The sequence below is a fragment of the Erinaceus europaeus genome, chromosome 20 (genome assembly GCF_950295315.1).
Source record: "Erinaceus europaeus chromosome 20, mEriEur2.1, whole genome shotgun sequence".
Taxonomy (NCBI): Eukaryota; Metazoa; Chordata; class Mammalia; order Eulipotyphla; family Erinaceidae; genus Erinaceus; species Erinaceus europaeus.
This window is the reverse complement of record NC_080181.1, coordinates 21694436-21766524: the sequence shown is the minus strand read 5'-3', so window position 1 is coordinate 21766524 and position 72089 is coordinate 21694436. Positions and strand designations below refer to the sequence as shown.

The 72089-nt window shown below is 41.3% G+C and overlaps 1 protein-coding gene across 2 annotated transcripts; it reads right to left on the bottom strand.

Annotated features, from left to right (window-relative positions):
• Nucleotides 1-19221: 19221 nt before the first annotated feature.
• On the bottom strand, nt 19222-50203 carry POU2AF1 (POU class 2 homeobox associating factor 1). 2 transcript variants are annotated; one of them, XM_060180105.1, is made up of 6 exons: nt 49989-50203; nt 38086-38174; nt 25832-25962; nt 25218-25260; nt 24871-25136; nt 19222-21910 (listed from the first exon to the last, which is right to left on the bottom strand). In XM_060180105.1, the coding sequence occupies exons 2-6, from the start codon at nt 38144-38146 to the stop codon at nt 21596-21598; spliced, it is 816 nt and encodes a 271-aa protein (XP_060036088.1). In that variant the 5' UTR covers nt 38147-38174; nt 49989-50203; the 3' UTR covers nt 19222-21595. The 2 variants fall into 2 exon arrangements, with proteins under 2 accessions (XP_060036088.1, XP_007538715.1); XM_007538653.2 differs by lacking the exon at nt 38086-38174 and having other exon boundaries at nt 49989-50202.
• Nucleotides 50204-72089: the final 21886 nt, after the last annotated feature.

The window sequence follows — 72089 nt, the reverse complement described above, 5'->3', positions numbered from 1 at the left end:
ACCACCAGAGTTCCCTATACTCTCCCCTCCATTGGAAGTTTCCCTGTTCTTTATCCCTCTGAGAGTATGGACCAAAGGTCTTTATGTTGTGCAGAAGGTGGAAGGTTGGGCTTCTATAATTGCTTCTCCACTGGACATGGGCATTGACAGGTCAATCCATTCCTCCAGCCTGTCTCTACCTTTCCCTAGTGAGGAGGGCTCTCGGGAGCTGGGGTTCCAGGATACATTAGGTCGTCTGCCTAGGTTGTAGATGCTACCATGATGCCAACCTGACTTCCCTGGGCAGCCTCTACTTAGACATCCTAATGTTTCCTTTCACGCTATGATGGTAAGTTTCAGTGACTTTATAAGCAAAAGTTTGTGGGTTTTTTTTTTTGTTTTTTTTTTTGGTCTTTAGGATCAACCTTGAGTCTTGAAGTGAAACTGTAGGCATTCCTGCCCTTAAATGATAGAAAATGAGCTACATTTTCCATACATACTTCCCATGTTTAGACTGCCTTATTACTTGACAAATACTGCTGGAGTCTTCCAGTCTCCTTCCATTTAATCTACAAATAACAAATACCTTAAGATCTTGGCAGTGGTGCAGGAGAGTGCATATGCTTAAAGACACAGGTTCAAGCCCCCTGCCCCCACCTGCAGAGGGGGTAGCTTCATGAGCGGTGAAGCAGTGTTACGAATGTCTTTCTTTCTCTCTCCATCTTTATCTCCCCTTCTCTCACAATTTCTGTCTCTATTAAGAATGGCTACCACTGCCCCAGTAAGAACCCTGGTAGGGAAAAAAGAAAGTAAGAGAGAGAAAGAGAGAGAGGGAGAGAGACCTAATGGCAAAGAGGCAGTGGAGTAAGTCAGAAACCAGGCTCTAGTACTCACTAACCACTATATTCTTGGAAAGGTCATTTAATTCCTCAGTTTCATCTCTGTAAAATGAGAATAGTGTCATTTTCCTGTAAGACAGCTGTAAAGATCACAAGATGAAATCTCATAAATCACTTACTATATAAATATAAAATATTAAAGTATCCTTTTCACTTACAAAGTGCCAATGCCACTATGCAAACAGTAAGTTTAAGAGGGTTAAAGCGGCTGTATTAACACAAAACAGAGTTCAAAACCAACACTATGGCCAGAGGGATATTTCATAATGATAAAAGCACCTATTTGTTAGGAATGCACATCAAATATAAATGTGATTCAAAATACATGACTGTAAAGATTCAAAATACATGACTCTAAAGTCAACAGGATTAAGCACAAAAAATGAACTCACAAGCATAGGTGTTTTTATACTCTTTTTCAACAACTGACATGATAACTATACAAATATAATCAGTAAATAGAAAAAAGGGCATAAATTGCACAATCAACTACCTTAGCCTAATTAACATCTATAAAACACTGCACCCAATGATTACATAATTTCCTTTTTTTCCTCAAGAGAACATAGCACGTTCATCAGGAAAGGCCAACTAGCAGCTGATAAAATAAATTTAAATACACTTAAAAAAAAAATTTGTCACAGGCTTTACCTCTTCAAGCTCACTACTTCATATGGATAAAGACACAGACAGAGGGAGAAACGGAAAAACACTGCACCCTCAAAGCTTCTTCTAGTGTGTGGGGGCTAGGTTGCTCCTGGGTTATGCACATGGGGAAGCAGCTGTAGTATCCAGATGACTTACCTTGCCAGACCTCTGAATACACTGTAAAAGACAGACACCTTACAGAGTATATGTGCTCACAGTAACATGATGTTTAGAAAATGCCAACATATCTGGAAACTAAACAAAATACATCTAAGTAACCCATGAGCCAAAGAAGAAATCACAGGGAAATTAGAAAAATCCCCCCCCCCCATCTACAGGGGACATGCTTCACAAGAGACAAAGCTGGTCTGTAACAGGTGTCTTTCTTTCTCTATCTCATCCTCCCTTCTCAGTTTCTCTCGCTCATATCCAGTAAGAAGGAAAAAAATGGCCACCACGAGGAGTAGATTCGTAGTGCCAGCAGTGAGCCCCAGGAATAACCCTGGAGGAAAACAAAAATCCTAATTAAATGATTTAAAATATTTATTTATTTATTTATTTATTTGCCTCCAGAATTATAGTTGGGGCTCGGTTCCTGCGCTACGAATCCACTGCTCATGGCGGCCATCTTTTTTCCCCCTGTTATTGTTGTTGTTGCTGCTGTCATTTTTGTTGCTATTGTTGTTGTTGGATAGGACAGAGAGAAATGGAGAGAGGAGGGGAAGACAGAGACGGGAGAGAAAGGTAGACACTTGCAGACCTGCTTCACCACTTGTGAAGCAATCCCTCTCCACCCCGCAAAAGGGCAGCCAGGGCCTCGACCAGGATCCTTGAATTTAGCACTGTGTGTGCTCCTGTCTGACCACTATTTACTTATTACCAGAACACTGCTCAGCTGTAGTTTATGGTATTGCTGGGCATTGAACCTGGGACCTCAGAGCCTCAGGTTATTTTATTTAAAAAGTTATTTTGCATAATCATTATGCTGTCTTCATATTCCCCACCCCCAATTAAATATTAATGAAAAATACAGCTGATTAAATTTGGTTAAATGCAGTTAAGGTATGCAGTTATGCATTAAAGGGAAATTTACATAAAAAGAAAAGCCAATGATCTTAGGATATATCTTTAAATATATAGGTGAAATATAATTATTAATTAGGTATAATTTTGTTCCCCAGAACACATTTGACAATGTCTAGAGACACTTTTAAAATATTTAATTAGTATTTACTATATATGAGGAAAAGTTTTGTGTGAGGCAAAGAGAAGGAGAGAGAGAGAGAGAGGTGAGGGTGGAGAGAACACCCCTCTGGTAGATGAGCTGCAGGGGATTGAACCAAGAACTTCAGGCATGCAAGTCAACTGTTCCACCAGTGAAGTCACTTCTTCAGCCACTTCGGAGACATTTTCAACATCACAGCTATCTGGCAGACTGTTACTAGCACCTAATAGAGATCAGATTGGTACAAAACATCCTACAATATACAGGACATTCCCCACAACAAAGAATTGTCCACCCAGTGGCTGGGTGGGTGGTGGTGCACCTGGTTGAGCTCACATGTTACAATACACAAGGACCTGGATTCAAGACCCTGGTCCCCACCTACAGGGGGAAAGTTTCACAAGTGGTGAAGCAGTGCTGCAGGTGTCTCTCTGTCTCTTTCCCTCTCTACATCCCCTTTCCTCTCAATTCTGGCAGTCTCTATCCAATAAATAAATAAAGACAATTTTTAAAAAATATTTAAAAAGAATTATCCACCCAGTTATGCCAATAGTGCCAATATTGAGAAATCCAAATTAAATATGTGATCAGAAACATACCCATAAAGGAGGATGCAGGTCCAAATAATTTTACTGGTGAACTATATCAAACATTACAGGGGAAAATTAACATCAGTCTTACACACGCAATAACAGAAAATGGACAGAAGTCAATTCCTAATTGAACTACTGGAGATAACACAACCTGATACCAAATCTTGGTAAAGATATTACATGAAACGAAAAATCAGTCCTCATCAAGAAGAGGACCTGTTTTGCCATGCACAAGGTCCAGGTTCAAATTCTGATACCACCTGGGAGGCCAAGAGTGGTAACAGAAGAAGTTCTAAAATGTAGTACTCTTTCTTTTCTCTCTTTTATTTTCTGTCTGAATGAAAAACTTGTCCAGGAAGACTGGAATCAAATGTGTGTGGTCCCAGTTCCAGAGAGGGAAAAAAGGTGGGAAATCACAGAGAGCCCTTATGAATACAGATTAAATACTTTAAAAAATTACATTATGGGCAGATGAAATTTTAATCCCAGAAATACAATGTTAATTTTATGTTCGAAAATTTTATTAATATAATCTATTATATTAAAAGAATGAAGAAGGAAAATTCATGAATCAAAAGTTATAGCACAAACTAAAAACCACTGTGATTTTTAAATTAGCAAATTAGAAGTTAAGTCATATATCCTCAATATAATTAATATCATCCAAACAAAAACTTTCAACTAATATCATATGTAGCAATGCTTTCTCTCTAAGAGTAGGAAAAAGGCAAGGGTGTCAATTCTTAACATTTTAATTCAATATTCCTAGTCAATGAAGTAAAATAAAATTTAAAAATGAGCCAAACAGATTAGGAAGAAAGATCTCTGCCCAGACATTAATATTTATATATAAGATCCCAGATAATCTACCAAAATTTACTACTAGAACCAAAATATTATCTTAGCAAGACTGCATGAACAAGATTAATTCTATTTATATTTAGTGGGTGCAATTAGAAAGTAAAATTTAAATTTATTCATTCACAATTAACATAAAAATGTAAACTACTTAGGAATATTTTTTCATATTTGTAGAATTATTTTTCTAAAAACTCTGTTCAAAGCCTCCCCAAGGGTCACTTCATAAGTGGTGAAGCAGGTGTCTATCTTTCCCTCCCCCTTTCTATCTTCCCCTCCTCTCTCAATTTCTCTCTGTTATATCCAACAAGAACAACAGCAATAACAATAATAATAAGGGCCACAAAAATGGAAAAAAGATGGGCTGCCAGGAACAGTGGGTTTGTAGTGCAGGCACCGAACCCCAGCAATAACCCTGGAGGCAAAAAAAAAAAGCCTCTCCAAGAAAAAAAATATTATAAATATAAAAATATTGGGAAATATAGAGATCTTGTAACATGAGATGTAATGTTTTAAAATGCCAATCATCTACAAACTAATCTACAAATTTAATACAATACTTCAATAGACTTTTTTCCTAAATGGGGATTGACAGTGTATTCTACAATTTACATGGATGTTAACAGGACAATCTTAAACAAAGGAAGACTTGCATATTTCAAGAGTCACTATAAAACTTCAGTAATTAACAGTATGGTACTGGCATAAGAACAAAGAGACCAATAGCTCAGGAACAAAAAGTTCAGCAAAAACATCACAGGTAATTAGTAGAGAAAGGGAAGAATGTTAGAAAAACTCAGTGTGTGTGGGGAAGGTTCTGATCTTCTGATCTTTTTTTTTTTTTTTTTGCCTTCAAGGTTATCACTTGAGCTTGGTGCTAGCACTATGCATCCACCGCTCCTGGAGGCTATTTTTCCCATTTTGTTGCCCTTGTTGTGGTTATTGTTACTGTTGTTATAGCTGTTGTTGGATAGGACAGAGAGAAATCGAGAGAGGAGGGGAAGAGAGAGAGGGGGAGAGAAAGATAAGACACCTGCAGACCTGCTTCACCGCCTATGAAGTGACCCCTCTCAGGTGGGGAGGTGGGGGCTCAAACCAGGATCCTCACGATGGTCCTTGTACTCTTCACCGTGTGCGCTTATCCAGCTGCAGTACTGCCCATCCCCTGGAATCCTGATTTCTATCTCATGACATAAACACACCAAGAAATAGATAACACATTTCAATATAAAATATAAAAGTACTAAGTTTCCAGAAGAAAACATAGTATCTTCACAACATAGGGGTAGGCAAAGATTTCATAGTACACAGAAATATGTATTCATTGGAGTTAACCAAAAAGTTGTATACAATATAGCAAGAAAGCATTTTAATAAATAAAGTTATCTTAAACATATATCTGACCAAAAAAAACCCATATTCAGAATATATAAAGAACTCCTATAGTTCAACTTTTAAAAAGACTAATTACCCTATTAAGAATGGGCAAAAGGGGAGTCGGGCAGTAGCGCAGCGGGTTAAGCACAGGTGGCGCAAAGCACAAGGACCGGCATAAGGATCCCGGTTCGAATCCCGGCTCCCCACCTGCAGGGGAGTCGCTTCACAGGCGGTGAAGCAGGTCTGCAGGTGTCTATCTTTCTCTCCTCCTCTCTGTCTTCCCCTTCTCTCTCCATTTCTCTCTGTCCTATCCAACAACAACAACAACAATAATAACTACAACAATAAAACAACAAGGGCAACAAAAGGGAATAAATAAATAAAATAAATATTTTTTAAAAAAAAAGAATGGGCAAAAGATTTGAACTTTTCACGAAGGAAGATAAATGAACAATGAAAAAGTATAGGATAAAGTATTCATTAGTCATCCAAGCAATGAAAATTAAGAGCAAAATGAGATGACCAGAATGTTGGCAAGGATGTGTAGTGCGTGTAATAACAGGAATTCTCATATATTGTTGGTGGGACAATAAAATGGTACAAACACTTTGGGGAAAACATCGACATTTTCCTTATTTCAAAAGATATTTCTACTATATGATCCAGTAATTTCACTCTCAGGCATTTACCCAAGATAAATAAAACCATATGTACATGCCAGGTGGTGGGGAGGTAGAAAGAACTTAAATGAGAATGTTCTGGGCCTAGGCAGTGGTGCACCTGGTTAAATGCACACATGACTGTATAAGGACTCAGGTTCAAGACCCCAGTCCTCACCTGCATGGAGGAAGCTTCATAAGTGGTGAATCTGTGCTGTAGGTATCTCTCTGTCTCTCTCCCCCTTCCTTCTCAATTTCTGGCTAGCTTCTCTCCACTAAGGAAAGATAATAATAAAATTTTTTTAAATGTTCATATCAACAACATGCATAATATCCTCAAATTGGAAACAGCCAAGACAGTATATCCCTGCCATGGAATACTACTCAGCAATAAAAAGGAGCAAATTTATACATGCAACTGTTGAGGGACAAGGTACTGCCCAGAGAATAGGAGGGGTACAGATGTGGCTTGGAAAGGTGGAGGCCGGGCTTGGGTTTTAAAAGCAAGACCCTGGTCTTCCTTTTTGCTCCGACCATCATGTAAGTGGTAACTTGGCTTTTTTTTTCCCCTTCTCCTTTCTCCTTCTCCTCCCTCTCCCTTTCCTCCTTCTTCTCCTTCTCCTCCTCCTCCTCCTTCTTCTCCTCTCTCTTCCTCTCTTTCTCTCTCTTCCTCTCTCTCTCTCTCTCTCTCTCTCTCTCTCTCTCTCATGTTCTTACTTGTGAATATTTTCAAATTTCCTGAATAAAGTTTAAGGTACCTGAAAATAATGCTCTCCTCAATCCTTTGTTGAGATAATGCGTGACAAACTTTTTAAAGTTGGGGAAACAAACACCAACCCTCCTTTCCTCCATAACACAACCAAACAGGTGAATCTAAAAAGGCAATTGAGAGAGAGAAGAGGTGAAATTGAACAAAAGTATGCTGTCCGGTGCCACAGAAAGTCAAATACTGTCACAGCAGCTTTTCTTTTTCTTTCTTTCTCTCTTTGTTTTTTTTTTTTTCTTTTTTCTTTTCTTACTTTATGTTTTAAATGTTTTAAATTTATTTATTTATTGACTTTTTTTGTTTGCCTTCAGGGTTATTACTGGGGCTCGGTACCTGCAATAAGAATCCACCGCTCCTGGAGGCTATTTTTTCCCTTTTGTTGCCCTTGTTGTTTATCATTGTTATTCTTGTTGTTGTTGTTCTTGCTGTCATTGTTGTTGGAAAGGACAGAGAGAAATGGAGAGAGGAGGGGAAGACAGAGAGGGGGAGAAAAATGTAGACATTCACCACCTGTGAAGTGACTCCCCTGCAGGTGGGGGGGGGATCGAACCAGGATCCTTCCGCTGGTGCTTGTGCTTGGCACCATGTGCTCTTAACCCATTGTGCTATCTCCCTGCCTCCTCCTTTTTTATTATACAAGAGCACTGCTCAGCTCTGGCTTACAGTGGTGCAGGAGATTGAACCTGGAGCTTTGGAGCCTTAGACATGAGGGTCTCTGCATAACAGGTATGCTATCTACCCCTGCCCCACACTAGCATTTCAATGAAGGGAAATCGCTTTACTGCCATTCTAACTCTCAGGCTAAGGCTGGAGTTACTAACTCAAAACAACCTCTTGTTCTCCAAGAAGTGTCAGCACTTGATGCAGTTTAAGGGGTGGGCAGGGAGAGCATATAGAAAAAACAGGAGCTAGATTTGGGGATAACTAGGGAGAAGTCAAAATGGCCCCCAAATATTTCCACTTCCAGGATTTTGGCTCCTCAAATTTCCTCCAAGAAGAAAGCCCAGAAATCAGTCTTAACTCTTCTCTGTTGTTTCAAGATGGCAAAGCTAGCAGTCCTTGAAACTATTTTTTTGTTTCCAGATTATGTTTTAGCATATAAACAACTGGAGTTAAATTCAACCCAGTTGACTTTTCTCAGGTCCCTTCGTCCCTACCAGGGCCATGTCAGATAGCCCAATCCTTTTGGGCCCTGTTTCAGAGTTACTCAAGAAAGTACATACTGTATGTTCCATTCATATCAGTCCATTCAACAGCCAACATTCAACTACGATAGAAAAAAGTGGGTCAGGTGGTGGTACACCTCGATGAGCACACATGTTAAAATGCTAAAGGACCAGGGTTCAAGCCTCCCAGACCCCATGTGCAGGGGGGAAAGCTTCACAAATGATGAAGCAGTGCTATAGGTATCTCTCTGTATCAAAAGAGATTTAAGCCATGCAACTGGATTTATTGACTTTTTATGCTTCATCATATAGAAACTTAAATTCACTATAAAAGAGTTTAATATATGCTGCCTTAAATATATATATATATCACTTTAATATATGCTGCCTTAAGTATATGTACTCTTTTTTTTTTTAAAAGATAGAGATTGAGAAGGCAGAAAGAGCGAGAGACCACAGCACCAAAGTTTACTTCAGTACAATGGGGAATGGGGTCTGGGCTAGAATCTGAGTCAAGCACATAGCAAAGCAATGCACTATACAAGTCATCCATTTTTTTTTTCTTTTCTAGCCTTATAACTCAATTTGAAATGCATCTAAATATGAGGCATTAAAATGGAAACAGAGGGCATTAAATAGAGTGATGACATCAACTAGAGTTAAATGTTAATTGTAGAAGTTAGATGGTGGTTGTATGGGTGTGCTCTTTACAATTTCTTAAACTTTTATGCAAATTAGAAAACTTTTCACAGTACATTATGGAAAGAAAGTAATGTGAGATATCAAAATTCTCTGGCTATAACCTTAGAAGAGTTTAGCCCCTTAGGCATGCCCCTAAGCCACATACTAGACTACCAGCCAAGCTGGACTATCATTCACCAGCAACTAATAAATCCAGAACGGATTAACTGCACTGAACTTTCCCAGAAAAAAAAAAATAATAATACTGGGAGCCGAGCAGTGGCACAGCAGGTTAAGTGGAAAGTGCACAGATCTGCATCATGGTCCTGGTTCCAGCTCCCGGCTCCCCACCTGCAGGGGCTTCGCTTCACAGGTGGTAAAGCAAGTCTGCAGGTGTCTGTCTTTCTCCCTGTCTTCTCCTCCTCTTAATTTCTCTCCTATCCAACAACAACGACAGTAATACTAATAATAACAGCAACAACGACGGTAAACAACAAGGGCAACAAAGGGGGAAAAATATTAAAAAATAAAAAGAAAAAATAATAATACTGGTTTTCTTTAAGTCTGTGAGTACTTGCTAATTTTAATCACTGGTTAGGAGTATAAGGCTTATGACAAGTACACTGTTTCAAATACAAAAGGCATTCTAATTTAGTGAGGGAGCAAAGACTTTCATGCCTGATGCTCTGAGGTACCAGGTTCAATCACTCAGCTACACCAGGGGTCAGGACTAAGCAGGGATCTTCAAAAAACAAAATTGGGGGGATGAAGTGGAGTTATTAGATGGGGTGTTAGTGAACAGATAGTTCACTTGGATAGTGTGCTGTTTTCTCAAGCTTGGCCCCCATAGCTCTAGAGGAAGCTTCTGTGCTGTTTATTTTCCTCTCTCTCTATGCCCCTGTTTCTGTCTGAAAAAGTTAATCCAGTGTGGTAAAGCCCTGGAAATGAAAAAAAAACCCTCTAATTTCAGAACTAACATCTACTAGTAGTTTTAAAAAAAAGTTAGCAGAAAAACATATATATATATATATATGTGGTTGTCAGAAAATTCATTATGCATTTTTGAATAGAATAATATGTCATGACTTTTCCAACAATCCAATATATGGCTGTTCTCAATACAAAGGTAAATTATTTTGCCAACAGAAGATTATATTTTAATATCAGCTATAAGAAAACTAATTACACAAAAGTGGGGGGTAGGGGAAGAGGTAGAGAGTTTTATCCTTTGTGTTCAAGGACTCTTTTTGCTATAGTTTATATGCATTACTAAATGTCCTGCATTTCTCTGAAAGACAACTATCAGATGATTTTATTCATATGTACAATATAAAGAATTGAAACACATGGACTTGTTAGAATGAGAAAGAGAGAGAAGAGAAGAAGAAAGAGAGAGAGGAAGGAAGGAAGGAAGGAAGGAAGAAAGGAAGGAAGGAAGACAGAAGTGCCAAAATTTCACTAAGACTGTGAAAACTATGATGGTTATCCTGAGGTATGGAGAATGTGGGGTGTGAGGGGTGTGAGGGGTGTGTGTGTGTGTGTGTGTGTGTGTGTGTGTGCGCGCGCGCGCGCGCGCGCGCGCGCGCGCGCATATGTCCGGTGTGGGGCCAGTACACAGAGCTGAGGTGGTGGGGAAGGTGTGGAACTATACCCTTGTAATTTTATAATGTTGTGAACCATTATTAAATCACTAATAAAAATGAATTTTAAAAGAAAACTAATTTAGCTTTCATAAATTGCTTTTATTATACATGTGAACTGTTTTTAAAATTTTTAAAGTTTGGTGCCATGCAGTGGTACCTCTATTAGAACACACATGTGAACAATGTACAAGGACGCAGGTTCAAGCTCCAGGCCCCCTCCTGCAGGGTGGTGGTGAGGGGAAGCTTCACAAGTGGTGAAGCAGTGCTGCAGGAGTTTCTCTTCCTCTCACCCTCTGTATTTTCCCATTTCTTCTCAATTCCCCTCTATACCCAAAATAAATAAATAAAAATAAAAACATTTAATGAAAACTTGTAAGTTTAAGATGCACACACACACAAAAACCTTTCTAATCTTCTATGTGAAAAGAACTAACATCAAAAACAAGTGTATGAGGGGCTAGGGGGCCGGACAGCAGTACACCAGGTGAAATGCACATAGTACGAAGTGCAAGGATAGAAGCAAGCAAGGCTCCAGGGTTTGAGCCCCTGGTTCCCCACCTGCAGAGAGTTCGCTTCACGAAGTGGGTCAGCAGGTGTCTATTCTTCTCTCCTCCCTCTCTGTCTTTCCCTCCACTCTCAATTTCTCTGTCCAATCCAACAATAATTAACAGTAACAATAACAAAAAGATGGCCGCCAGGTGCAGTCGATTCATAATACAAGTACTCAGCCCCAGCAATTACCCTGGAGGGAAAAACAAACAAACAAAAAACCAAGTGTATGATAAAACCATACATTTCAGTAATATATATATATATATATCCCATTCAAACTGGTTTTGTCTGCTCCAAACTTCTTTCAGTTCTGCTCTGCTGGTTTAGAGGTAACAATGGCTTTTGATAAGTGAAAAAGCCTGTTAATTTAGTTTCAAAAATGCATCTAATCAAGACTTGGCCTGCAAGCATAGCAGCACAGTGGTCTGAACTAGTGCTGACTCACTTTGATGAGCTGGCAGGTGTCCTCATAAGGGTCAGGAGGTTCTCCAATCTTCCTCCTTACCTTCAAGTAGGAAACCCAAGGAGTATTCTGGGGGAGTGGCTAGAGAGAGCCAAATGATACAACCCCAGGCCTTCTTTATCCTGGTTTGCTTCCCTAAGCATAAAAAAACACAACCTTAAAAATTTAGGCCTGCCCTGGGATTTAGGCATTTTCAGTACATCTTTCCCCTAGAACCCTTGAAGGCTTTGTCTGCTTATGCAGAAAGGATTATGTTACTTTTGTTTAGCAGGATGGCTTGCAAATTTTACTTTAAAAGGAGGAACATGAATATGTTAAGTCACTTGGAAAAACAAAGACTGCCCTTCCCAATAAATATCTATTTCAAATTGTCTCTGAGGAACTCCCTATCTATCATACCTTTCCTTCTACTGAAAGGCATTTTTAATTAAAACTCTAATGAATAATCTATCAGAATTACTTTTTTTTTCTTTTACCAGAGCACTGCTCAGCTCTGGGTTATGGTAGTGTGAGAGACTAAACCTGAAACCTTTGTTGCCTCAGGCATGAGTCTTCTTTGCATAACCATTATGCTCTCCTGGGAGTTCTGTATCAAAGCTGGCCAAAATGTTTAAAGTAGTTAATTGCAGCCATTTAAATACTGATCTGTGTTAAATGTCAGGAAACAAAAAAGAAAAGCAAAAAAATTTTTGATTTGTAAAGGGTCCCAGCACGAGCACTGATGCTGTGATATATAAGAAATATACATAGGCTCCTAAGCTGACTATGGGCCCCAGATCAAATCAAACTGATGGGGTTTACAGTCAACAATATTTATACACCCTTCCCATATTTGGGAGGTACTCTGATCCAGCTTTCTGGTCCTTTTTCCAGCCATGACATCATCTCCCCAGACAATAACTTGGGTCCACCTGCATGTCAATGTCAGGCTCAGAAAAAACAAAAACAAACAAACAAACAAAAACACTAGTATAGTCATGGGCCCTTTGGACTATATCTAAAATAGGCCTACTAATTATCTACAAAAGGGAGACCCCCCAAATCTTCATTTGCACTAATTCAGCCTTTAGGTTCATGATTAGTCAACAATTTGTTTGGCTTTATATATTAACTATTCTTTCAGCCATCAGGTTCCAGATTCTACCGTGATGCCAATCAGACTTCCCTGGGCAGAGGACCCCACCAATGTGTCCTGGAGCCCCGCTTTCCCAGAGCCCTACCCCACTAGGGAAAGAGAGAGGCAGACTGGGAGTATGGATCGACCTCTCAACACCCATGTTCAGTGGAGAAGCAATTATAGAAGCCAGACCTTCCACCTTCTCCACCCCATAATGACCCTGGGTCCATACTCCCAGAGGGATGATAAAGAATAGGAAAGCTGTCAGGGGAGGGGATGGGATAGGAAGTTCTGGTGGTGGGAATCCTGTGGAGTTGTACTCCTCCTATCCTATGGTTCTTGTCAATATTCCCTTTCTATAAATAAAAATTATAAAATAAATAAATGAATAAATAAGTAAAATATAAAAAAAGCTAAGAAAAATGCATATGGTGGTGGCTCACCTAGTAGCACATGCACTTTGTGCGAGCATGTGGGTTGGAGCTTCCAATCTCACCTGGGAGCATCACGCAAAAGGGAAAATTCACAGTTGTTGCTATTGTTGTAGTACTACTATAGATCCTCTTCTCTCTGTGTGTCTTATTCTCTTTCTCTCAGCAGGGAAAGAAAGAAAGAAAGAAAGAAAGAAAGAAAGAAAGAAAGAAAGAAAGAAAGAAAGGAAGGAAGGAAGGAAGGAAGGGAAAAGGAGATGAGAAAAAGAAAAATAAAAAGAAAGGGAAAGGAAAGGCAAATATATTGGGGCCAGGTGGTGGCGCACCTGGTTAAGTGCACACATAACTCCTAGAGGTCAGGGGCACAAAGCAACCAGAAGCTTAGCCTACAATGTCACTCTTCCCTCCACAGATCCACATCAGGCCCACGCTGAGTGCGTTGGAGCCCATGCTCACCATGTGCCCCATCCATCTCTCCTTTTTTTTTTTGGCCTCTAGTTTTATCACTGGGGCTTGGTGCTGGCACTGTGAATCCACTGCTCCTGGGGGCCATGTTTTTCCATTTTATTAGGTAGGACAGAGAGATATTGAGAGGGGAGGAAGGGAGAGGAAGATAGAAAAGGAGAGAGACACCTGCAGACCTGCTTCACTGCTTGTGAAGCGACACCCCTGCAGGTGGAGCGCTGAGGGCTCCAACCAGGATCCTTTAGAGGGTTCTTACCCTTTGTACTATGTTTGTTTAACCCAGTGTTACCACTACCACCCCCGCTTTGTGTTTTTATTCCCATTCTATATTTGATAGGACAGAGAGAAATTGAGAGGGGAGAGCCAGTGAGAGAGAGAGAGAGAGAGAGAGAGAGAAAGACATCTGAAGATCTGCTTCACCACTTGTGAAACGTGGGTCCTTGCGAATAGTATTATGTGCGCTTAACTGGGTGCGCTTAACTTTCATTTTTAAAATATCTTATTTATCTATTAACACAAGACAGATTGATAATTGATAGACAGGTAGACAGACAGAATCAGAGCATCACTCTGGCAAATGGGATGCCAGGTATAAAACTCAGGACCTCATGCTTACAAGTTCAACATACTACCTACTACACCACTTGCCAGGCCCTGTCACCCCTCCTTCTTTACACCTCTTATAGTAAACAACTTCTCTCAATATGCAGATCCCCAAGTTTGAGGCCTTCCAGGTGGGGACATTTCAACCCTCCAATTATCCTCATACACATTATCTGGCACAGGGTAAAGCTAAATCCTTGCTTGATGAATTAATGTAAACCGGAATAAAGTCTTGTTTGTTTTTCTTTATTTACTTATTCTTAATGAGGACAGAGAGATACAGACATACAGACAAGCTAAAGCACTGCTCAGCTGTGGTGTTGGAGATCTAGTTTGGGACCTGAGCCTCAGGCATAAAAGTCTTTTGCCTAACCTCTGTCTTATCTCCCCAGACCTGAAGTACAGTCCTGGACAAGTTACTTAACTTCTTTAAGTGTGTTTCTTCTCCCTTAGATGGATTCAAATGATACAATCCTTATTTGCTTTTTGTGAAAATTAATTTTCAGAGCTACATTATTCACAATAGCCTCACCAATGTGTCCCTGAACCTCACCTCTCCAGAGCCCTGTTCCACTGTCTCTAAGACTTTCTGAAAACCATGATGGTTATGATTAGGAAAGTATAGGCATAGAACTTTTGTGGTGAGTGCAGTGTGGAACCACATCTTTATAATCTTATAATCTTGTAAACCACTATTACATCACTAGTAAAAAGTGCTGTGATAAATTAAACAAGAGCAGGGAAGATGGTGTAACGGTTGTGCAAATAAGACTTTCATGCCTGAGGGTCCAAAATCCCAGGCTCAATCCCTGGTACCACTATAAATCAGAGCTGAGCAGTACTCTGATAAAAATAAATTAATCAGTTAATTTCATTAAAAATGAATAAAACAGGGAAAAAAGGTTAATGGTAGCTTACTTGCTAACAGATTGGAGCATTATGAAGCAGCTGTGTTTATATCTGTCACTCTATTTACTTCACTATATTGTAATCTTCCATTTGCCCCACTATGAGTTTCTATTTAAAAAAAAAAAATTTATTTATTCCCTTTTATTGTCCTTGTTGTTTTATTGTTGTAGTTATTATTAATGTCGTCATTGTTGGATAGGACAGAGAGAAATGGAGAGAGAAGGGGAAGACAGAGAGGGGGAGAGAAAGATAGACACCTGCAGACCTGCTTCTCCACCTGTGAAGTGACTCCCATGCAGGTGGGGAGCCAGGAGCTCAAACCGGGATCCTTATGCCGGTCCTTGTGCTTTGTGCCACCTGCGCTTAACCTGCTGTGCTACCACCCGACTCACCACTATGAGTTTCTTATGGTCAGGGCTATGCTTGCCTTTTCTTTGACTCTCTTGGCAGGTACTACAGTATCCAGAACATAGATGAATGCTATTTATTGCACATGGTAAATGAAGCAAGAGTCTCCAGTCTTATATACCAGAAATTAGTGACTACCTCCCTTAGGATGCTCAATGTCAAGTCTGCCAACACTCTCAGATTTTTCTGAGACACCAAACTCCTCGCTGAAATAGGTTGAGTTCTAAAACAGAAACAAGGACATTAGTCTGGCTTAATTATACCCTATTGTTGTGATAAGTAATTCAATTTTTAAAGTTTAGTTCAGCTTGAATGTCACAAAGCTCTCTGCCCAGGGAGGTCCCTGAGTTGGCCACAAGCAAAGGCTTAAATGAGGACTCATCCCATTTCTGCTGTCTCCATCATCTTTTTAGCTGACCTAACCTGCTCCATATTTGAATATGTCAAACCATCACTGACAATTAAAAGTACATGGGTGAAACAAGGAGAAGAAGGTTCCAATATTCTGCCAGTTTCTTTATGTTTCACTGCTGCATTTGCTTGTGAAAATTACACACATTAAAAGAAAAATCTCAAGTTGTCAGACAAAGGCACTTAAAATTACTTGAGCTGCTGTCTCTCAACTAAATTTAGCCACTCCAGTGGCCTTCTATAATGACTATAAAAACCATGTGGTCGAGGCCGGGTGGTGGTGCACCTGGTTGAGCGGACATGTTACAGTGCTCAAGGACCTGGGTTCAAGCCCCCGGTTCTCACCTGCAGGGGGAAAGCTTTGCAAGTGGTGAAGCAGGTCTGCAGGTGTCTATCTTTCTCTCCCCCCCCTCTGTCTTCCCCTCCTCTCTCCATTTCTCTCTGTCCTATCTAAAAACAATGACATCAATAATAACTACCACAATAAAACAGCAAGGACAACAAAGAGAATAAATAAATAAATATAAAAATATTAAAAACAAAACAAAAAAACACATGTGGTCTTAGCTCTCTAATGAAGAGATAATACAATCCTATAACCCTGCCCATTTTGGCAGAAAAATAACTGCAGTTAAATAGAAAAGCATCATTTTTTTTGTGCTATATGTAAGTTATATCTCAGATTTTTTTTAATATTCAATTTTGGGCATTGTTGATGGCATCAAAAACACTAAGGGGAAATGGGGATGGTCACTAGTTTTGGTTGCACATTAGAATCTCTTGGAGAGTTTAAAGCTCTTGCTGAGCAGGGAGCTCATCTGGAAGGAGCCCTAGCTTTGCCATAGATGCACCACCACCTTTAATATACTGTCAATATATAGAATCAGTTTTATATGCATACAGTAGCTCAGAGACACAACTTATACATAAATAAATAGATGTATAGAAGTGTGAATTTCCCTACTGAAAAGAGATCACTGACCTGGAAAATAGAACTAAAGGAGAAATCTATACTAATTCATGACGCCTATCTCGCCCAAACTTGGTGCTCAATTACATATGTCTAATTAACATATGAACCTCTCCCTCAAGGTTCACTGATATCATATATGACAGGATTTTCTTTTAATTTTGAATAATATTTCATCATATATGCATGTATATGTATCACTATATGTATATACCACACTTACTTTATCCATTGAAGACACTATGCTAATCACTATGAAACAAATCAGTCACAAAATGACAAATATTATATTCCAGTCATGTAAGGTAGCTAAAATGTTAAACTCATAGAAGCAAAGAATAAAATTACAGTTTCCAGGGACTGAGTAGCTAATCAACAAGTATAATTTCTTTAGTTATGTAAGGTAAAGAAACTCTAGAGATGCCGTGAATAAATTAGGCATTTAAATGATGTGCAGTAGAAATACATTAGTGGGTAAAACTCATGTTAAGTGTCTTTACTAAAAATTAATTGTCATCAACTTATGAACATTTCTAACCGTTCAGTGCAGGATAGCTTAGAAGTATCATATAACTAACAAGTCTACTAAAGATGACTGCACTATTATCAAGGGCAATCATCCACATCAATATTTCCTTAATGGACTACTGTAGTAGAAAATATACCAGTTTAGGTCACTGAGGAATTATTAAGTGCTTTGAGGACTGGGAGGTGTCACATCCAGCTGAGTGCACGTTACCATGCACAAGAACCTGGGTTTAAGCCACTGATCCCCACCTGCAGTGAAGAAGCTCCAAAAGCAGTGAATCAGTAATGCACGTCTCTTTCTTTCTACCTTTATCACTCCCTCTCAAGTTCTCTCTGTCCTATCAAAGGAAAAAATAATGACCACCAGGAGTGGGGATTTTTGTGCAGAAAATGAGTCCCAATCATGACCCTAGTGGCAAATAAAATATTTTTTATACTTGATTCACAAATGAGATATAAAATAAACTATGTCTTCTAATTTCAAGAAATTCATATTTTGCTTTAGACAGTGTTGTCATCCATGTACTGAGAAGACATGGGGAGGCTAATATTTGGAGAATTTGAGTCACTTGGTCAGTTATTTCCCTCTTACCTCACACTCGTCTTCTCTTCAATCTGTATTTCCCATCTGGACACAGACACCTTGTTGATCAGGTTCTTGTGAAGCACCAGTATGCTCTTAGCAGGCCATCTTCTCTACCTTGAAGATCAAGTGATTCAGATTTCAATCACAAAAGAGGGTGGTTAACACAAATGTATTTCTAAAAGATCATCCCCTATAGTAGAGGTTCAGTAAAGCTAGAGGAAAAAAAATAATCTCACATTTCTTTGCTTCCATATCTTTTTCTGGTTGATCTACACAGGGAATAAGAAAAAAAGACAAGAGAGTAATAATTAAAGTGAGCTAAATAAATAACTGGATGTACTATCGTCCCCATAAAATCTAGAAACAAGACATATGGCAGAACCAAGTGGGTCATTAAAAAAGAAAATTACCCCTGTAAAGATTAACAATGAAGCAGTGAGCTCAGAGGTTCTTGGCAACTCAGAAAAATACCAGGAAAAAAGGCTCCTTTAGTTACTTACTGCAATGACTGGTATCAGAGGGGATTGGCAGACTTCATGAATTCCAATTTCACTCTGATTTCTGGCCACAGAAGATAGTTTCCTTGGGGTATAACACTCTCCGTCATGCCATAGGCCCTGGATTTAGGAACCTATGGTGAAAACAATCAAAGGTTGAACATATTCATGGACACCCAGCATCCTGAGGAGCAGGATTAAAAGAACAAGAGTGTTAAAAAGGGTTCCTTCTGAATCATGTTAAGTGAGATAAGCCAGAAACAGAAGGATGAATATGGGATGGTCTCACTCACAGACAGAAGTTGAGACATAAGAACAGAAGGGAAAACACAAAGCAGAACTTAGACTGAAGTTGGTGTATTCCATCAAAGTAAGACTCTGGGGTGGTGGGTAGGGTTCAGGTCCTGGAACGTGATGGCAGAGGAGAACCTAGAGGGGGTTGAATTGTTATATGGGAAGCAAGGAAATGTTAAACATGTACAAACAACTGTATTTTACTGTTGACTGTAAACCATTAATCCTCCAATAGAGAAAAATAACAAAGGGGGGGGTCTTTCTCTCTAAGGTCCCTACTTGCCTGGAAACTAAAATTCCTGGAGACCATTTTCTATTTGAGACCCGGGTTGCAGGCCTGATGAGTTTGTGTTCATCTTCCCTTGCAGTAGATTCCATTGCAAAATCGCTAAGACTAGTGTAAGCCGCTTCTTATAGTGAGGCTACCTGATGTGGGGCTGTAAGTTAAGAGGAATTAATTTGATAAGAAATAAAACACTTCAGCACAGAAGAGTCTGAGAAAATCTTTATTGAAAATGTTTCCATCTTAGCAGGAAAACCAAGGGAGAATCCTAAATTGACTTCTGCAACCAAGACAGTTTACTTCAAAACAAGAAAACAAAAAATGTCATTTTAGCAAATCTTAGCAAATGCATTAAAAAAAAGTTATTTAAATGTGCTAATTCTTCCCAACTTGAACTCCTTTAAAGAGACTGTTTCTACCCCTTCTCAAATCTTCAAATAGTAGGCTAAAAACCCTTCCCAAGTGTTTTCATAGGGAACCAAGTCTCTCAGTCAAATAGGTCCAAGTACCATTTTCCCTTGCCTACTCACAAGCACAACCAACAAAGACAAAATTTTACCACATAAAATTCTTTCTTTTAAAAAGATTTATTTTATGTGAAAGGGAGAGAGAGAGAGAGAGATTAGAGGATTGCTCCACTATGTGCAGTGCCAGAGTTCAAATCTTAACCCTCACAAGAATGTACTCTATCCTCTGAATACAGCCTGCTGGTTATTTTAGTTATTTTTTTTATGTAGCACTAGGGAATAAAACTCAGGGTCTCAGACATGTGCTATATCACCACTAGATAGTCTCTCTGGTTCATTTTTTATATATTATTTTTTGACGAGGAGAAGGAGAGACAGACTGTGAGAGAGAGAGAGAGAGGACAGTCATAAAGCACCACTCCACTACCCAAGGAGCTTCCCCCAGTGTTGTCCACGGTGTTTCCATGTGGTATCAAGGCTTGAACCCATGGCCTCGTACATGGAAAGTATGCACACTTGAGTGAGCTATTTCCTAGCTTCTCTCTTTTTTTAAAGAACATTTTTTATTATCTTTATTTACTGGATAGAGACAGTCAGAAATTGAGAGAGATTGATAGAGAGGGAGAGAGACAGAGAGACACCTACAGTCCTGCTTACCCATTTGCAAAGATGTCCCCTCCACAGGTGGGGACCGGGGTCTCGAACCTGGGCCCTTGCGCACTGTAACATGTGCTCTGAACAAGGTGTGCCACCACCTGGCCCCCTGGCTTCTCTTAATTAAATCTAAAACGTAAGCCTGAATTAGAAGAATGCTTATATTGTAATTTTAGACAGATACAAAGAAATGAATCAAAAAAGAAACTTTCTTCAGAGTTTTTATTTTAAATGGCAAAGAAAATATCCCTGGGTGACAACTCTGCTCAGATCCCTATAAAGTTGATATTTCCCTCGGTTAAAGAAAATTCAGAAATGATAATAAAAATGAAACCTAAGGATATCCTGGCAGAGGTTCTAGAAATTTCCAGGTGGGAGGGCAGTCAGGGCTGAGGTCATGGCTCCATGTCATGGTGGCTAAGAGAGACTTATAAGGCACTGAAGAAACACATGTAGTAGCATGAAGCAGGAATTCCATGACCCAGCTGCTTCAGCCTACCCTCAAGACCATAAGAGATGTAGATGGGGATGCAGCTAAACTCTTCTTTCACCTTATTCTAAAAGACGTCCTGACCATGACCCTCCAGGAGAGCAGCAAAGTCACTTCTGAAAGCACTGGTTTCCTTAGGTTGATTCTCCTGTAGAACCAACTAACTGGAGCTAAACCATTTCTCAGCCCTCCTGCTCTTCCCAGAAAACCCAACATTTCCCCCTACCCTCCACACATACCCTCTCATATATGCATACTATTCCCATCCCTCCTGGGACCCTCCAAACCCCCCCCCCCATCCACTCTGAGGATACTTCCAGCTGAGTCTCACATTTTAGGACTCTGCTGCCTAGATGGTAAACCTTGGCCAAGGCTGAGAACAGCAATCAACTGTGGAAACTGACAGGTCAGGGACTCTGGCATTGTATCTGCTCTTGGAGGTGATGGCAGGGCCAGTCTTTCTGCAGGGCACCCCATACATTTGACAATGACAGGTGTGGCACTGGCCTCCAGAGTTAGCAGGATTGCTACTCCAAGGAGTGAAAACACCTGGGCCACAGAGTTGGCCATATTTGGCACTGATAATTTTCTCTAAAATCTCTATAACTCTCTCCACAAAAGAAGTAAAAATGAAAACAGGTAATGAAAAAGGGAGAGCAAAGGGAAGAAGGGAAGGCAGAGGGGAGAAAGGGGAAGAAAGGATGGAGGACTAAAAACAGGGAAGGAAGAAATAAAGGAAAGAAGGAAGGAAGGAAGGAAGGAAGGGAGGAAGGGAGGGAGGAAGGAAGGGAGGAAGGGAGGAAGGGAGGAAGGGAGGGAGGAAGGAAGGTATAAAGGAAGTCTGCAATACTAGTTTGGGGTAGAAAGTGTAGTTATGAACTGACTATTCCAAATAGACATGACTCCTAAGGTTCAATTCCGGGATCATTTTTCAATCCAAGTTTCAGGAGACAGGATGCTCAGTGGCACTAGCCTAAAAGCCTTCTACAGAGAGCGTGTGGTTGAGGCCATAGGCATCGCTATCCTCTTCCTCCAACAGTAGCTTGTCGATGGTCAGGGAGCTGATGGCTCTCCTAGGGTCTTCCATGTCCTGAATGACTGGCTCTGGAATCGAGATGGGGAGCTGGACAAACTGAGGCCCAGGCAGGGCTGGAGCTGGAGGCTGGTACTGCAGGGTGGAGGTGGGCAGTGTAGGCAGGGGCTGAGGCCACGGGAAGTAGGTAAGCGGAGCCTGGTGCTCCGGGCCCTCCAGTGGGGTTCCCACAGTGGGAGTGGCAGCACTTCTTGTCTGTGATGGGGAGACAGAGGATCAAGGGTTAGCAGCCCAGGGGAGTCCAGTGCCCATCCTTCATCTTCTGCGACTCCATGTCCATGACCCCCTCCCTAATGCCATTCCTGCACTCTCACTTCAGGGGTGCATCCCCTCCACTTTCTCAGATCCCACCCTTAGAGGAACCAGACAAACTTCAACTGAACCCTAACTCTGTCATATCCATTTTATGTTCTTGCTCAGTTTACTTGCCCAAATCTCTATTCTCTTATCTGTAAAACAGGACTAATGTCACAAGATGTGGACCACAGATGATTCTCCAGATTTCATTGTATATAAAATGCCTCCTGATCGATTCGAGCCCCCGGCTCCCCACCTGCAGGGGAGTCACTTCACAAGCGGTGAAGCAGGTCTGCAGGTGTCTATCTTTCTCTCCCCCTCTCTGTCTTCCCCTCCTCTCTCTATTTCTCTCTGTCCTATCCAACAACAATGACATCAGTAACAACAACAATCACTACAACAATAATACAAGGGCAACAAAAGGAAATAAATAAATATTAAAAAAATTTTTTTAATGCCTCCTGATCTCAGAAGCATAAAAAAGGTAGAGGAGAAAATGTGCAATATTAAAATCAGTGATGGCAACAACTGTATTGTAAATCATGTACAAACCCCCCAAAAAAAATGATTTTAAAAAAATCATTGAGGAACTGGTGAAATAGCTCACTTGGATAGTGGGCTCCTTTGCTATGTGCATGGTCCAGGTTCAAGCCTGGCCCCCCAAAATTCTGAAGGAAGCTTCAGTGCTGTGGCCTCTGTCATTCTTTCCCTCTGCCTCTCTCCCCCTATCTCTATGTAAAAATAAAATAAAATAAAATGGCATGTTCAATGGCAAGTTTATCATGTATCTAGGAGCTGGGTTAAAAAGGTAACTGCTGCCCTGGCTCCAGATAGCAGCTTTGGCATCATGAGGTCCCTTGGGTCAAGACTGCCCCATGACTTCCCAGACCACCTGGTGGCCAGCACACAGAGGTTGGCCAGACCTCCATGGAGGCCTTGGAAGCACTGCTCTGCTAGTGAACATGGCTTTTCTGACAGCTGCTCCATAAACAACACCTCTCACTGGCATAACAGCCAAGAGAGCTAACATGAAGTTAAGGTTGCAAGAGAAGTAGGGCCTGGATTCTTATCTTGTACATCCAAGGGATCAGGCAAAAGAGGAAGGGCTCTGCATGAAATGATATAGAGGCTAAATTCTCCCTCCCATCCTCCCTCTCCGTCTGCCACTGTGTCTTTGTGTCTTGAGAGTTCATTGCTAGCGTTATTTAGGGAATAGCTTATATGAACACCCTCAATCTGGCGATCTTACTACAATGCAGATTCTGGCAGAGAGGTCTGGGCTGAAAGTCTGGGATTCAAATCTAACCCAAGTGATTTCTGTGTGATTGGTCTTGGGATCTATAGACCACAGTTTAAATAGAAAGGCTTAGAATGAAGGAGTTGGAAGAGGTCTCAGAAGTCTTCCAGCTGCCTACCTAACGCTTACTATTTTCAATATTTCAAAAGTCCAAATGGAAAACTCTATATTTTTGAGTCATAAACCTGTACAGGTCAACTGCAGGTGTCTCTGCTCAGACAGAACCACATCAACAGCACCGTAACAGGTTTTACCTCTGGCTGATCAGAAGTGTCAGTTGGTAGCTTTAAGCAGCTTTGATGAGGTCATTTACAAAATGGCAAAGAAAATACATCATTTCTTAATAAATAGAGTTTGTTTGCTACAAACACCCTTTCAAAGCAGGAGGTGGGACTGATGAAAGGATAAATAATAAAAGCAATCCCTGAGAACCTCTGAGATGGTGGGAACCATTGCACCCCCTTCCTCCCCACCCCCTGCATATGGAAACGAGTAGCCTAGGAAAGGTATTGAATAAACTACTTCCTATCTGCCATCATCTAAGCACCACAACTGGGAAACCCAGTAAGCATCAGCTGAGAGGGTTTCTGCAGTCTGTGTCTGCACGTTGCATAAAGACCAAACACACCAGGATGGCACTGGACCCTTGAGGAAAATGGAGGGGATTGGGAAGTTCTGCCATCAGGGGTGGGCTCTGTGAGTGCTCCCAAGGCTCCAGCTTTCACAGTTTTCCTTGAGCTAGATCTGTTGTAACCAGAGGAATTTTTTTCCTCTGTGTTCTTGAGGAAATCCCATCCCTTTGGTCAAAAGGACATCATTCACATAAAGCTGTTTCCCTTCCTCCATTCTTGGGAAAGCAGATACTTGCTTTCCATCTGGTCTTTGAAGAAAGTCCTTGATTAATCTTGTTGGCCTTGAGACAATCCTAACAACTAGCACGTCTCTCATGCCATGAACTATGCTGAGCCTTTCTTGAGTATTCTCATTTTACAGGTGAGGACACTGAGGCTCAGGAATATTAGCCACTCAACCCAGGGTCACATAGTTAGTAGGTGAAGGGTCAGGGGTTTGAACTCGGGCAATCTTAAGCTAAAGGATGAGCTGATGGTAGAGAAAGCACTTATCCTATGGGTAAGTCTGACTCCATCAAAAGCAGTTTTCTGGAAAGTTGTGTCACCCATTTCTTAGTCTAGAAATCTGGTGAATCTCTAAATGAACAATGGATTCCTATTCAACTGTACAGAAAGGAAAACTGGCTCATGCAAGAGAACACAGAGAGATCTCATCTGAGACTAAAAACACAGACTAGTAATCAAGGCAGTAAGAGAAAGTTAAGTAAGAGAAGCAGAATACCCCAACCCTGAAGGCCACAAGGCCTCTTTCATGGAGGATCCTTTAATCCAGGGGACAAGAGCAGAGGCCCTTATAGGAAAGTGTGGACTTAGACAGTCTTATTACCCTGGGATCTGAAAGCAAAAAAGACCAGGAATAAGAAAGTCAGTCTGGTTCTAAAAAGGTACCTTAGCACAGGAATCTGCGGCTCTGTCTTTGTGTGACATACCGTGACATTAGTGATGAGCGGCTGGGAGGCATAGGTCAGCACTGAGGAGGGCCCCACAACCGTGTAGCTGGGACACACGGGCTGCACATACATGTCAGCTGAGTAGGGGCAGCTGACAGCTTCATGGGGCACATACTCGGTATAGGGTGTCCATGGGGTCAGGGGCTGGAGGGTGGCCGGGGCAGGTTGGGATAGCCAGCCGGCACACAGGGCCCCCTCCTCTGTCACTGTGGAAGTAGACACCTCCATGTCAAGGCAGGAAGGACCTGTGGGAAGAAGGAAGTGACAGTGGTAGATGCCATCCAGATAAGGGGTCTGGAGGAGGCAGGACTGTGGGGAGCTCTTACCCACTGTGGTATAGGTCGCCAGCGGCTGGTGGGGTAGCACCACCTGGAGGGGTGAAGAGAGGGCCAGGATCAGTGTTCACCCATCTCTAAGGAGCCTGATGTAGGAAACCTGCCCAGAGGGCCTCAGGGCAGGAGTATAGGGCACAATCTCCTTTCAGAACAAAACACCTACTTCTTTTAGAACAAGAATCTCCTTTTAGAACAAAACACCCACCCAACCATCACCACCTACACTTTGGAAGGATTTGTGTTTCCATTAAGCAAGAAGGCTGTGTACTTAGGAAACTGTTCTCTTCCTCTTCCCAGGGAGAGCCCCCACCTCATGCCAGGATGTGGGAGTCATTTGCTCACTTGAGTCCAAGAACAAGCTTTGTTCAATGGACCAAGCCATCCAGCTCTTCTCTTATCTCACTTCAAGGGACCATGACTTGTCCTACCCTACCCTGGGTTCTTTCTCCAGTAGCCATCCCCATGGTAACTTGCTACCTTCATGTCCCCTATGAATATCCCATGGAGTAAGAAGCACACTTCTACTAACCGACCCCATGGGCCACACCACACACACACACACACACACACACACACACACACACACCCCACAGTGAGCCCCTCACCGCAGTAGGTGTGACTGGTGCCCCGCTACTGGCATGGCCACGTTTCCTCCTCAGCAGCTCCTTCACTGGCTCCTTCACACGGACACCCTGGTATGGCCGTGGTGGAGCCGAGGCCTGTTCTGGCGTTGTAGCTGTGAAAAGTAATGTCACTGGTGTTCATCTCATTTCTTTCTTTAAAAAAAAATTAGCTATTTACTATTGATTTACAAAATTGCAAGATAACGGGGGTATAATTCCCCACAGTTCCCACCACCAAAATTCTGTATCTTCAATCCTTCCATTGCAAGCTACAGCAGTTCTCTTAAGGTTGCAGATATGGGTTGATTATTATTTCTACAATAATAATCTGTCTATATTTGTATATAGTTGCCCTTTTTTTTAAGGTCCCATCTTCTCTTGCTTTCCAAGTCAGACATACATCTATTACTACATCCTAATATCCCTTTTTCCTCTTCTCTTTCTGGTTCCTGATGGAGTTGGAGTTCAGAGCCCTCTGGTCATCTTCCCCATGTCATTTCTTTCCCACTGGGAATATGGACCAAAATTCTCTTTGGGGTGCAGTAGGTAGAAGTTCTGGATTCTGTAATTGCTTCTCTGCTGGACAGGGACATCAGCAGGTCAATCTATACCCCAAGCCTGTTTCTATCTTCCCCTAGTGGAGTAGGGCTCTGAGAGGTGAAGTTCCAGGACACATTAGTGAAGTTATCTGCCCAGGGAAGTCAGGATTGAATCATAATAGCATTTGCAACTTGGTGGCAGAAGGGTGGTAAGATATAAAGCAGAACAAAATGATTAATGAACAGGAACCCAAAAGTAGGAATAGAACAGATGAGACTAGATATTTTAGGGTAGAAAAAAGTGAGGAAATTTATTTTAGGTATGTTCCTAGGAGGGCTATAACTATAGTAGTAGTTTTTGCTTGAGTCTGATTGCTAACATGGAATTGAACAAAAATATTGTCTGAAAAGATGGTATCAGAGTTGAGAAGAGAGCTAGAAAGTTGGATTAGGGCAGAGAGTAGCTCCCAGTCTTAAAGAAAATCTATGAATAAAATGAACTGTTTACCTATCAACCTGACCCAGGGCCCATATATATTTATATTTAGCACAGGAGCCTGTGTAACCTCTGCATCCCTGTCAGTCTGAACTTGCATTCCATGGTCACAGCTGGGAACATTCTAGGCTGCACTCACTTCAGGACCAGTCTTCCTCAAGTGGCAGGGTAGGATGACCTAGCCTCCCTTTGGAGAGTGGAGCAGTCTCTACCACTGCTGCTTTATAGTGAAAGCAAGGTCCTGGAGAGGCCCACTAAAGGGCTTATGATGATGATGCTAGTGGAAGTGACCAGTGCTCATCTCATTTCTCAAAGTGCCCCGTCTCCTCAAACATCTGCCTGAGCACCTAAGTCATGGCCACAAGTAGAGGATCACACATAAGACTTTCTAGAATATTTCTCCCAGTATTGTCACTCCTCCTACCCCAAGTCTGCTATGATTCTCTTCCAGAAGATGACTAAGGCTTGGATCTGTAGTCCAGAATTGGAAGTCCTCTGCAGTGTGACCTCAACCCATTTATTCCAACCACTTTGCATACTTACCATTACACAAACCCTGTCTCTAGCCAGAAAGTCTGTCTAGACTTTTTCTGTGTTCCTTATAAGCCTCATTTCCTCATGAGATTTCTCACGGTCACAATTCTCTCTCATGTCTGATCCAAGGCTAGTGTGATCACCTTTATGGGTCACTGCATCCCAGAATCTGTTGTGTTCTACAGCCTTTAAAAACACTTCCAACCTCAGTTATTATTCAGTACAGGGGGCAGCAGAAGATGGCATCATCTCTGTGTCAGGCATCACAGGCTTTAAATCCAGCCCCTGCCACATTAGAACTGTATGATTCCAGGCAAGTTACTAAACCTCTCTGTCTCTGAGCCTGAATCTTCCTATCAAAGGAATAAAAGGAACCAATGATGTACTACATAGGGAAAATAATATAGTCTTAGTAGAACATCACATATAGAGTAAGCATTTGATAAACTGTCACCCTACAATACAATAATACTATCTCTTTAGGTGTGAATTTCTTATGTTCCTAATTAGATCACAAATTTCTCACAGTGAGACATTGGACCTTACTTCATGATATGTGCCCAAGTGTCAATTACAGAAGCCAGACCTTCCACCTTCTGTATCCCACAATGACCTTGGCTCCATACTCCCAGAGGATTAAGGAATAGGAAAGCTATCAGGGGAGGGGAGGGGATGGGATGGGATAGGATATGGAATTCTGGTGGTGGGAATTGTGTGGAGTTGTACCCCTCTTATTCTATGGTTTTGTCAGTGTTTCCTTTTTATTAAAAAAAATTCAGCATACTCTTTGTTGATGACTCAGTAGGATAACTGTTTAAAATGTCTTGTAGTTTGCCTTCTTTTTGTCTTTCCTAGGTCTTTAGAATGTAAGTGGTTCCCAGGTTCTCCATGGTTCCAAGATAATAGGTCTAATACCCAGTGATGATTCGTAAGCTCTAGAGTTAGAAGGTATCCTTGTTTGCTGCTGAGAGAGGCTTTCCTCTGCCTGTTGTCATCAGAGCACCAAGCAGCTACACGGGGTTCTTTCAGACTGTGTACCCAGCTATGTCCTGGCACAACAACAATAGAGAGAGTGGAACCAGAAGAACCATAGCTGAGCAGTAGCAGATGGCCACCCTGAGCTTCCATAGTCTAGACTCCTGAGCCCCTAGAGGTCAGGAAAGAGTGCCCTATAGCACTGGTCCTTAAGACCCACATGGGGAGTTCATTATCATCCATTGATAAGGACCCTGGGTACCTGGGCTCTGAATCAAAAGCCCGGAAGCCTGGGTATCTATTAAACCCGGATCCATAAGCGTTGCCAGGGCTGAACTTTGCTCAGTAAATAACTCACTGATAAGGTTCCATGCCTGACTCAGCACCAAACTTCCATTCATGCTCCTGACATAAACTCAGCCTGGTCTCCAAGCCCATCAGGAAAAGAAAGGTATCTAGAAGAGAAAAAGCCATGCACAAGAGCTCCAAGAATACATACTATGGAGGTAAAGAGAACTCCAGCAACAGACTAGACTCAGATCATGCACCGGAGCCTCCTCTCCTGGCTTAGTAGCAGAATCAACCAAGAAGGATGCAAGATGCAGATATCCATGGCCTGTTCCTGGAGAGTCTGATTCAGGATGGGTGATAAGTGTTTGGTGTGGGTGTAGGAATCTTAACTTATAAAATACCTCAGGGGGTACGGTGATAGCATAGTGGGTTAAGCGCATATAGTGCGAAGTGCAAAGACCGGCTTAAGGATCCTGGTTTGAGCCCCCAGCTCCCCAACTGAGTGGGTCGCTTTACAAGTGGTGAAGCAGGTCTGCAGGTGTCTATCTTTTTTCTCCCCCCTCTGTCTTCCCCTCCTTTCTCCATTCCTCTCTATGTCCTATCCAACAGCAATAACTTCAATAACAATAACAAGAGTAAAAAGGGCAAGAAAAATGGGGGGAAAAGGCCTCTAGGAGAAGTGGATTCACAGTGCCAGCACTGAGCCCCAGCAATAACCCTGGAGGCAAAAATAAAAAATAAAATAAAATAAAATAAAATAAAATAAAAATACCTCAGGTAATTCTGTAGCTCTTCTGGGATTCCAACCACTGAAAATTCATTAGTGATCTAACACAAAAATATACTATACCATCATGATAGAAAATGAATTCTCTTCCTTTTCCATTTTATTTATTTATTTACTTTATTGAGGTAGTTAATGGATGATTATGGAACAGTTATTGATACATGGGTACATTTTCTCATATCCCCATTTAGGGGTCTGCAAAACACTCTCAGCCCCAACATAGGTCCTTTACCACCAGCATGCCACAGGACCTCAAACCCATATGGATTTGAGCAAAAATAATGAAGTCTCCTCCTTCACCTCATCTTGGATAGAGCATGAAGCAGTCATGTTAAATGAGTTAAGCCAAAAACAGAAGGGTAAATACCAGTTGATTTCACCCATAGGTGAAACTTTAAAAACAAGGTAAGAAAGGGAAACCACAAAGTTAAACTTCCCTACTTGGATAAATTTCTGCTGTCACGACAGGGAATCTCTACTGTCATTCATTCATTCATTTATTCATTCATTCATTCTCTCCACTATCCAGACCACCAGGAATGCAGCACAGAACAAGATAGACAGGGCCCCTGCCACATGTATCTTGAAGTTCTAGTGGGAGAAGCAAGAATAATCTGGTTAAACTGGTGAAATTCATGGTGCTAGGGACATGTGGACCCTAGAGGTCCAGCCTGGCACCTATACCTGAGAGCAACTCAAGCACCTGTGTTCTGGGTAGTAAATGCCAATTGACTTGAAGACCAAAACTATCTGGGCTGTCATGGACTGGAAAAGATTCAGATGATTTACTTAACTTGATAATCCCTCTCTTTCTTCATCTGTAAACTGAACATAATCACTCCAGTTTTATGCAGTTGCTGTGGAGATGAACTGAAATGACACATAGGGAGCTCCCAAAGCCATGCCCCACCAACAGGAAATATTCAAATACATGCACTTTCCCCTCCCTCCTCCCATCCACTTCCACTTTCCTCTGGAAAGAGAGAATGTTAGAAAGCTCTTCCTTGGGAGTCGGGCGGTAGCGCAGCGGGTTAAGTGCACATGGCATGAAGCACAAGGATCCCTGTTTGAGTCCCCAGCTCCCCACCTGCAGGGGAGTTGCTTCACAAGTAGTGAAGCAGGTCTGCAGGTGTCTGTCTTTCTCTCCCCCTCTCTGTCTTCCCCTCCTCTCTCCATTTCTCTCTGTCCTATCCAACAATGATGATATCAATAACAACAATAATAACTCAACAATAAAACAAGGGCAACAAAAGAGAATAAACAAATATTAAAAAAGAAAAAAAAGCTCTTCCTCCTATTGGGCCTGCCTCAGGGTGACAGGTACCATTTATCCATTCATCACCTTCTAGTGAAGCTCACAATTCATAATTCACTTTTAGCTTTCTCATTAGTGAGGGTCATAAGGGTAAGGAAATTTGAGAATTACATGTTAATACCTAGAACTGGCCCTGCACTGAGCAAGTCTTAACTGAATGAGAGCTCATATGCTGATTAGTATTAGCAATTGCAACCCTTTCCAGCATCTGACAACAGAGACCAGGTCCCTGTAGCATCTGAGTGAACCTTCACTCCTTCAGAGATTTCTCAACAACATTCCAAATCCCTCTAATCATCTCTCTGGGTGCATCAATTGCCCATCTTATGAGTGGTACATCATACTGACCACAGATACCAGGTGTGCCTGGCATGGAAAAGAATAGAGGTGTCTCATTCTCAGGCTCACCACAGCCACATCAGCTGAGTTCATATCCACATCACTCAGCCTACCCTTGTCTCTGAGTGGGTTTCCAGTGTTCCTCAGCCACAGAGTACATCAAAGCAATGTGCAGTCAGGTCATACAGGATTATTTGGAGGAGGTCTAGGCAATGTGGTCAATGAGTGTGGGGCCGAGGAATCTCAACCCATATGCACACATCTCAGACCAGATGAAAAATAGGTCTCTGGCTAATTCCCCTATTATTTGCATGTACCTTTCTGAGGAATAACCCACAGGAGTTCAGATCCCAATCCCTTCCAGGAATTGGACAAACATGTCCATCACTTGACTATAAAGAAGCTAGCTGAACATTTCCAGGATCTTGTCAAGAAAGGCCTTTATGCCTTCTGTTGTTTTTTGAATCAATGAACAAAGGCAACTTGGGGGAGGTGCTGTGAGCAAAGGGTATCACTTTCTGGTGTCTGGACTTCCTAAGAACCCACAGTGTCAACAGGTGTGTCCTGGCACAGCAACCATATGGAGAGCAGTTTCTAAGTCCCCATGTCCTCCCACCACAGTCACAAGACTCAGTGCGCAGTTCCCTAGGATCATCCACTTCCCAAGGAATCCAGTGACCCGCCCAAAGTGAGCAGGCAAAAGTGAGGGTGCATCTGATACTGAAGGATCCCAATCTGATTTCTCAGAGTAATTCTGGAAAATCCCAATGGCCAAGTTCATTTACAGTTGGTGCCCTTCTCATCAATCTGTGAGAAGGAAGAAAACAGCTTTAATTCCATAGTAAACACCGCACACCATCCTGATTCAACCCCAGGCACCCTCTGTGACAGGGCAATTCCTGTGTTCTCTGAAAGAACCAGTAAATAACAAATATTAGTAGGTAAGTATTTTAAAATGACAACAAATGTCATTGGAATGATAACAAATAAAGGAGTAGCCAGAGAAAATAAAACAGGACACTGAAATAATAAAACACAGGCAGTGAAAATGAAAAGCTGATTTCCCAAAGAAGAGTTGATGAGAGATTTCAATAATCTAAATAAACTGCAGTTCCGTGTAGCATGCCCTCAAAGCCTAAAGCTTTCTCACCATTTGTCCTGTAGACTGAGGATCATGCAAGTCTCCGGTAAGTATCCAAATGTCCATAACCAAAGAATAAAATACAATAAAAAATAAAAATCTTTCCACACCTTAAACATAAGCCTTTTGGCCCTCCTTAGGATTCTCTTTTTCAGGATAACTTGAACATAATGCTTTGCCAAACAACTGGAAATCAGTCATCAATGAAGTTTGCAGGAAGGAAAAAAAAAGCAAAAGAAAGTCATTTACAGAAAAATTCATGAGTACGGCCCCAGTGAGGGCTTCCCTTTTCCAAAATGAGCAACAAAAAACTAAAGGTATAAAAAGTCAGCAGAGAATATTTCAGTTCCCCCTGCCATACACCCGGATGTGCTCCATCTTACAAAAATAAAAGTCCTGCAGCTGCTGTTCCACTGGAGAGCACGGACCATGACAGATTCAAACTCAACAGTCCCCCCAGATTTTTAAAGCTCTGACTGTGTGCAGGCATTGTCCTAGTTTTGCAACAAGCTGGAGGACATAAGGATTCTGCTAATTTAAATAAATATGACTTTTCAGTTTCTTGAAGGTATAATAAAAATCACCAAGGAAGGAAATACGCAAAATTGTCAGCACTTGTTTATCTAATGGCCTCATGTAAATCACATTCACTCCACTGTGACAAAATTACTTGGCTACCGCAAGGTAGGGCTCTGATAGAGGTTTCTGGTGGAGCCAACTCCCAGGCATTGGTCACTGTAATTTCTCCTCCAGATGACTTACAGAGATCTGCCTTCAAATAAGCATTTCTTCTTCTTCTAGCGTTCGCCCTTCTTCCGTAGCCAGTCAACAGCGTCAGGTTGAGCCTGATGTAAAGTTTCGAGACCTCCTTTGAATCTGGAGAGGTGGCAGTCATTGACTATGTGGGTCATAGTCTGTCTGTAGCTGCATTTATGCTTTAGAATAGCCTCCAAGATGTACTTATCCCTTCTCCAAACATTTTCCTGTTAAACTGATTTCTCAAGAACCATCAAAACCAGACAGTAACATAGAACATGAGTTTAAAATGCTGTTCCAAAGGCTAGATAGAGCCCAGGGTTAGCCCATACTCCCATCACCAGGACCAAAAACTCATCTCATCCATCTTGACAGTCAAAATTGCTGAGGCCACTTTCCATTTACAACTGGTTAAACTCAAGACTTTCAAATACTTTGAAAGATAAAACCCTCCTAGCCCAGGATATGTGACAAACAGTTGATCACTTCAGGTAGTCCCAATAAATAGTGTGCTTTTTTTTTCTTCTGAACCTTTAGTATTACTTGGGGGGGGGGGGGGAATCTACTGAGAAGAAATATAAGTAATTTTTTCTTTACCTGTAATAAAACCAAAAACTAATAATCAAACAATAGGAACTTAAGCCTACGACTAGCAAACTTGCCCTAGCTCCTAACTGAGAACAAAGTCACAAAATGTGCTAACAGGTCTCACTGTTAAAGAAACTTGTTAACGTAAAGAAACTTGTTTGTATTCTCAAACCAAGATAGCTGAGAACTCCTGAAAAAGTTTAGCTCTGGTCTGCTGAAGGATTATCTGCATCTTTAATTAAAACACTAGTGAAAGTGTTCTTACAGTGAAGGTCTGAATCAAAGTTTTCAAACTTATTCTATTCATGGACAATGGCTGATTTTTTTCCAAACAGGAAGAAAGAACTTGGGTTTGGGCCAAAGATTGGACTTGACTCGCTACAGAAAGGCTTTCCCGCCCAATTTGCAGTAGACTTTACATTTTTATGTAAGCTGACAAAGAGATTCCATATGTGTGTAAATATGGCCTTTCCATTCACCAGTGTTTAAACTAGGAGAACCCTGCAGCCAGGAAGTATTAACACGTCTGTCATATACACTAGCAAACTGGATAACACCCAAGGCAGAGTGGGAAAAGATAAATGGGTAAAAGGGTGAGTTTAAAGAAGGTGTTCAAGATATATGAAAAACCGCGTTGTGAATTGTGATTTAATGTGCTTGTAAGAGTGTAGCCAGAAAGGAGTAAGACATGACATCCTGATGAGTTTTCTGGGGTGCTTCTATTAAGAAATCACAAAGATGACGGATGATTCTCTATTCTCTCCTCTAACTAGAGAAGAAAATTGTTTCTCAGGATATTTCTTCTCCTTGTATCTGAGACTTATTGGCCCTACAGAACTCACTCATCAACCATCAGCTGGTCCAGTCACTTAGGGTTCTCCAGACCTAGGCAAGCTAGAAGAGCATGGAAGAATACTTCCATGAAAAGTGAGGACATGCTCCTAATGTATCTTTGGAGTGACTTCAGAGGTCTGTTCAGTCCTGAACCATGGAGTCCCTAACAAAATGGGTCTAAGAACTGAGTGATCCCTATTTAATGGAAGGCACAGTCAGTCTAAAATGAACATCCAAGATGAAGACTTTGCTCAAATCACTGAAGTAGAAACAATGCTTACCTACTCTCTTCCAGTCAAATTCCCGCTGCTGTGCCTCCACAATACCATCTCAGCATTTCCTGAAATATCTCCACAGTTCTAGGAGGGTGGGCAGTGGCACATTTAGTTGAGTGCACAAGGTCTCAGGTTTGAGCCCCTGCTCCCCATCTGCAGTAGGGAAGATTCATGAGTGGTGAAGCAGGTCTGCAGGTATCTCTCTCTCTCTCCCTGTCTACATCCCTCTCCTCTCTCAATTTCTCTCTGTCCTAATAAAAAAGAAAGAATGAGAGAAGGAAAGGAAGAATGAGAGAGAGAGAGAGAGAGAGAGAGAGAGAGAGAGAGAGAGAGAAAGAAAGAAAGAAAGAGAGAGGAAGAAAGGAAGAGAAAAGAGGGAAATTGGTCACCCGGAGCAGCGGATTCATTGTGTAGGCACCAAGCTTCACTGATAACCCTGGTGGCAATAAAAATATAAAATAAAAACAAAATTCTGACATCCTGTCCTATGACAAGAGGCCTCTAACACCAGAGCATTCAGTCTCTTGCTCACAGGCACTGCTGCTGAGGCATCCTCCTCCAAGAGGTCCTCAATACGTCCCTCCCTTCAACCCCCAGCAAAACAAGCAGAGTAACCTCAGTTGTTCATAGAGACCATGTCACCGTTGATCTCTACTGATGGAGATACAGGTATGTGAATGAAGGCATGAGAAAGGTCTGTGTGTTTTATGGCCACATTCTAGCTTTCTGGAATTCGGAAATAACCAGGCCCACTTTTGCATGGTGTTCTGTGCTCCACAAAGTTTTCAACACAAATGAGATCATGTGAGACTTTACCACAACTTCTGAAATAGACAAGGGGGGTCTTCCTCTCCCCCTATTTTGCATTGTTGAGGAAAATGACACTCAGCTATATTAAGTGACTTATCCAAAGACTGTGCTTGTGAATAGTGTCACCAAATAAATCCAGGACCTCTGATTCCATACACTGTCCATTTTTCCTTCATTGCCTGCCTACTCTTTTGCATGACAAATTCTATTTATTTCTCTGGATAATACTGGAGGTCAATCAGGGAAGTAGTCCCAAGCTGGTTCTCACCTATCCCCTTCCTCCAGTTGAAGTCCAGACTTGGACTACCCTGACCCTGTTACCCCAGATTGCCAGTCCCCCAAGGAAATGGAGTCTCAGTCATGAGAGGGGGAGAAAAGTCCATGAGAAGCTTACTGGCAGTCTGCTCACATGAGGGGTGACAAGAACTGAGACCCAAACAATTCCCCACAAAGTTTTATTTTTGGTTTTTTCGACTGAAATGACAGCGGACAGGTCCACCTGAGAAACCAGCTGCATCTGGCCACACACACAAGGCCCGCCTTTTACAGAAACTGGGCTCACCCAAGCAGAACGGGCTCCCATTTCAGATGTAGCAAGTGTCAAGGTAGAGAGCAAGAACAGGAGACCCCAGGAGAGCAGTCATTGGACAAGTACCTGTTGGACACAGTAAACCAGATCTTTGCCATCACGTAGTTGACAGTTTAGCTTTGTGGGGTATATATAGACATTAATCAAATAACTGTACAAGCAAAATGAGAATTATAAATAGTGGCAAGTCTACTTCTGCCTCATAGCTGAAGTGTTCTGACTTGTTTTATCAATTTCCACCTACACTTGGCTCAGAAGGGCTTAATATATAACAGTGAGCTCGAGGCCCCAGTCTATGGGAGGTGGGTAGAAAGGAGAGTGCAGACAGACAGGTCAGGGGTCAGGCTCAGTTCACACCATACACATAGGACTTGCCCAAGACATACAAAGTAGCCCAGATATTCAAGGTCCTTCTTTAGCTTGGGGACCACGAGTAAAACCAATGATATTAGGAGAAGGCTAGTCCTAGGCACTCTATTCTAAGATCAAAATTCAATGGCTTTAGAGGTTCTGTACTCATCTCATATTAAATTTCCTGAAACTCAAATTTTCAGAGACTTGCGATTCAGGCCACAGTTACCCTCAATGAAGTCAGAACTTACCTCCATCAAAAAGATGAACAACTGGCAGTAGAATAGCGGGTTAAGCATAGGTGGCACAAAGTGCAAGGACGGGCTTAAGGATACTGGTTTGAGCCCCCGGCTCCCCGCCTTCAGGGGAGTCGCTTCACAAGTGGTGAAGCAGGTCTGCAGGTGTCTATCTTTCTCTCTCCCTCTGTCTTCCCCTCCACTCTCCATTTCTCTCTGTCTGTCCTATCTAACAATGACATCAATAACAACAACAATAACTACAACAAGGGCAACAAAAGGGAAAATAAATAAATAAATATATATAAAAGGATGAACAACCTATTTCAGTTAAAAAGGGAAGAAGCATCTAATGCAATCCAAAAACAAAAAAAAAGGCATTGAGAAATGATCTGGTATAGTGAGGGACCCCAAAAGACCTACTTTGAAAGTCTACTGTATAGTTTGTAATTGTGTACATCTTAATAAATTACTTATCCTATATTACTTCAATTTCCCCATTTGCAATAATCTCAGGAGATTATTATGAATGCTGTATGAAATTAATACAATTAAACACCTAGTACGTAACAGGTGCTTAGCAGGTGACTATTGCTCCTTTGTCTCAGTCATCAATCCATGGTCCATCACTCACTAGAGAAGTAGTCTTAGTACAGTGACCCTTACTTGCCACCATCCTTTTATTGAATGTCTCTAACCTCAATACACCCATGGATTTCTGTTACTGATATGTCAATTTGCCTTTGTCATGCTCTTGGAAGTTAACCCTAAGGTCCCTGGGCCTTGTGTTCCTAAGCAACAGGACAGCTCCACTAGAAGATTTGTTGCCCAATAATGTGGAAGAAAGATGGACCAAAGTTCTTACTCACAGAGTGAGAATGTGAACATGAGACATAAAAATATTGGTATTGGTTCTTGTAAAGCTACATAGAAAGACTTCTTCAGAAGTCAGGGAAGGATTAACTGTGTGACAGATTTGAGCTTTAAATAGATGACTCCAGGAAGGATTACCTTGGAGATTTTGAGATGGCATGTTCTTGTCCTGAGCTCATGTGTAGTCCTTTAAGGAACTTATATGTGTCTCCAAAAGGAGAATACAGCCATGACTGAAATTAGTGTTGGGTAGTTCTTTAAGGAACTGAAACTTAGAAGTACATACCTGGAGTAGAAGCATGCAGAGTACAAAAGAATATTCTTTGGTAGTCAAAAGGAGTATTTAACCTCTGTTTATATCAGGGCAGATTTCAATATTGGATATTGCCTCAGATTTACCAAGAGTCATAGGTATCAAAATGGGATGAAAGACTCTATGCTGAGAGCACAAGACTTTATCAGGTGGTGTACCCCAAGATGCCCACCCAAATCCTGACTGATCACTACCTGGCTGAGGAGGTGGAGCAGAGGAATTGAATACATCACTCCTTTTTGGATCAAGATTCATTGCATGAATTTAGAATGGTCAGCTTTATCTAGAACAAGAAAAAACCTATGGTCAGGAAATTATAAGAAATGAAATGCAGGCATTTATTCTTTAAGTAGTATCTAGCTGAGGATTTTCAGGACTAAAAAGATTCTTAAAAAATATTTTTCCGGGGGTCGGGCGGTGGCGCAGTGGGTTAAGCGCATGTGGCGCAAAGCGCAGGGACCGGTGTAAGGATCCCGGTTCGAGGCCCCGGCTCCCCACCTGCAGGGGAGTCGCTTCACAGGCGGTGAAGCAGGTCTGCAGGTGTCTATCTTTCTCTCCCCTTCTCTGTCTTCCCCTCCTCTCTCCATTTCTCTCTGTCCTATCCAACAACGAATTGCGTCAACAAGGGCAATAATAATAACCACAACGAAGCTACAACAAGGGCAACAAAAGATATATTTTTCCCCCATAATACCACCCAAGGATGGAGGAAAGAGTCTTCAGACTCAGCATCAGCTGTGCATTTGGGCTCAGACCCAATTATCCAAACTCAAGACTCACAGTGGCCTGGGATACATTAGTGAAAGTATCCCCGATAATTGACTCATGTTGAGAGATATAGCTGCTGCTAGTCAAGATGAGGTTTTTCTTTTTTTCTTTCTTTTTGCCAAGTCTCTGGTTTACTAATTAATGACCACATGATGTGGGGGAATCCCCTTGTGTCAGATACTAGAGAAGTTTTTAGAATACCAAGTTTCATAAAGTAGTCATTAGGTCCATCTTTGAGGAATGAATCTTCTTCCTTCACTAGATACCAGGTGCATGGAAATCATCACCTTCTCAGCATCAATGTTTCATGGAGACAAGTGCAGTGTGCTTCTCAGTGACTTACTTGTCTCCAAGAATAAAGTTCTACTCTGAAAGTAAGGCATCATCCCTTCAATCAACTATTAGGGATTTTGTGGAAGGAGTGGAAGACTGCTCCAAGTTAGGTTGTCAAGCTGTGATCTAAAGAACCTGGAATCAAGTGAAGAGGACAACAGTTGGCAACAATGGAGAGGAGGGTGAGGATGCTGGAGTAAGTCAGAGTTCTGCTATCCACCCACCAACACCACTGAAATGACTCTGATTTAAATTTTGTACCAGATTTCTGCAGTAGATTGGTTTTAATAGGTTGTTTTCTTTCTTTTTTGGGGGGGGGAGTATTTTAGACACCAGATTAGATATTCTTGAATTTTTTTTCTAGTACTAATATTTGGTACCCTAAAGTACATCTTCACCTTGAGGCAAGAAAAGCTATTTGTTCTTGAGGGTCCACAGTCAATGTCATATGCTCTGTCACATCTTTCTCTGATCCCCTTATCCTCCTCTCTCCTGCTAAAGATTTCATTGGTTGAGTTCCTTAGCTGGAGTAATACAACTGTTAGATGGAGGCACACATGCAAGAAATGGATGACTAGTTTTCCTTTTGAAAACAAGAATTGGTCTTGATTTTCATCTAGCAGTACTACTTGGTACTGTTTTCAACTTTTTGCTTCTCTTTTTCTTTTTATCTTTTCTATCTTTCAGGATTCAAACTCAGAACTATCTGCATCAGAGGCTAGGATTACTATTCTTCAGTCCTGGAAAATTATAATGATCTTCATACTCTTCCTCTATTCTAATTGTTTTTTTTCCTTCAGTTTAGAGGATTAAAAAGTAACTCAGAATGTACCCTGGGATCCTGCTTCTCCAAACACCTGCCCTACTAGCGAAAGATAAAAACAGTCTGGAAGTATGGATAGACCTGACAACATCCATGTCCAGTAGAGAAGCAATTACAGAAGCCTGACCTTCCACCTTCTGCACCCCATAATGATCCTGGGTCCATTTCCTATAGAATATGAAAGCTTCCAATGGAGGGGATGGGATACAGAACTCTGGTGGCGGGAGTTGTGTGGAATTGAACCCTTTTTATCCTACACCCTTGTTTATCATTATTACATCAATTAAAAAAAATAACTCAGATTTTTAAAGTGTGCTCAAATCCTTTTTGGTTCCAACACCTGGTCTGAGAATGACACTGGTCTCCAATTCTTTGGCTACCTGTTCTTCCCAGAAAGTGATACTAATGAAACTATTACTAAAAAAAAAAACAAAAAAAAAAAAAAAAACCTAGCACATTGCTGTTTCAGTTTTCAGTATCACTTGTGCTATTTACTGCATATTCAAGAGTTATTCTTCTCACAACTAGATTATGAATACTTCACTCCAATTTCATGAATTAAAAAAAAAATTTCCATTCAGTACATGCCTGCTGGCATCCCATTTTATGAGAATGAATAAGAAGTTCTGGCCTGAGTTCTAAGTTAGGCCAAAAACTAGATAACTTAGCTATCAGCACTAATCCTGGTGAGTAACTCCACAAGTCACAAGGCTGGAAATAGAGTTCCTGCTCTTTCAAAATAAATGTAGAACTCATAGGCTATTCAAATTATAATCTAGAATCATAATTTATATAAAATTTGTCCATCCACAGAGATAAAAGTCCAGAGAGATAAAGGGGAAAATAATAGTAACAATGTTGAGTGTTGACTTAATGCTGAACACACCTGCCATAACTCTGAAATAAGAGCTGTGTCCCTATTATATGTACAAGAAGAGGGGAGGGGAGAGAGCCAGGTAAAGGGGGTTGCTGGCATCGTGCAAACAGTGAGGTCTAAATTCAGGTTTCAAGGGGTCAGGTGGTGGTGCCACTGGTTGAATGCACATTACAATGTGCAAGGACCTGAGTTCAAGCCCCTGCTCCCCACCTGCAGGGGGGAAGCTTCACAAGTGGTCTGTCTTCTCTCCCTCTCTACCACCCCCTTCCCTCTCTATTTCTGGCTGTATCTATCTAATAAATAAAGATAATTTTAAAAAATTAATAAATAAATTCAGGACTTAAACTCATATTTCTCTGCACCAGAGACTAGGCTTTAAATTATTATGAACAAGGAAAGAACAGAGATGTCACTCTTAAATTCAAAATGATACCTTATTCTCTACAGCTTGTGCATTTCCCCATCCCCCCCCCACCCCCCCCCCCAACACACACACACAGGGAACTGCTTGGCTCTTCTGAAATCTAGACAGTTCAGAATGAAGAGACTGTCAAGAGCCCAGAAACTATGTTTCCCTAGGAAGGCTGCCGTATTGGGCTAACCTGTTGGTAGAAAACAGATGGACTGAGTTATTTGTCAGGGGAGACTGTAGGCCAGTCTATCCCCTGAGTGCTCTAAAATACCTGAGAAGGGCCTGGTGGAACGGAGAAAGCAGAAGAGCAAATACCCCCATTATCTTCATTAAGTAAGTTGAAAATGGGCAGCAGAAATGAGTTGCAAGGTCAGAACTGGTATCTGAGAACTGGTGCTTTTATTTTTGGTCTTAATTATTTTTAATTTATTTGATTTATTTGTGTGTGAGAGAGAAAGACCACAATTCTGTTCAGCTCTGGCATATGCAGTGCCTGGGTTAAAGACTGGGATCTCCAGGATGCAAATCCTATGCCATACTACTAAGGTATCTCCCTAGTCCTGGTGTATTTTATTAGGCCATTATTGTTTTGTCTAACTAGGAAGATCTGTGTTTTTACCAAGAGCATCCTCCTAAGCTCTGTGCATGAGACAGGTATGGTAACAGGGGAACAAGGCACCTTAGCAAGGAAATATTCAGGGTCTGGTTCCAATGGTTTTAGCTGTTATTAACTTAATAGTTAAGCTTATGTTTTCTCATAAATGAAATGGAGCTTAAAACAGTATCTAACTCATGAAGTTTCCTGAAGACTGAATGAGATAATACATTCGAAGTCTGCTGGGGCCAGGTGGTGGCGCACATTATCATGTACAAAAACCCAGGTTTGAGCCCTCGCTTGTCACCTGGAGGAGGGCAGGCTTCACAAGCAGTGAAGCAGGTCTGCAGGTTCCTCTCTCTCTTTCCTTCTCTACCTGCACCCTCTTAATTTCTTCTGTCCTAGTAATGAGAGGGGAAAAACAAAAAAAGTAAACAAAATGACCACCAGGAATGGTAGATTCATTGTGCAGACACGAAAAGCAACAAAACAAAACCTGGTGATTGCCATGCCCAACACCAGCCCTTTCTCTCTCCTTCTCAACAACCCCTACAATATGAGGCAGAAGAGGGGTGACAGGAAGGGAGAAGGATGCAATGTACCCAGCTGCAGCTATGATGTCCACTAGATGTCAACAGCATTTGGGTGTTGAAGTTTGGTGAGCAAGGGCAATGACAGGAAAATGGCCATTGTTTTGTCTTTCCCTTTACTTGTTCCTTGTTCCAAGCACAGATGTGATAGCTAGGACTATAGTGGCATCTATGAAGCACTTTAAAAAAAAAAATCAGTTTACTTACCAGGGTGAGAGAGAAAGAGAGCATCACTATAGAACTGCGATACCAGTGATGTAACTCAAGACTCCATGCACTCTGTCCACTATGCCACCCTCCAGGGGCACTGTGAAGATACCTGTTTTTATACTTTGTTTTATTTTATTATTTATTTATTTACTTCTGTTGCCCTTGTTGTTTATCATTGTTGTTATTATATTGTTATTGCCATTGTTGTTGCTGTTGGCTAGGACAGAGAGAAATAGAGAGAGGAGGGAAAGACAGAGAGGGAGAGAGAAAGATAGACACCTGCAGACCTGCTTCACTGCTTGTGGAGCGACCTCCCTGCAGGTGGGGAGCCGGGGGCTTAAACCCAGATCCTTATGCCAGTCCTTGCGCATCACGCCATGAGCACTTAACCTGCTGCGCCACCGCCCCAGCCCCCTATTTTATAATTTATTTTGGCTAGAGACTGGGAAATTGAGAGGGAATGGAGAGGAGAGGGAGAGAGAGAGAAACCTGCAAGAGTTTTCCCCATGTAGGTGGGGCTTGAGGACTTGAACCAAGACCTTGTGCATTGTAACATGTACATTTTGTTGGATGCACCACAACTCAGTCCCACAAAGACATGTTTTCTTTTCTTTTTTAATCTAAGAGAGGTATAGAGCGATAGACACCAAAGCACTGCTCATCTCTGGCTTATGATGCTACAAGGGGATTGAACCTGGGACTACATAGCCTCAGGCATGAGTGTCTGTTTACATAACCTGTTCTGCTCTCCATCCCCACCCCCACCCTCTGATAAGGCATTGAAGACAAAGTGCCTTGTCAAGAGCAAAAGACCAGTAAGAGACAATAGTGCCTGGGAGGCTGCTGACACTACAGAATCTCTATGTACTCTTGTACAGACTGTCAAGGGAATCTTTCCTGTGAAAAGAAGTATATTACCATCTTATTTAAATCCATGTTGATTCATAGCTCTTCACTAGCAACAAAATGTCATCCAAATTGACCCTACAGAACATTTAGTACGCTCCATAGCACCAAATAAAAGCTCAATACCCTATAAAAAGGATTAAATAGTAGTGTAATGTCCAAAGGTATATTAAATGCCATAAGTTTCAGCTTTCAGCTTATTAGTAGTTCTCAATTTGACTGCACAGTAGAATCAATAGCATTTATAATTCTCAATTCCCATGGCAATTTAATGAGCTCTCTGGGCTGGGGCCTAAACTCAGTAGTTCTTAAATCTCCTAGAATATTCCAATGTGCAACCAGGGTTGCAAGCACTGCTTCAAGCAAACATAATAATTTCTTCTATTAAATCAAGAACTCGTGTGACCAGGAAATAACTCATCTAGTAAAGTATACACTTTATCCTGTTCAAGTACCCATACAGGGAAGCTTCATGGTGTGATAGTTCTTTGATATCTCTTCATCTCTCTGTCTCTCTCTCTCTCTCTCTCACCCTCTTAAAAAAACCCACTGGAAGCAGAGGAATTGTGTAGGGAAGGAGTCCTAGTGACCACTGGTGGCAAAATTAATTAAAATGACATTTTAGTTAAAAAATTAAAAACTCATGCTTAAAATATGTATTTATTTTTGTAAGTATTAGGAAAGAGGAAAGATCAACAATTAAACAGAAAAGAGATTCAGTTAACTTTTTTTCTTTGCCTTTATCCAGGAAAAGGCAGGTGCTATTTTCTAGTGGAGTTTCTGAGACCCAGAGGAGTTAGATAGTTTGCCTCACATCTAATTACCCATAGACTGGAAAGTAGAACCCAGGTTTCCTGCCTGCAAGAACAATGTTTTGCGCAGAACAGCACAAAACCAGGAAAAGAGGGCTTGGAAGAGCACCATTTCAACCTAGGCAAGTTCACTATTATCTTGAAGTTGTTATACAGAATTAGAAGACTAAGATGTTTCTAAGTATTTCATAAAGGTGAGAATTATAACAGTGATGATATTCACTTAGATAACTTTGGTTAGCTCAAGGTGAAAAACCGACATCTTAATTTAATTGAGACATGGCCTATTTTAGAAATAAGTCAGTAGAAATCGGAATCTTTATTTCATATTAGGATGGCTTAAAGGCAAAACAGTATAGGATTTGAAAGTCAGTTAAAGGTAGTGACTTCCCTGGGCAGAAGACCTCACCAAAAGTGGTCAACGCCCATGTCCAGTGGGGAAGCAATTACAGAAACTAGAACTTCAACTTTCTGCACCCCATAAGAGCAATCAGCAGATACTGATGATTTTTAAGGAGATGGTTTTTTCCCTATTAATTATTGTGCTTGATAGATGCATTAGATGCATGTCTTTATTTTACCTTCCTCTCTGTATGTGATCTCATGTCTGTTTTGGGCCCTACTTGTTCTTGCCAGCAGAAAACTAAGAAATCAATGGATAAACTTGGAAAGAAAAAGGATACTCAATTAGGCTTATTAATTAACCAAAGAGCATACACAGAACAGCAAACCTAAGTTATTTCTTGTTTTAAATTTACTTGAACTTATAGAAGAGATCAGGTTCCAAGCATATATTACAAGCTTCCTTAGTGTTAAAGACCTTTTAAACTGTTCTAAGGTTAGCTATTTATCATAGAAGAACCCATAACAAATGCATATTTCTATATTGCTGAGAATTTTGAAACCCTAATTTAATTACTTAGTGAACCTGAAAGCACAATAATATGACAACTAGTTCCTGTTCCTACAGTGCCTCCTTTGGCACTATAGCAAAGAAAAGGCCAATGTCAAGGCCAACTCTATGGAACATCAGGACAATCGGCTAATTTTTTTTTTTCTACCAGAGGTAGAGAGAATGAAAATGCCCATGGTGTCAAAGCTTACTTCAATGTAGTGGGGAACTGGGCTCGAACCAAGTTTATGCATGTAGTAAGACAGTATACTATCCACGCACACAATTTCACCAGCCCTTTTTTTTTTTTTAGAAAATTGGTTAAACCTTTTTGTTATCATGTACATATTTCCCTAACACAAATACCAACAACTAAAAGTAGTTGTCCAATCTATTCATTTTCTAACAAGTGATATTAAACATTTTACATACAGGTTCACTGTCTTCAAGGAATACAGCAACCAAAGCAAATTGCAGCACTGTGCAAATTACTGAATTTATTGACTGCAAGCTCTATCTCCCATTGGTGTTGGCATTCTGCCACCCTAGGCTACTGAGTAACCTAAGGAAACAAATACCTAAAGTACTACCCAAATCAATGTAGACCGGTGTGGGTAAACTTTTCCAGTGTAGGGAAGATGGTAAACATTTTTGGCTTTGCACGCCATATGGTGTCAGTGGCACCTACTCAACTCTTCCGTTAGAGTGAAACAGCCCTGGTTGATACATCAGGGAACAGACGTGGCTAGTTTCCAGTAACATTTTATTTACAAAAACAAGTGGCAAGACTGATTTGGGACTAACACCATAGTTTGCATGCCCCTGATTCAGAACCACGAAAAATGGTAAGATTCTATCATTCAAAGGACATCTTCATTGTGCCACTTCAGCTATTCTAACCAAAGTGTGGGAAACTATATACAGGGAGGAATTTGGGGGTAAATCTGATCAATCACCTACAGAGTTGTCACAGAAGAGAATATATTCTCTTACCATTACCATTACTTGTCAGAAGACTTGATGACACTTTACCTGATTCAGTTCTGACCAAAACTTTACAAGGCAGCATTAGAACACATAGAAAATATAAAGTGGCAGAAATGTCCACCCTAAAAATTGTTTGCTCTTATACACACACACCCATATGCATTAGTGATCTCTAATGAAAGGTTTTTGTTTTTTTTTTTCTGTATAAAAGAGTAACACTTGAAGCTGAGGCCTAAAAGTGAACAGGTAGGAGTAAGTCTCCTAAAAACTGTGTCCATAGGATTCTAGATAGTTTAGAATATGAGAAGGCTAGATAATTAAGTTACAAAATCTACTACTTTGTTTAAAGAGCTGGGACCTTGCATATGACTGATTTCACTGCCACACACCACTTTTTCACCCAGGAAGAGAGAAAAGAGAAGAGATACCTCAACACCAGATTTCCTCTGGTATCACAGCACCATGGCAACATGCATAGAAAGGCATGCACCCTACCTGCTATTTTCAAACCCATCACTCCCACTGTTTCTCCTGCACTGTTTGCTTTAACATGGCTACTCATTGGAGTGAATGTTAGTTCTTCAAGGACAAAACATAGGAGGACAATGTCTAGGCAGAGGACTTTCTTTGTGAATGGGCCATCCAAGAAAATCTCCAATTCATGGTTGGGGCTTGAAGATTTCCACTTCTGTGCACCAGCAGATCTGTGCTTATTGTAGCCAAAGTTCACATTTAATCCATGAGCTGGTGTCAAAGATCAGGCAGGGAGAAGGCAACATTTACAAAGTGAATGTTTTCTTAACCCTTTCCAGAACCCTGTAGTACAGTCATTTCAGCTCATGTCTTGAGGGTGTTTTCTGAACATAGAAAGTGCCTTTTCAGCACTCCTGTTCTATTATTTCAACTTATGTTCTTCCATCGGGTGACTGTAAGTGGGCTGACTGTGCTGCCCTGTTTTTACTGCCTTTCCCACAGAGTTCTGTCACCCCAGTGCCCTCACTGCTACACACTTAAGTCCAGGGTAAGGGGGCAGATTCCATCCCTTTAAGGTACCAAAGAACAATTTTAAAAGAATTTTTGATTTATGCGCATCTAAACATGTAGGACTGTTCACCCTGGCTATCCACTGACTGACTTACTGTATTATCTCTAAGGATGGAGTTTTGCTGCACCTTTCTGACCTCTGGGATGTAAGCAAAATACAAGCCTCAGGCATACCCTTAAAAAATTCCTAGTCTCAAAAAAAAAAATTCCTAATCTCTTAGGAAAAACTAAATAAGAAAACATAATTTAAAGCATAATGAGAGAATATGGCAGCTCATGAACACAAAAAAGCAAGCAACACCATTCAGCTAGTGCCCTGGCTTACTAAGGGTAGCTCTGAATGAGTATTATTTTAACCCATTTTAAAAATTAAAAACATAAAGATAAGCATAAAGAAAAGTGGCTTGCTCTGAGTAGGTATAAATCAAGACACAGTTGTTGCAGGGCTCACATAAGACTCACTAAATCAATCTTTTTTTTAAAATGCATTTATTTATAAAATGGAAACACTGACAAGACCGTAGGATAAGAGGGGTACAATTCCCACCACCAGAGCTCCGTATCCCATCCCCTCCCCTAGTGCACGGGCATCTGGATGCTCAGTAGGTCCTGGAAGACCCACTAATATCCGTCTGCCACATCCAGCTCCCCCAGGACTGACACCAGCACTTGGTCAGGGTCGGGTCTAGCTTTACCTACCCCTCCTTCAGGAAGTACTGCACATTATTCATATAGAAATAGCTCCAATTATCTTAGGATTCTGAAATTCCCAAGCCCAAATTAGAGTTCATTTCTTTTGACTCAAAAAAAAAAAAAAAAGAGGGAGTCAGGCAGTAGTGCAGCGGGTTAAGCGCAGGTGGTACAAAGTACAAGGACCGGCCTAAGGATCCCAGTTCGAGACCCCGGCTCCCCACCTGCAGGGGGGTTGCTTCACAGGTGGTGAAGCAGGTCTCCAGGTGTCTGTCTTTCTCTCCCCCTCTCTGTCTTCCCCTCCTCTCTCCATTTCTCTCTGTCCTATCCAACAACGACGACATCAATAACAACAACAATAACTACAACAGTAAAACAACAAGGGCAACAAAAGGGAATTAAATAAATAAATAAATAAATAAATATTTTTTAAAAAGTGGGAAATCCGGCAGTGGTGCACCAGGTTAAGTGCACATAGTAAGAAGTGCAAGGATCCCAATTTAGGCCCTAAGCTCCCCACCTGTAGGGCATCATTTCACAAGTGGTGAAGTAAGTCTGCAAGTGTCTATCTTTCTCTCCCCCTTTCTATCTCCCCTCTCCTCTCAATTTCTTTCTGTCCTATCTAATACAAATGGAGAAAAAAATGGCTGCCAGGAGCAGTGGATTCATAGTGCCAGTACCAAGCCCCTGCAATAACCCTGGAGGCAAAAAAAAAAAAAAAAAAAGCTGGGTGGTGGTTCACCCAATCGAGCACACACATTGCCATGCGCAAGGACCCAGGTTTAAGCACCTAGCTCCCACCTGCACATAGGAAGCTTCACAAGCACTAAAGTGGTGCTGCAGGTGTCTCTCTTCTTCTCTCCCTCTCTATATCCTCTTTCCCTTCTCAATTTCTCTTTGTCCTATCAAGTAAAAAAAAATTAATTTATTCAGTTAAAACACTTTAGAAACACATCTTGCCAATGGCAATGGTGAGATTTCACAACCTGAAAAATTAGAAATTACTCAGCCACAGCACACATTAACAAGTTCAAGTCCAGAGACTTTATACAAGGAAACAATGAATTATTGATAAAGTGACTGTACAACATGTTTTAATCAATAACCATATATCTTCAGGACTTTTCTGTATGTCATGGTGTGTATATATATATATATATATATTTATTTATTTATATTTATAAATAAATACTCCCTAATATATCTTTTCCTGTGAATTGAGATTTTCTTATATTCTGTTATTTGAGGTAGGGCATACCTGAGTTCAGCCGGAAGCATTTTACAGAACTGGGTACCTTTTAAAAGACAGAGTAATTTTTTGATAAAAGCTCTTTCTTGAGGAAGTTCAGAACTGAGCCCCAGTAAGGTTCAACTCTCATGAGGCAGTTCAGTTGACTTTGTTATTTCAAGAAAGGAATGTGGTAGATAACCTCTGCATGACTTCAATTATTAATAACACAAGTCTCTCTTCAGTCTGACATAATGGAAAATAAAGTTCACAGTTGTTCCATCCAACTCCAGGGATAAATATTAAGGTTACAGATCAACTTGCTTCCCCTTGCACTGGACACTACAAGCCTTGCCCCTGAGTGGGAAGAAGAGTGACAATAGGCAAGACAGTGAAGCGAGTGAAGACAAGCTTGACAAAGCCAAGTTTCTGCACTGTCCTGATGCATTCACAGAAACGAATCACACCTTCGGCAGAAAGCAAAGTTTAACTTAGGGAAAAACAACCCACCCCATGGAACTGAACCACAAGTTGAAGAGTAGGCTTATCAAAATAAAGCAACTCATGTAAAGGCCTTTACAACCTTCCCCTCCCAGTCTAAACCACTATCACATTTGGCTTTTGCTTTGTGAATCATAAACTGCCCTTTCTTCACCATGGTGATTCATGCAGAGTGGCGGCACAGTGAGCTGTCCCACCTTGGAACACTAGTTCATCTCCCTCCTGCCTGGAAAATCAGCATCACCTCTGAAAAGTTGGTTTCTCCACTAGCCCCAAGACCTAAAACTCCCCTCCCTTGCCTGAGTACCAGGACCTCCGTGGACCCCATCACCACCATCACCAACCCCTCTCTAGTCACAGACTCATTGGTAAACTTCCAACCCCTACCCAGGCTTACATGATTCTGACAACCACAGCCAAACCACTTACATTTTTGCCAGAGCATGGCCTGTGACAGGATGTTGCCTTTTCTCTTTGAAGCAGACAGTTTGGCTTCTTTAATGTGAGACCTGGGTGTGCTTTCCTCCAGTGTAGCCACTGCTTGCTCAGAAGCTGTTTCCTCAGCTTTTTAAAGGCCCAAGTTCCCGCTGCGCAGGGGCACAGCGTCATCACATCCTCCCACCTCAGGCGCTGGTACACTGTTTCTTCAGCAAGGCTGCCTGTCACCCCACTATGTGCACCCTCAGGGCCCCACCAGCTGCGGACCACTTCACTCGGAGCCAGCCAGCTGGATCTGAACAACAATACAACACAGAAGGCAATGGGTCTCAGATATAGTCACAGAGTATAGCGTGAAAAGTCTGAGGGGTGTGTGTGTGTGTGTTCTTATACCTGCCTAGCTGCCACTACTGATGAGCACAAAAGACCCCCTGGAGAATTCTGGATTTTCTATGGAGGCTGTTCAGCCTTCTCATCACCTAGTTAGTAGGACTCAGCCCGCCAAGGGCCCTGCTCAACGGGAAATGTGATTCCCAGGGGTCACTGGTTCTCAACACTGGAGGAAACACCTGTAGTCTCTTCAAGCCTCACTAAACAACCTCATTCTTTTAATACTGTTTTTCTGTTTATTCCATTTTGAAATAATGGCCCCTCCCCTTAGCCCCCTAACACCACCAAAATGGCAAGGCATGCTCATGTTTAAATATGGGGGCACTGGTTCCGATGACCCACACACCCACAGAGAAAAAGCTCAGCTTATACAGAAGAAAAGATATCCGTGCTTTTTAACTGAGGTGGCTCCACCAGGGGAATATGTAGCATGAACAGGGCTTCCCTCCTAGTACCCACCCACCTGTTTAATAGGAAGCTGCTGTAGGTGAATAGTGGGGTCACAGTGTATTGGGGTACCCAGTGTGGAAATCTTTTGTCACATGCTCGTGTCCCAGTTACCTAAACAGTCTGAGGTCAATTCCATGCTAAAGCAGCTCTGGGATCTTGCTGCTCTGTCTTCCAGGTTGCCTCAGAGACATCTTATACAAAGTAAATCATAACATGCCACTCGCCAGCTTAAAAATTCTTTACCTGCTCCCTTCTGTCACAGAGCTGGAGACATGGAAGGCACATCCTTCCTTACCTTTCCAACCTCACCACTGTCAGCCCTCACCCAGTGCGTTTTCAGCATAACTGTGAAGACCCATGCTATTCCCTGCCTTTGACTTTTACTTTCTCTCTCCCAGTTCCTCATCTGAAAAATCCCCTCGTCATCTCCTAAGATTCAACTTAAACAGCATTAATCTATTCATCTATCGACAAGAAAGAGACTATCACTCTACCATCCAGCATACAAAAAGTATCCACCAGCTTTTGACCTTGGTTCCCTTGTATGAATAGCATCTTTTTTTTTTCTAGGACAAAAATGGTTTTGATCTCTGAACTTGCAAAAACAAACAAACACAAAACATTATCCCATCTTTTCTCAACTCTTGGAACACTTTATTTACTACAAAGCGGCATGACTATAGGTTTTTCATAGAGGTTTTGTCTTTGTCTCCAAGGTACACAGGATCCAGGATCTGGAGCTTATCTATCCTTCAGCAAAAAGGCACATAGTAACCAAATGGTGGTGCAACAGGTGGAGCACAGGCCACCCAAGCATGTGGCCTTATGTCTGATCACCAGCAACAATGAGGGAGAAGAGCTCTGGAACCCTGACCTTTCTCATCCTCTCTCTCATAAAACAAAGACTTTTTTTCCCTGTCATCACAAAGGCTTTACCACTCTATGTCAGCTTTTTCAGAGCAAGGGAAAAAACAACAATAAACAAAACGATGGATAGGGCTGGGGAGACAACATAATGGTTCTGCAAAAGACTCTCAGGGGGCAGGCAGTAGCACACAAGGTTAAGTCACATAGTATGAAGCGTAAGGATTCGTGCAAGGATCCCAGTTCAAACCCCCGGCTTCCCACTTGCAGGGGATCATTTCACAAGCCAGGAAGCAGGTCTGCAGGTGTCTATCTTTCTCTCCCCCTCTCTGTCTTCCCCTCCTCTCTCAATTTCTCTCTGTTTTATCCAACAATAGCAGCAACAACAATAACAATGGGGGGAAAATGGCCACCAGGAGCAGTGGATGCATGGTGCATGCACCAAGGCCCAGTGATAATCCTGGAGGCAAAAAAAAAAAAAAAAAGAGAGAGAGAGAGAGACTCATGCCTGAGGCTCTGAGGTTCCAAGTTCCATCCCCAGTACCACCATAAACTAGAGCTGAGCAGTGTTCTGGTCTTTCTTTCTTTTTAAAAATAAAATAAGCAAACATATAAAACAAACAAAAAAAGAAACAGATGGATAAAATGAACAAGGGAAAGATAATAAAGCCCTGAAACTTCCTTCAGTGTTGTGGTAGTTGGGGGGTGGGGAGTAGGACTCAAACCTGAATTGGCAAAATAGGCACACAACCCAAGAGAGATTTTACTTAAGTTTAGTTTAGTTTAGTTTAGTTCAGTTTAGTTCAGTTTAGTTTAGTTTACAGCTGGGGCTCAGTATCTGAATGACTCTACCATTCCTGGTGGTCATTTTTTTCTTTATCATTTGATAGAGGGTAACACAGAGGGACAGAGAGATGTAACACAGCTCCATTACTAACGAAGCTTCTTCACTGTAGGTGGGGACCAGGGACTTGAACCCAGGTCCTCATGTGCTCTAACAGGTGAGCCACCACCCAACTTCCAAGACAGCTCTCTTGCTGACTCAAAATGAGCACTTTTTAAAAAGTTCATTTCATGAGATAATGAATGTAATCAAATGCTGTCACTAACTGGTTATTGGTTTGAAGGCATGTTTTGAAAAGAAATGTCCAAATAAACTACTTACCTGAAAGGCATATAATATATCCTATCTCCTGGCTATGTTATAAGTATTAGCCTCAAAGCCTCTGAGCTTGAAGACATGAAAGCCCCAGCTGTCAGTAACTGGCAGGTAACAGAGTCACAGGCATTGGGTCCACTAAAAAGAAAGAGGTACATTTGTCAGACCTGGGTCACTCATAGATGTGGATTTCCATCAAAACTCTTATACTTGCTGAATGTGTCTTCTTAGGCAAGTCACACAACCCTACTGAGTTTCAGTTTCCTTGTTTATAAAATGAAGCAGCAGGTCTCTAAATGTATCACTGGGTTTTTAAGAGGACATGTGACCTCCTCAGTTCTCTCTCTTACTTCTCTGTATTTGTGGCATCTGCAATATTCTATACAATTTCCATGAAGGTTTTTTGTTTGTTTGTTGTTTGTTTGTTTGTTTGTTTTGCTTCCAGGGTTATTGCTGGGACTTGGTACCTGTTCTTCAAATCCACTGCTCCTGGAGGTCATTTTTTTCCCCTTTTGTTGCCTTCTTTTTTAAATCATTGTTGTAGTTATTATTGTTGTTGCTATTGCTGTCGTTGTTGGATAAGACAGAGAAAAATTGAGAGAGGCAGAGAAGACAAAGGGGGGAAAGACAGACACCTGCAGACCTGCTTCACCACTTGTGAAGTGACCCCACTGGAGGTGGGGAACCAAGGACTTGAACCGGGAACCCTACTCTGGTCTTGGTGCTTCCCGCCATGTTGTGCTGCACTAATGCCCAGCCCCTGAAGTTAATTTTTATTCCTCTCTCTCTTCACATAAAATCACATAAGGATTTTCATGCAGCAATAATAACTACTTAGTATGCACCAAACTCCATGTTAAACTTAAACAACATCATCTAATTTAGCCATCACTACTGTTTGAGGGCATTTCTTTCTATATTGTTCAGGAAAACAAACAATTCCCTGGGAAGATGACCTCACCAATGTGTCCTAGAACTTCACCTCTCCAGAGCCCTACCAGACTAGGAAAAATAGAAATAGGCTAGAGGTATGGACCAATCTGCCAACACCAATGTCCAGTAGATAAGCACTTACAGAAGCCAGAACTTCCACCCTCTGCACCCCCAAAAGAATGTTGGTCCATACCCTCAGAGTGGGAGAAATTTTAGGGGAAGATGACCAGAGGGCTCTAAACTCCAACTCCATCAAAACCTCATGACCCTGAGAAAAAAGAGGAAAAAAGGAAGGACATTTGGTAGTCACAAGTACCAAAGTAGGTGTGACTTAGGAAGGGAAGGCAGGACCATAGAAAACTGAGCAAATATATATGAACATACATAGTTACAGAATAATAGTCAACCCATATCTGTGATCTTGGGAGAACTACTGCAGCTTTCAATGGAGGGAATGAGGACACAGAACTTTGGTAGTGGGAACGGAAATCAGTATTAAATCTAATAAAAAGATTTAAAAAAATAAAAAATTTTAAAAAGAACATTTAATCCCTCCCCCCTGTTACAGGCTTGTTGGGTGGTAGGTTAGGTGTCAGACCCAAGTTCATTGGACCAGAGTCAAAGTTTTAAACAATTACACTAACAGTCATTAAGTTGAATTCAATGAAAGCCAAAATGCCAGCCATACCAAAAACCTTAGCAAGATCAACAACGTTTATGTGGTCTGGGATAAATTGTCACTGGAAAGGGAGAGGAAGGAAAACCAACTCAGAAGCACATGGAAAAGTCAGATGATTTACACAGAGGAAAAGGGCATCAGTAGGCAGAATGGTCAGTTAAAAGCTGTGTTATACATTGTACTCCCTCTGATCATCGTTTGTTTCCATGATTTCCAGAAGTTCAGATCCTGCCTTCACCTGGCAGGCTCAAAGTACCCAAACCACAGACCTGACATTGCTTTTTGAATACATAGATAACTCCAGATATTATTAGTTTTACTCAATATAAATTTCCTCATCTCATCTGTTATCTGTTAAGTTAATTAGGCTGCTTCTTATAAATATTCAAGTTATATACGTGGGTCTGTCTTTTTAGTTCATTGGCCTCATTCTGTTATAGTGAAAGCACTTAACAGTTTTTGTTACTATTCACTATAGTATCTTGAAGTGTTTAAAGAACTTACAAACTCCTCAAAATACTCAACTGGAATTTTTATTGGTTTTTCACTGAATTTACAGCTCCTTAAAAAAAATTAATGGGGTCAGGCAGTGGAACACCTGGTTGATTGCACACATTACAGTGCACAAGGACCAAGGTTCAAGCCCCTGCTTGGACATCTGCAGGTGGAAAGCTTCATTAGCTGTGAAGCAAGTCTGCAGGTGTCTCTCTCTCTTCTTCTCTATTATCCCCTTCCTTCCCGATTTCTCTCTGCTTCTCCTCAGAAATAAATAAAATAAAACAATTTTTAAAAAAGGTTAATATTCAGATGACTGGCTAAAGAAGTTGTGGGATATAATATATCCCATAGAATACTACTCTGTAATAAAAAAGATGGTATTGTATCCTTTGGGATAAAATGGATGGAACTGGAAGTGAGTGTGCTTGGCAAAATAAATACAGAGATGAAAGATAACTACCAGATGATTTTACTCATCTGTGGAATCTAAAGAACTTGAGGCAACTCAAGTAGAGAAAAGCATATCTGATTTGTAAATCTAGATTCTCAAGTCCTAAATAAAATAATGCATTTATAAAATTTAATGGCATATTAACATAAGAATAAGGGACCAGGTATTGACTTACTGCTAAGAGTGCAAGTCCCCGGTCTCCACCTGTAAGGGTGGAGCTTCACAAGCAGTAGCAGCAGTGATGCAGGTGTCTCTCTTTAGCTCTCTCTCTTTTCTTTCTCCTTCTCTTTATCCTGTCTCTAAGAAAGGGGAAAAAGTAAATAAATAAATGGAATTTTATCCATTGAATTCACCACATTAATAAAGTGTAGGAGAAAAATTATGAAATCATTTCAGTTAATATCTAAACAGTTCATAAAATCCAACATCTGTTTATAATTTTTTTAAAAGAAAAGAAATAAAAAAAAACTCTGGCTGGGTAGTGGAGCACCGGTTTAAGCAGACATCGTGCAAAGTGCAAGGACCCGCACAGGATCCTGGTTCTAGCACCCAGCTCCCCGTCTGCAGAGGGGTCGCTTCACAAGCAGTAAAGCTGGTCTACAGATGTCTATGTTTCTCACCCTCTTTATCTCCCCCTCTCCTCCCAATTTCTCTTTCTTCTATCCAAAAAATTGAAAGAAAGAAACAAAGTGGTAGGAGCACTGGCTTCATAGTGCAGGTACCAAGGACTAGAAAAAAACTTCCTTAGCTTGGTGATGCTGACACACAAAAATCTACAATGATAGACATGATGGAGAAATTATATACACATTTTCCTTTGAAGAGCAAACTGTACTATTAAGTCTACATGAATTAACTTCCTAACATTCTAACATTTTTACAATTTTCAGAAATATACATATATATTGAACACAAACAATAAACATGCAATGAGCACTATGTAACTAGGAATACAAAAACCAAAATGAGGGACTTGTTAGCATCAGCTATTTGGTACTGGTTAGAGAAAAAGATGGCCTTGCACTGAGAAGATGGACATACTGCAACATAGAAAGAAGATGATGGCCTACAGGTTGAATGACCTCTAGATTAGAGAGACTGTAAACAAGAAATTCCTACTAATTCTCACAGTTACATCTCTAAAGAAAGAATTCTTGACCCGAGAGGTAAAAGGGGGTGTGGGAGTGGAAGGCAAGAACAAGAGTGACTTTAAAGGAACCCTATTTATCTATCTACATTTCCTTTGAAATAAAGTCTATAAAAGAAATAAACCATTGTTTACTTTTGAAAAAGGCTATGCCATAAAAGTTAAATATATACAGAGTAAACTGCCCCAGTGCGACTAGAACAACAGTAGGCTCTTCAATGACATGTGTAATCCAGGGCATATCAACCTCCACTTTTGCCTATTGTCAGTCCTTCCTATTTCCTTACATGTTGAGTCGGCTAAACTCTTTTCTTATTTCCCCTTCATATGAATATTAGTTTATCCTCCCACAGAATTTTCCTTTGGGAAAAGCAGCAGGACCCAGTAATGGGTTATTTCAAGTTAAAAAACTTAGTTTGTGCAAGGACCGGCGTAAGGATCCTGGTTCGAGGCCCCGGCTCCCCACCTGCAGGGAAGTCATTTCACAGGCAGTGAAGCAGGTTTGCAGGTGTCTGTCTTTCTCTCCCCCTCTCTTTCTTCCCCTCCTCTCTCCATCTCTCTCTGTCCTATCTAACAATGAGAATATCAAAAACAACAATAATAATAACTACAACAACAAGGACAACAAAAGGGAAAATAAATACATATAAAATGTTTTTATAAAAACTTAGTTTGGGGAGCTAGATGGTGGCACAATGGGTTAAGGACATATAGTATGAAGTGCAAGGATCCTGGTTCGAGTCTCCAGATCCCTACCCCCCTCCCCGTAGAGGGGACGCTTCACTAGTGATGAAGCAGATCTACAGATGTCTATCTTTCTCTCTCCCTCTCTGTCTCCCTCTCAATCTCTCTCTGTCCTATACAACAAAAATGAAGAAAAAAATGGCCACCAGGAGCAGTGGATTCATTGTGCTGACATGACACTGAACCCCAGCGATAACCTGGAGGCAAAAAAAAAAGAGAGAGAGAACTTAAGTTTGGACTCTGACTTCATTACTAGCAATATGTCTCTTGGTAGTTTGCTTAAATTCTCCTAGTTTTAATTTCCTAATAATAATAATAATAGTTTTAGTAATTAAATGAAATGGCCTAGTGTAGAATCCTCTTAACACTAATAATTTTTTCCCAAATATAGGACTTCAGTTGAGAATGTGATTTAAACACTCCCAAATCTCTTTTTCAGTCCGATGGAGACAAAGAAGAAAGTCACACACACACACACACACACACACACACACACACACACACTCTATACAGGACAAGAGCTTCCTCCAGTGTCGTAGCATCTCCCATGTAGTAGCAGTATTCAACCCTGGGCCACACAGGGCAAGATATAAGCCCTGGTAAGCACTCTCCAACCCTACACACACTAATTTTCATTGTTGCATCATGGTAAGGAGACTAAATTCCCTTTCAAGTTTTTGTTCTCAAAATTTATGCTTATTAGGGGCCCTTAAAGTGATAAAGTGTTACTTTTTCAAGAAAAGAACAATTTATCCTTGACTATTTTTTTTTTAAGAGAACAGGCCTTTGTGGTCTGGGAGATGGTGCAGTGGATAAAATGTTGGTCTCTCAAGCATGAGGTTCTGAGTTCAATCCCTGGCAGTTCATGTACCAGAGTGATGTCTGGTTCGTTCTCTCTCTCCTTCTCTCTCTCTCTTTCTCTCTCTCTCTCTCTCCCTCCCTCCCTCCCTCCTATATCTCTCATTAATACATAAATAAAATATTTTTTAAAAAGAGAGAACAGGCCTTATAATCTCAGTCAAAGAAGTGGAGTTTCAAGTCACAATACCCATCCCCAGCTCTAAGTCACCATCTACAATATGGCTGACAGCTGCATGGCATGTCCTTATCTAGAAATGACCTTAATGTTTGAGATTTCCAGCTTTATTGTCCCTTAAATAATTAGACACTATGACTAGGGACAATTAAAAAGGAAATTACATTCATTCAGATCAAACAGAAAATGCACAGACTCAAGTCAAAGTGACCTGGATGAGTGCCAGTGTTCAGAAGTGAGGGCTTTATTACTTGCAACAGCTTGATTTCCATGGCAGACTGGAGGATGCCCAAATTCTCGTGGGTTAGATGTCCTATATGCTAGACAGATGGTTTCTAATCATACCAACAAACTCTCTTCAGTACAGGCAGCTGGCCAGTATCCCTGTTCCCCTTTTGCAGATGAGAAAACCAAGGACCAGGTGGTATTGACTAGTATCTATGATCCAGGACTTCCAATAAATAGTCTTGGAAGGTAGTCAAGCACATGTGGGGCCTCAATGCCAAAGAGCTTTGGAAATCAAGTCTTGCAAAACAAAGTGTCTAGGCTATACTACTCACCATGTGGACCTTCCAAACGAAGGATTAAAGGTGTGGGGAGGTCAGTGGGGGTCTTTGCTTTCCCATTGCTTGGCACCACAATAAATAAATAAACAATAAGCAAGTTTAATGATTTCATCTTCATGTCACCAACTGTACTTTCCCCAATTTTTACAGTTGATGGTCACTTTTGATAATATTTTCTATGATACTTTCACAGTTTTAAAACTTTTATTAAGCACAAACTATATTCTGGGAATTATATTAGGTACTAGGGGTACTAAGGAGAGGAAAATACATTCCAATTATTTCAGCAATTCTACTGGCATGGAAAATGAATGTTTCTTATACTGGAAAGCTGCGTCAGAATTCCTAGAGAGTGGTTCCCATTCAAATTAGGGGACAACTGATATCATAAAAATAATAGAGATATGAGATATTCTTGAGCCCTACCTTCAGAAAACCTGACTTGGCAGGACTGGAGTAGTTCAGGATTCTGTTGGTGAATTATTTTTGTAAAATATCAGCATTTCAGGTGACTTTATGTTGGGAATTAGGAATAGGAAGTACTAACCTAGCAATAAAGCAACTTCTTCCTTTATCTACTTTTAAAAATATTTTATTTAATTACTTGATAAAGACAGAGAAATTAAGAGGGAAAGGGAAGCTAGAGAGGAAGAGAGACTTCCTTCATATCTGGTTCATCACTTTCAAAACTTTCCCCCTGTAGGTGGGGACAGGGGTTTGAACTGGGTTCCTTAAGCATTGGAACATATACACTCAACCAGTTGTACCACCTCCTGTTCCCTTTCAAAAAGTTTTTTTTTTTTACAATGTATTCTGTTAACTCTTCTTCACTGGAATGTTTCATAAAAATCCTTGACTAAGAAGGAGAACAATAATCTCCAGTTTAAGTATAGCACAGAAGGTTCTTTGTCCAGTTAAGCACATTAACTATCACTTCCACACACACAGGAGGGTGCTCAGTACCATGAACATCCTGCACCCAGAAGCAATTCTTTTTTTAGGGTTCCCTACTCATTAAAAAATGGTGATCAAATGAGCCTTTGGTCTGATACCCCCTTCTGTAGGCCTATTACTCAGACTGTCCAGCCTTGCTAATTCTCTCTGAAGTGTTAGAAGCTCTCCCAAATAATTAGACCCTATTCCTCTTGAGGAAAAAGTCCAAAGGAGTAAAGTAAAGGGAGTTTGCCCAATGATTGAAGTGAAACTTGTCAATAACTTTTCTGCTGCAAGTCAACTTTTTTTCATGTAGAAACACAGAAATAGAGATAGAGATAGAGAAACAGAAAGAAAGATACCACAGCACTGAAGCTTCCTTCAGTGAACTGGGGGCCAGGTTCGAACCTGGGTCATACACCTGACAAATCAAGCTGACCTATTAATCACTCTTCCTTCTGAAAGAGGAACAAAGGATTTTCTTTTCTTCCTTTTCCTGTAACACCAAGCCCTCCTGTGACTCAGGATTTTCACCTGGTGTAGTTCACGAGTTGTGCCCAAATATTATAAAAACAGGAATTACAATAAAGGCAAAGTTCATTTCCTTGTGAATCAAAGGTTTAGTTTAATACAAAAAGGAAAGGCTCCAGCATGTCAAGACAAGTCTGTTTGCATGCATGCCATACTCCTGGGGAACTTTCGGTCATAGGTGGAGCTATTGGGCTGGCAGCTGTGCTGCTGTTTTTGAATTTACACTTCTCTAATTTGATGGCAGAGCAATATGAATGATTGAATGAAAATGAAGAAATGCAGAAGATAAAAGAGACTGAACCCAACCACCTGCATGTTGGCTGTCGGGCTCAGGCAAAAATCAGTAAAGTCTTAGGCCCCTTGGAATATACTTAAAATAGACCTAAAGTGGAGACCCTAAATCTCATCTGCTATATTCTTGTCTTTAGGTTCCTGATTATTAAATAATTTGTTCTGCTTTATATCTTAATGCTTTTTCGGACACTAAGTTGCAGATGCTACCACGATGCCACCCTGACTTCCCGAGGCAGATGACCTAGAACTCCACCTTCCCAGAGCTCTGCCCTACTAGGGAAAGAAAGAGACAGGCTGGAAGTATGGATTGACCTGCCAACACCCATGTTCAGAGGAGAAGCTATTACAGAAGCCAGACCTTCCACCTTCTGCACTCCTTAATGACCCCGGGTCCATGCTCCTAGAGAGATAAAGAATAGGAAAGCTTTCAAGGGAGGGGATGGGATACAGAACTCTGATGGTGGGAATTGTACCCCTCTTATCCTATGGTCTTATCGATATTTTTAATTTATAAACAAAATTTTAAAAAGAGAGACTGAGGACTGGAGGGATAGCATAATGGTTATGCAAAAACACTCTTGTGGCTGAGGCACAAAAGGTTCCCAGGCTCAATTCCCAGCACCACCAGAAGCCAGAGCTAAGCAGTGCTCTGGAAAGAAGAGAGAGAGAGAAAGAAAGGGGGGGGGGGTCGAGTGGTAGTGCAGCAGGTTAAGCGCACATGACGTGAAGCCACAAGGACCAGTGTTAAGGATCTGGGTTTGAGCCCCTGGCTCCCCACCTGCAGAGGGGTCACTTCACAAGCAGTGAAGCATGTCTGCAGGTGTCTGTCTCTCCCCTTCTCAGTCTCCCCTCCTCTCTCGATTTCTCTCTGTCCTATCCAACAACAACAACATTAATGACATCAATAACAATAATTACAACACCAAGGGCAACAACAAAAAAAGAAAAAGAAAGAAAAGAGAACATCTCCAGGAACACTGGGTTCATGGTGTAGGCACCTAGCTGCAGTGATGACCTTGGAGGCAAAAACAGAGAGAGAAACTGAAATAGAAATGGAAGTGGAGGAAGCAAAAAAAAAGTGGGGGAAAGGACAATAATATATACATATATTTATTTATTTAAAAAAACTCAAAACTTTAGATAGCCTGAAAGACCAATGTTAAGAAACAATTACCTCCAATGACAGAGCACTTAACTGAACTGATCAATAACTCTATATGAGTTACATATAGCACAATGAAAACCAGAAAAAGATTGGTGAACTTTATCAGCTAAGCCTGACCTTAGTGAACTAAGAGACAAAGGCAGCTAACAAATGGTAGCCACTATTGTTGCTATTGTATTTACTAATAATAAATATGAAAACTTTTGACCTGAAACATATATCTACAATTTATCTACGGGGTAAACACAATAATAAATTAAAACAGGTATATACTAAATATAAACTGATTGGCATGACTACTTTCTTTTCTAAAAAAAAAAAAAAAAGTTCCAAGGACTGGAAGGTAGGTCACTTGGTAGAGTGTGACCATACCATACCAGAGGCCCTAGTCCCGATATTAGGGCAGCTTGGAACATTCCTACTCATGACCACAGAATGTGAGCTCAGATTTATAGGGATGCAGAGGTCACATAGGCTCCTAAGCTGAATATGGGCCCCAGATCACATCAAAACAATGGGATTTACAATCAACAATATTTATACACCTTTCCCATATTTGGGAGCTACTCTCTTCCCTGATCCAGCTTTCTGGTCTTTTTTCCAGCCATGACATCATCTTCTAAGACAGTAACTTGGATCCATCTGCATATCATATTTCAGGCTCAGGAAAAAAAAAAAAACTAGTATAGTCATAGGCCCTTTGGAATATAACTAAAATATGCCCAGTAGCTAACTACAAAACAGAGATCCCCCCCCCCAACTCTTCATCTGCACTTTACCAGCCTTTAGGTTCATGATTAGTCAACAATTTGTTTGGCTTTGTATGTTAGCTCTCTTTTTAGTCACCATGCTCCAGATGCTAGCACGATGCCAACTAGACTTCCCTGGACAGACAACCCCACCAATGTGTCCTAGAGCTCAGCTTCCCCACAACCCCGCCCCACTAGGGAATGAGAAAGGCAGACTGGGAATATGGATCGACCTGTCAATGCCCATGTTCAGCAGGGAAGTAATTAAAGAAGCCAGACCTTCCACCTTCTGCATCCCACAATGACCTTGGGTCCAGACTCCCAGAAGGTTAAAGAATAGGAAAGCTATCAGGGGAGGGTATGGTGGGAATTGTTTGGAGTTGTACCCCTCTTATAAATAAAATAAACATAAAAATTAAAAAAAAAAAAGAGGCGCTGTATTTGAGCAAAGCACCATACAAAAATACCAGAGAAGCTCCTGGGATGGTGGAGTGGTACTGTTGCACCTCTCTTCTTTTTTTAAAATTTATTTATTGGGGGATTAATGTTTTACAGTCGACAGTAACTAGAATAGATTGTACACGCATAACATTTCTCGGTTACCTCTCATCTCTTGCTGTCACTTCTCTCCCCTTTCTATTGCTCTCCTTCTAAATTAAAATAATAAAAGACTGTTTTTAGGCCTGGAGGATTGCTTAGAAGTATCACACATAAATGAGGCAGGCTCTGAGTTCATTTCCCAGTACTAGATAAGAAGAAAAATAAAAACTTCTTTAGTGAGGGGATGGGATACAGAACTCTGGTAGTGGGAATTGTACCCCTCTTATCCTATGGTCTTGTCATTATTTATTATTTTTCATTTTATAAATAAATTTTTAAAAAAAAACTTTAATGTGTCCCACAGAAAGGTATAGTCACCGTAGTGGAAAGAAGAAGGAGAAGAGGAGGTAAAGGTTAAATGGCTTAAGAAACAAGGACATGGGAGCTGGGCGGTAGTGCAGCGGGTTAAGTGCAGGTGGCGCTAAGCGCAAGGACCGGCATAAGGATCCCGGTTCGAGCCCCTGGCTCCCCACCTGCAGGGGAGTCGCTTCACAGGCGGTGAAGCAGATCTGCAGGTGTCTGCCTTTCTCTCCTCCTCTCTGTCTTCCCCTCCTCTCTCCATTTCTCTCTGTCCTATCCAACAACGATGACATCAACTACAACAACAATAACTACAACAACAATAAAAAGACAACAAGGGCAACAAAAGGGAAGATAAATAAAATTACAAAAAAATATAAAAAAAAAAAAAGGACATAAAGGGAAAACTCAAAATAAACCTGAACTGGGTTTAGTGTATTACACCAAAGCCAAAAGCTCTGGGAAAGGTGGACATGAAGGGGGCAGGAGAGTGTGTGTGTGGAGGGGGGAGTAGCTTTGGCATCCTGGAGCATGTTGGGCTTCTTCTGTGTCAGTTTATTGAGTATATGTTCAATAAAGTCTCAAGGATCCATTGACCCATGAGCTTTTATTCATTATCAGAGGGTGAGATGACTATGAAGACATTCTGCAGTTGCACCTGAAGCTGGAGAGTAAGTTCCCAGCCCATCAAGGTTATCTATAGTAACTAAGCCCTAGAAACTTACTCAGCATGTTGGATTGATGAGCACAATAGCACCAGAAATCACAATACTCAAACTCATGCAATTGAGAGTCTTGAGTCTTAAACCAACACACTCATTTTCCATTGCTTTGAGCATTTCGTTTGTTTTGAAATGCAAGGGAGAAAAGCAACCATGTTTACCTGAATATATGTCACATTAGCCCCAAGAAAAAGCAGGGTTTTACAAAATGTTGCAGATGAGTTTTAGTCTTTTTTTTTTCAGTCATTTGGCTTGTTCTATAGAGCCTAGAAACTTTGTTAGCCAAGACTTCTTCCTCTAAACCATCCTACAGACCTGTGTTCCATTGGGAAAACACAGCAGAGTGGGTTTTAAACTGAGGAGTAATAAGATCTGAGTCCTGCTCCCTTTATATGCGCCTTTGGCAGCTGTGTAGAAATATGTTGGCTTTGAGTAAAAAAGAGGCAGAAAAAGAATCTAACACTGGGGGCTGGGTGGTGGCACATCTGGTTGAACCTATGTATTACAATGCTCAAGGACTCGGGTTCGAGCCCCCGGTCCCCACCTGCAGGGGGAAAGCTTTACGAGTGGTGAAGCAGGGCTGCAGGTGTCTCTCTGTCTCTCACCCTCTTTATCACCTCCTTCCCTCTTGATTTCTAGCTGTCTCTATCCAATAAATAAAGATAATAATAAATAAATAAATTTTTAAAAAGATACTCTTTAAAAAAAGAATCTAGTAATGAGTCTAGTAAGAATTAAGTAGGATATAGCTTGTTAGGTGACAGAGCACAGAAACTGCATGCATGAGGCCTGGTGTTCAATCCCTGGTATCACATATACTGGGGCTAAGCAGTATTCTGATCTCTTCCTCTATTTCTCTTTCACTTTAAATTAATCTTTGAAAATAAAGACCCACTGTTGACCCTGGAGTGGTGACCAAAGATGATCCCTAACTGCCTGGATGGCATCATAGTCTAGTTTAAAGACAGTGTTTTAGTATTTTCATAATTCACCACTTTATAAGCACTCAAAAATATTTGTTAGGTTAATTAAACATGAATGAGTCATAGGTATGACCCAGCATCAAGACCAGCCCCCACTGTACTGAAGGGAGCTTCAGTACTGTGGTTTCTTTCTCTCTGTCTGAAAGTTAGCCTGGAGTGGTGGAGCCTCAGTGAAGACATAAACAAACCGAATTGAACCCTTCATTTTAAAGATGATATCCTGAAGCCACGATAAAAAAATGAAATTGCCCAGCCAAGATCATCTAGCAAGGGCAGAGATGGACCTATAAGCTAGCCTCCTGACACCCTACTTGGGCAATTTTCAAACTTTATCATGCATCAGAATTACAACTCCCAGAGTTTTTCGATCTGCTAGGTCTAGTGGGGGGTGTGTGTGTCACAGAACTTGTATTTTTTCCCCAAGCGCTAAGGTAGATGCTGTTGGACTAAGGATAACATTTGAGAACCCCTGCCTTCTCCAATTCTCATTCTTCAACATATAACTTTTTTGTTGTTTTTCCAAGAAAATGGGACCTGCTCTGGCCCTTTCATTCATCAATCCATCGATGCTCAGCTCTGAGTTTTTAGGAGCACAGGTGCTCCAGCCTGTGCACTGGTGAGTGAGAGCCCAGACTCACAAGTGAAATACCTAATTTTGATCCTGCCTGCACCAAACATTGGCAAGTTACTTATCTGGGTGCATTTGTAATAAAAATCTTGTAAGGTTTAGTTAGCATGTGTAACACATGGTGTCTGGAAAATAGTAAGTACTTATAGAGGATAACATTACAATACTGTAGATGAGCTTGTGTCTGGGCTCTAAGGGGGAGTCCTGTGGTACTTACTGCACAGACTAGACAAAAGGTATGAGAACATGTAAACAGAACACTGATTATATGATATGGTCACCCAGATTCATAAACACAGACACTCACAAGTACAATAACTGTTATGCTACCTATTATCCCCTAGTTCTTCCTCCAGGTCCAGTATTATCACAGAACTCCCCACTACTTCTCTGGGTTGAGGAATCCAGATACTAGATAACACTGCAGAAGAAAAGATGAGTCACATAATCTAGACAGCCATATGCTCCCATCTGCCAGAGGCTATGATGCCAGCTTAAACCGATCAGGTCAACCAGAACAAATAGCAGACATCAAACATTTGAACACCTGTTCCTGTGTAGCCTCCAAATGCCCTCAGGTAGCATCAGCAGCTGACCATGAATCTCAGTTCCCATGGAAGTTCATGTGGAAACCAGGTAGAAGCTGAGTGGGTCCCTGGGATGCTGGCCACCCAGGCCTCTGTGTATCTGGAGATATTCTATATTAACCCTAAACTTCAGGTGTACCATCCTAGGAGAATTTTTTCCTCCTAGGAGAATTTCCTCATTAGCTACTCCTCCTAGGAGAATTTCCTCATTAGCTACTCCTATCTTTGGGGAAAAGCTGAATGGTAGTTGCAGGAGGAAGTCCTGAAGAATAGCTCCCAAATTACTGAAGTTAAGACCACAGTGTTGCAGGCCAGCACTAGTGTGAGAAGGAAAAGCTGGAGGAAGAATGACTGACCAAGTGACATGACCCACTCACTTCCCAGGTTCCACCTCACACTGAAGCTCTGTCTTCCAGGGAGCTCTGTTGTCCCCTAGAAAGCTCCCTCGAACTTGGAACTTGCAACTGTACAGTGGAGACAGTTTGATACTTTAAAAGATTCTACAGCAGAAAAAGAAAAAGTTAAGAATTTTATCTCTGAATCAGATAAATCCAGGTTCAGTTTTAACTTAAACAAGACACTTAAAGCTCTGTATCTCAGTTCCTCCCACCAATCAAATATAAATAACAATTCTTCTCTAGGCTGTTGTTAGAATCAAATCAAGTACTGTGTGGGAGAAAAAAAAAAAAAGTACTACAAGGCCAGCAATGCCAGATGCCCAGCAAAGGTTGCCACGATGTAACTAAACACTGAATGAGAGAGACTAAGCAGGGAATGAACTCAGAGAGTACCAGACAAAGCAAAGCAGTCAAGCCAACATAGTCCAGATTTTTAAACCGGCTATCTTTCTCAAAGCCTATCTTTTTCATAAATGATGTTCAAATGATGTCTGAGGTGTACATGGTGCCACCTCCACTGCCTCCTTTGGTGTCACCTTTGATAGTTATTTCATGCACCAAGCTACAGTCACATCCTTGTGGGCCTAATGGTCTCAACATTGTGGAAGAGGTCCAGCACACTCAACACACATTTGATCCAGGGCCTGCAAGGCAGCGTACATGGGAGGGTGCCTACTTGCCATGTGTGCTACCCAGGTTTAAGTCAGGCCTCCACCACATGAGGGAATCCTCAATGGTATGTTATTTTCCCCTCCCTCTGCCTCTCTTTTTTTATTTGAAAGACCTCAGTGTGTAGAAGCCCTGGTGATGACTGAAAGAAAATAAAAAGGTTTTCTACAACCATGAGCGAGTTTATGAGATACCCTGTGCCTTTCACTAGCTTTTTACCTACACCACTCCCCTACTCAGATGCCTGGGGTGGGGGAGAGTGAAGGGAGGACAGGAGAGCTGAGCATCCAGAACACAGTGGAAAGTGCTAGGGATGGGAAGACGAGTCTCATCCAGGATGTAAGGATGAAATTGGCCTGGCCAGGAAGGCTCGGACAGGCCTCCCCGCAACAGTTCCTGCCATCCTCCAGGTGCCTATCAGCTCTGCAGCAGGCGTGGTCAGGAGATGTGCCAGGGGAAGCTGGCTCAGGGTCCCCTGTGGCTTCCTGCCTGGACAAACATGCCTCCACAGCCCCGGTGGACTGTCACCTCTACTGAGGCCCTCTGGCAACACTTACACTAGCTCATTGTTTCTCATCCTGTTGGCAGCTTTCATGCTCCCCAATTCTGCCTCCAGGACCCCAGGAGAACCTTACCTGTTGTGCACACCCGGCGAGCAGGTTTTATGACTCGGCGCTGCCACCCCAGTGAACACCACAAAGTTTGGGTGCTCAACAAGTAACTTCCCTATTGGGAGACATTCGCTTCAAGCCTGGTAACTGGAATCAAAACAGCACGTTTAATTAATCAAGATTTTTCAATTTATTTCTATCATCAAAAGCCTATCACTTTTTTTAAATGAATTATTGAGCAGGTTCCCAATATAAAACAGAAGGACCAATTCCATTAGAAATATGGGGGACTCACAGTCTGTCATGGGGCATCTACTAGCTCCCTCAACTTTCTTCAACCTCATTCAAAAGACCCAGGCATATCTGAGAACATATATGGTGGGCAATGCTCTGCCCCATGCATCCTCCTTTGAATCTACCTTGCAGACTAATGTATCCTGGCCCAGACTATGCTTGTCTTCTCTCAGATCTCCTCCAGACCTGACTCTGAGTCCAGTGTCAACCATTTTGCCCTTCAACCTCCTGCCCACACCTTGCACAGGGTAGTGGCAACTTATACTTGAGACTTGAGGGCAATCCAGTGCCAAATTAACTCTCCAGTTAAGTTCCTACACCACAGCAAACTGTCCTAAATAGTTCTAAGTGGGGTGTGAAGGTTGGTCCTGATGGTGGTGCACCAGATTAAGCATACATGGTACAAAGCTCAAGGACCTGCACAAGGACCCTGGCTCCCTACCTGCAGGGAGTTCCCTCACAAGCAGTGAAGCAGGTCCACAGGTGTCTATCCTTCTTTTTCTCTGTCTTCCCCATCTCTCTCAATTTCTCTCTATCCTATCCAAAAAGTTGGGGGGGAAATGGCTGCAGGAGCGGTGGATTCGTAGTGCAAGCACCAAGCCCCAGCGATTTACCCTGGAGGTAAAAAATAAAATAGAATAAAATAAAATGAGTTATAAGGAGCAAAGAGTTAGGAGTTCTCAGAAGGGGTAAAGAACTTAGCAATTCTCCCTCTCCTAAATGTAACTTCTGGGCTGCCCTGGCACTAAGCAGTGCTCTGAAAACAAAAGCAAGCTGGTTTTTGAAACCACTCAGTTTCGGATGGCCAGTTTTCTCTCTTGCAACAGTGCATGGTCCCCCTCTGCCCTTCCTAGGCATTATCTGACTCACCCCTACATAGCTTTCCAGCCAAGTCCACCCACATGCCCCTAATTCTACTGCAGCTCTAGCAGGTATAGCAGAAAAGTGACCACTAATTAAGATAAGAACAATCACTACTCCATCATCCCCCACCAAAAAAAAATGTCCTGTGCTTTTGTGTTATGCCTAAGGTTGAGTGTACTTTCCCTGAAAATCATTACAAGTTGAAACCACAAACATGGATCCAACCATAACACCAACTGTTTACATCACTCCCCTCTTGTAATCACTTCCCCAAGCCTGATCATCTACCTACTTCCCGGGATCATTCAAATCTTTGCCAAAGACCTACATTTTCATTGAAGTGATGTATAATCTCTTTCAGAGTTTTTATGATTCCAGCCTCACTTTGAGGATTAATCACATACTACTTGCACTGCCAGTGAGTGGTTTTGCTTATTTCCAGAACTCAGTTTTTATTTCAGAATTCAGCATCTTCCTGAAATCCCCTCTGGTGTCCAACACTGTGTAATTTTGTGGTCTGGAACTGCTAGAGTTCAATAAGTATTAGATGACTTACTCAGATCACTGTCTAGGCACTCCATTGGCCAAATACATATACAGCTATTGAAGACAGCTGCCAGAGATCTAGTCCATCTGAAGAAGCAAAATAGGGCTAAAAAAGAGCATAAGAGAAAACACCTATGACCATCTCATTATGTCTTAGTTCATTTCATACTTTTCCTAAGCAAACACCCATAAGATTACTGTGTATAAAAGACATCTCTTAACTATCTGCTGATAACCTGCTCCAAACTATTTTCTAAAATGAAGCCAAGAGATTTCATATGCAAATTTTTCATCTCTTCCCACTGCTTTATCCTCCATAGTGACTCCCAGTTGTCCTGTGGCCCAATTCCAAATCCTTCCTCTAACTTCCTAGACCCTCAGGGATCTGAACTTCCTTCCTTTCTAATCTCATCATCCATCGTGTTCTTCCTGCTCTCTAGGATCCTGCGTATTCAGCTTGCGGTTCTGAAAATCTCCATGCCAAACCCTCCTTCAATTCCATATTTTCACACAGGTTCTTCTCTCAAATATTATTCTCCCAACTCTTAATTCCGTCTCCTATATCCCCTCGCCTACAAGGCTTCAGTTTTCAGATTTGACATAATCTACCATAGAGATGATTTACCTGATCCAGAACTAAGATTAGAGACAATTCCAGAGGCATTCTACTTATGTATCCCCAATATACCAAAAAAAAAAAAAAGCACTGGCCAAATATAACTGAAATGTTGCCACTTTTAAGTAAGTGCTTTGTGTTCACTATTTTTTGAAATAAAATTTACAATTAAAGGGAGTTCTGTGGTCTCTAATTCAGTCTGATTTAGCTTTACAAATCAGATTACTTACTTCCCCCACCACAACCTTATTCTCTGCCTTTGATCTGTCTACTAGTTCTACTTGTGGTCTGTGGTTTGTAGGACATGACAGGAAGGAAGGGAAGCAGTCATGATAACCAACACATTCACTATCCAATATGTTGCTTCCATTCTAGGCACAACTATCCTTCCTACTGAAATAGTTCTTGAATCTGAGACAGCCTCAATTGATGGGCATTGACTTTAGTATACATAGACTGGCCAAGGATCTATGGAAAGTAGTTTCAAAGCATACTCCTTGCCCTCCATTCTCATCCCACTCCTGACCAAAATGCCCTTTCTCTTGGAGAAATACAATGTTTTACATATATTAAAATCACCTGGAAAACTTAATAAAAATAGATTTCTGGACCCCACCCCTAGAGTCTCTGATTCGTGCCTGAAAATTTGCATTCCTATGTTCCCAGATCATGTGGATACTGAAGCTCTATGGACCACACACTAAGAACCTCTCACTTAAACTGGAAATGGTTTCCAGCTGGTCTTATACGTAAGAATCACCTGTAGAGTTTGTTTGTTTTTTTTTAAAAAAAAAAAAACTCTACAGAATTTGAATTGGTCTCAGTCTCCTTTATTTATGAATGTGTCACAAGTGATTCTGATGTGTGGCTAATACTAAAAACCAGATGTTAGTTAATACCTGTTTAAAGGCAAGAGTCCCTATAAAGAGCTAACATGTTGCAGTGAAATCAATAATTTCCATTTTAGTATGGATTAATTTCCAAGCTTTCCCCAAAAGATTTTAGTGAAGGAAAAGGGAATAAGAAAATCCTAGACAGAGGAGGACATATAGATAAGACATACTCAGAGAAGACAAACTAAGATGTTCAAAACCCAAGCACATGAATTCACTTCACCAAGAGCATTGTCCAGCCTATGAAAGTCTTTTGCAGGTTAAGTCCCTTATGCCAAAACTGTAGCCACTTCCTTGGATACTCTCATTCACTTTGGTGCTTGCTTCTCAGGCTCAACTGTGCCCAAGTCTGTCAGAATGAACAAGGTGAGCATCCAACTGGCTAGACATTCTGATACCCTGGATAGGAGGTCATTCATATTTGACAATGGGACAGCCCTGGCCTCTTCTTTTTTCTTTGTTCTTTCCTTTCCTTTCCTCTCCTTTCCTTTCCTTTTTTTTTTTGTAATTTTAATAATTATTTCTTGGTGATTTATAAAATGTAAGATTTCAGGAGTTTCATTTCACACCCATATATGTGCATGGAAGTCACTATACCCACCCATCAAAGTTTTGTGCTTCCCTGATCTCATGACCACCAAGTCTAAGAGACAGTTTGGTTAATTTGTATACAAATCTGTATGCTTAAATTATCTATATTCCACCTGTGAGCACAACATCCACTGGTTGTCTTTCACCTCTTTATTTATTCCATCTTCATTTCTGCCTATTTTGTACTACTGAACAATACCA

What these genes read in the sequence shown, in the direction of transcription:
- POU2AF1 (XM_060180105.1), bottom strand. Translation starts at nt 38,146, where the DNA reads ATGAATCTTGATCCAAAAAGGAGTGATGTATTCAATTCCTCTGCTCCA. An exon ending in CACCAGTCACACCTACTGCG is followed by an intron (nt 25,261 to 25,831) that starts GTGAGGGGCTCA and finishes TCACCCCTCCAG; the next exon opens with GTGGTGCTACCCCACCAGCC. An exon ending in GGCGACCTATACCACAGTGG is followed by an intron (nt 25,137 to 25,217) that starts GTAAGAGCTCCC and finishes TTCTTCCCACAG; the next exon opens with GTCCTTCCTGCCTTGACATG.